Consider the following 72089-nt stretch of genomic DNA (forward strand, 5'->3'; position numbering starts at 1 on the left):
GAAAGGTGAAAATTCTGGGTGAACTTCTCTTCTGACACCCTTCTAAGAAGTGCTAGTGCTGTGAACAAAGCTATGGGTTGCAAACCCTGAAAATCAGAATTCAGATCTCACTGTGGCCACTTACACTTCTGGGGAGCTTGGACAAGTCGGGAGGGGGGGGGGGTTCAATAATTCTATAAAGAGCTGCTGAGATTTAGCTGGCAGGAAGGCATAGAAGTATTGGTATTCTAGTCATGTACACACTTTTTGTTAACACAAAAGCGTGTCAAGGACCATTTTCTAGGTATGAGCTACTATTTATCATTTCTATAGTGTTGAAAGGCGTATGCAGCGAAAGCTAGAAGGATGCTAGGGTGCATAGGGAAAGACAGAAAGAAAGAAAAGGAGGCAGGGAGTGAGAAAGAAAGGCAGAAAGAAAGGGGGGCAGGGAGAGAGAAAGAAAGACAGAAAGAATGGATGCACAGTCAGAAGGAAGTGCAACCAGAGACTTACCAGACAACAAAAAGGTGGGAAAAATGATTTTATTTTCAATTTGGTGATCAAAATGTGTTGGTTTTGAGAATTTATATCTGCTGTCTATATTTTGCACTATATTTGTCTATTTTTCTATAGTTGTTACTGAGATGACATTGCATATTTTAAAGTCATCTTTCTTGACCTGTTTGAAACCCCCCTGAATATAAATGATAATTAACATTTTCTTTGCATACAGTGTACTTTGTGTTTTTATTTTATGGTTACCATTATGAATTAATAAGATATTACGAGGTTCATAATCAAAAAAAAAAAAAGTCTAAAAAGTGTCCTAAATGGCTACTTGGACGATCAAAAAGCCTGATCGTCCAAGTACCCATAACCAAAGCTGGTTTTTAGACGTATCTAAAACCAGCTTAGGCCTTTCCCCTGCCTCTAGACGCACAGAGAGAAAAGAGGCGTGTTTAGAGGAGGGGAAAGGGCAGGCGGTGGGCGGGAGGTGGGCCGACCTACACCTAGGCGTACAACACATATAACCAAAACATTTGACAGATTGCCTAGTCGGCACTTATATCTTTTTGACTTAGACGAAAACAAACCAGGTCTAAGTGCCGAAAAAGGGGCCGCTGAGCTGATGGCCACTGGCGCGATCAGTTCAGCGGCCCAGCAACCTACCCACCGCAACCATCGCGGTAGGAGAGATGCCTCATCTCCCCTACCGTGATGCGATCACCCCTCTACCCGAACTGCGGCGACCCGCGGCAGGAGAGATGCCCAATCTCTCCTGCCGCGGGTTGTGGCAGTTCAGGTACAAGAGTGTTTGCATCGCGGCAGGGGAGATGGCCAATCTCTCCTGCCGCAATACATCACCCCCCACGATGATATCGGGGCAAGAGGGAGTTCAAGCCCTCTTGCCCCGGCAATCGTGCCCCCCCCGACTCGATATGGCCAGGAGGGAGCCCAAGCCCTCCTGGCCCCGGCAACCCCCCAACTCGATATGGCCAGGAGGGAGCCCAATCCCTCCTGTCCCCGGCAAACCCCCGACTCGATATGGCCAGGAGGGAGCCCAAGCCCTCCTGGCCCCGGCGACCCCTACCCCCCACCCCCACTACAATACGGGCAGGAGGGATCCCAGGCCCTCCTGCCCTCGACACAACCCTCCTGTTATCGGGGGTGGGGGGGCGGGGGACACTCCGGTTACAGAATCCAGCTTTTAGGCGAAGGACTGGCTCCTCCTTCGCCTAAAAGCCCTTGTGTTGGACGTTTTGGGCTTAGGCGTTTTTTGGGTTCATTATGGGCAAAAAGTGTAGACTTCGCGGGGGTGTACTTGTAGACGTAGTGGTGATCTGGGCATTTAGTAGAGGCAGGCCATAATCAAAACAAGGACGTTTGTTTTGGTTATGGACACTTTCCCTGCTTCTGCTTTCAACGTTTAAGGCCTTAGGCCAAAAAGGGACTTAGACGTTTTTTTTTATTATGTCCCTCCACGTATATATGAAAAATGAATGGAAGAAATTTGGGGCAGGGCTGGGGCGGGGCTAGGGCGGGATTGGGGGCAGGGCTGAAAATTAGTAGATGGCCCGTTCTGAGAAAAAAAATAAATGGTTACGTTACCTATACAGAAACTGCATGCAAGCAAATTTCCTTAGTCTGGGTCATGAATACAAACACAGACCCACATTAAGTACAGATTAAGACATCATGAACTCTGCTCCATTCATTAGGTCAATGATGCGCAAATGAAGGGACTGGATTACAATACTGTAATTTGTTAAGAACAATGATATATTAGAGGGGGGGGGATTGAGGTTGCAATGGAATATACAGTGATCAAGAAATGGTGTCTGGGAATGAGTAAGGTAAATCTTGAATACTGATCCCATTGTATTGTTTCATAATGCTTGAAATTATTGGGCCCGATATTCAGACTGTGGGAGTTAACCAGGCTGATTCCAGCGGTCGACTTTGAGCCTGGATATTCAGTGCCAGGCTGTTCCTGATGACCAGCATTGAATGTCCAGTCTAGGTTTGGCAGCTAGAAACTTAGCTGACTAAGGCAATATTAAGTGCAGGCCAGCCAAGTTTATAGCAGCCAAAGATAGACCAGTTATTTAAGTGGCTCGATTTGGCTGCTAAAGCCAGCTAGTACTTTAAATTTCATGGACAGCTGGCTAAGTCATGTGACATAGCCGGCTATCTGCTAAGTGCTAATATTTAGCAGCCATTTTATGCTAAATATAAGCACTTAGCTGGCTTAGTGCTATTTAAACAGCCAGGAGTCATTACTGGCTAGTTAAATAACCTTGAATATTGGGCAGATTCATTCTGAATGTCATACTCTTGGGTAGTTTTAGAGGTTCCTACATAAGAATATAAGAATAGCCTTACTGGATCAGACCGATGGTCCATTTATCCCAGTATCCTGTCTTCAAAGTGGCCAATCCAGGTCATTAGTTCCAGGCAAAAACCCAAATAGTAGCAAAATTCCATAGTACTACCGATCCAGAGCAAGAAGGACTTCCCCCATGTCTGTCTTAATAGAAGACTATGGATTCTTCCTCCAGAAATATGTCCAACCCCTTTTTAAAACCAGCTACGTTAACCACTCTTACCACATACTCTGGCAATTTGTTCTAAAGCTTTTCTCTGAATGAAAAATATTGCCTCCTATTGGTTTTAAAAGTATCTCCCTGTAACTTCACTGAGGGTCTCCTAGTCTTGGTAATTTTTGGAGTAAAAAAAATCAGTCCACTTGTACCCATCTACACCACTCAGGATTTTGTAGACTTCAATCATATCTCCTCTCAGCTGTCTCTTTTTCAAGCTGAAGAGCCCTAACCTGTTTAGTCTTTTCTCATACGAGAGGTGTTCCATCCCATTTATCATCTTGGTCACTCTTCTTTGAAACTATTCTAGTTACGCTATATCATTTTTGAGATAAGGCGACCAGAACTGAATACAGTACTCAAGGAGAGGTCATACCATAGAGCAATACAGAGGTATTATAACATTCTTAATCTTGTTTACAATCCCTTTTCTAATAATTCCAAGCATCTTGTTTGTTTTTTTGGCCACCACCGCACATTGGGTGGATGGTTTCAGCGTATTATTTACAATGACACCCAGATCTTTTTCTTGGGCACTGAGACTCCCAAGATGGACCCTAGCAACTGGTAACTATGATTTGGGTTATTCTTTCCAATGTGCATTACTTTGCCTATGCCACATTAAATTTAATCTGCCATTTGGATGTCTAGTCTTCAAATTTCTTAAAGTCTGCCTGAAATTTTTCACAGTCCACATGCGTTTTAATAACTTTGAACTTGACTACAGTTTAGTGTCATCTGCAAATTTAATCACCTCACTTGTCATTCCAATTTCTAGATTATTTATAAATAAATTAAAAAGCTTAAGTTAGAAAGTAGGCACATCAGATAAATTAATGGGTGGGGGGTTTAGCATACAATCCCTCTCTACTGGAAAAGATATTATCAAGTTAAGAACCTAATTTCTTTTTCCAGTGCAATAGGGATGATATGCTGAACCACAGGGACATACCTAAGCAGTCCCAAAACTCTAGGGTGGAATAAATGGGTTCATAGACAAAACCGCCGAAGACAAAGGCGCGCACCGACAACTGAGCGCATGATGGAAGCGCGCGCCAAAGAAAAAGAGTGTTTTTAGGGGCTCCGATGGGGGTTTTTGTTGGGGAACCCCCCCCCACTTTACTTAATACAGATCGCGGCTGTGAGAGGTTTGGGGGGTTGTAACCGCCCTCATTATACTGGAAACTTAACTGTTTCCCTGTTTTTTAGGGAAAAAGTGAAGTTTTCAGTAAAATGTGGGGGGGTTACAACCCCCCCAAACCCCCCAAAACGCGGCGTGATCTGTATAAAGTAAAGTGGGGGGTTCCCCCCCACGCCATCCCGTCGGAGCCCTTTAAAACAGTCATTTTCTTTGGCGTGCGCCTTCTCATTGCGCTCAGTTGTCTGTGCGCGCCTTTGTCCCGGCGCGCTTTTGACCTGACACCAATAAATGAGCCTGTATGTAATACTGAGGACATAAAAGCAGCATCTTCCTGTGTTGCTATGTCCACCCTCTAGAATTTGGTATATAAGATATGAAGGTATGAAGGGAGAACCAGATGGCTGATCTACAAATCTCATAGGGTGGGATTGCCCGAGCTTATTTTTGTGTATTTTTCTTTTGGACTTTTTTTTCTAAAACGGTCCTAAAAGATAAACACTCTAAGCTCAAAAACATCTAGAAAATGATCATTTTCAAAAGAAAAAGTTAGATGTTTTTCTAATTTGAAAATGGTCATTTTCTCTACTAGATTTTGGGACGTTTTGAATGTTTTCCCCAAAACATCCCAACTCAGACTTAGACATTATATTGAAAATGCCTCTCTTATAGCCTCACTTAACCTGCACCTTCTTGTCAAGGCATGTACTTTCATATGTGTGACCCATGGGCTAATTTTAAAAGAGACCATTTACACATGAAAAATCCTTTGTAAAATGACTGAAGAGTACAAACCAAAAGATAAGCAGACCACACAACAAAAGAAAATAGGCAGTTTATTAAACAAAACAGTGCCCAATGTGGCCACATTTCATCCTGAAGTCTTTATCAAGGAGAATAAGCTAGAGGGAAACAGAAAAACCTCCAAAGGTAACAAATACTGATAAGTTGCCACCAGACATAAAATCAACTCTTCTTGACATCAAAGTTTTTTTTGGTTTGCAGTTGCAGATCATAGCTTCTCATATTTTATTTATCCATACAGTATATCTGAATACATTTTATAGTAGAGCTTGACTAAATCATATAATTTAGGTATCTACAAACCAGGCATTCACGGAATGTAATTTGCTATCCCTGCATTTGCAACTAACTAGCTCTGTGTTTGTATTTATTGCTGGGAACAGAAATATTGCTTTGAGATCAAGCTGGATGTTCACAGTAAACAATGGTCTATTCTATTCCTTGTGCAGTAAATCAAGAAGACATATTACCATGTTTCCTTTAGTATGGTTTTCATTAAAAAGTGATAACAAGGAAAAGCTGGTTGTCAGTGTTAGCCAATGTGCTTGTGGCTTCCTCCTCCCACATGTTCCCTTGGACCCTTTTTCTCATTCTCCCTGTCTCAGAACATCTGTCTGTGGGGTGGAGTAAATGTGAATTGACTGCCCATGTTCCTCCCACTCCAATTCCCTTCTGAGACTTTGTGTAAAGATTAAAAATGTGCTTTCATACATTGTGATTCTTTCCACAAATTAGTATAACTTTACAAATAATAGGCGTTTTTCTTCATTGTGACATCTTTACATTCATAGAAAACAGAAGGGAGTTTTTCATGGGTATCAACCATTTGAATAGGCTTTAATTTTATTTGATCTTAAAACATGGTGAAAATATCACATTTTCTTACTGGCATTGAAAAGTTAAGGCATACTATTCAAAGGATTTCTGCTATTAATGTTGAGATTTATGATTCTAAATTGGTCTCTCTGAAAATTTACAAGGGCTGAGTGCCTAAATTTATACTCAACATTTCACTAAAGGATCTATTGAAAGCTATTTAACTAGGCAGGAGAGGTGGATACATAGATGATGCTGAATATCAGCACTAAAGCTCTGATTCTATAAAAGATGCCTGCAGTTAGGTATCTAGATCGGCATGCCTAATTGATAGCACCATTAAAAGTAAATTTAAAAAGTATTTAAATATTACCCCCTCCTTATGATTTCCATTTTCTTTGTCGTTTTATGGATTGTATAATGACCTGAAAAGTTAATTAAAAAAAAATAAAAAATTACCCCCTCCTTTACTAACGTGAAGCGTGGATTTTAGCGCCAGCAGCAGCGGTAATCACTCCGACGCTCAAGGGATTCCTATGAGCATCGTAGCAGTTACTGCCGTTGCCAGCGCTAGAACCCGTGCTATGTGTTAGTAAAGGAGGGGGTTAGTTTGCTAGTTGGCGCCAAACACTTTGAGGTAGGCATCTACATCATGGCACCTAATCTAATCTACATTTTAGTTTTATATACCAGATCATCCCCAAAGATATAGGGCTCAACTCGGTTTACAATAAAAATATGTTTTAAAATTTTACAGAAAACCTGAAAGGAAATACATGATCGTATCTGAATGAGAATGTTATTCCATAGTGCAGTCAATAGGAAGGAAAAAGATCGAGCAATTTTGCTAGTTGATCAAGAACCTTTGACCGAAGGAATGGATAACATGTATACGAATAGGTCTACAACCCAAAATGTTTGAAGAGTTTAAAGTTAAGGGTATCAGAGAGTCAAACAATCCATGAATAATTTTATAAACAACACAAGCACATTTAAACTGAACTCTGTAATGAAACAGGAGCCAGTGTAAGGTCTTAAACAATGGAGTAATGTGCTCGAATTTTGACTTTCCAAAAAATTAGTCGTGCCACAGTGTTCTGTATTAATTGCATAGGAAGTGGAACGCTGCTTCGTTTGGAGGGGCCCAGGAGCTCCTGAATCTCCCACCCACCTCCTCCTGGCATCGTGCAGGCCTGCCCCCGAAAGTTGAATGAAGGGTTCCGGGGCAGGCCTGCTGTCTGACGCTATGCGGTGGCTGTGTGGTAGACTCCCAATGGGATTTAAATAATTCACCTGGGAGAATGGCAGGAGGGGTGGGCAAAAACGGAAGAAAAAGAAAACAAAAAACAACTGAGAATTTTTGGGAAGGTCATGGCCCCTGCGGCCTCCCCCGTTCTGACACCTATGAATTGTAACCTTTTCTAATTCACTTTACTTAAACCAACATAGATATAACTGCAATAGGCCAGCTGATCTAAAATAACTGACTGGGGCCAATACTGAGAAATGGTGTTGGTAAAATAAAGGGAGGACACTTTTCAATGTGTGTAAACTAAAAAAACATTTCTTAGTCAGATGACTTATCTGGAAAGAAAGAGAAGAATCTAAAATGATTCCCAATACTCTAGAAGAGAACACTACTGGTAGAAGTTCATCAATATTAAGTGTAACTGTGTTTGGAATATTTGCAAATTCGGGACCAAACCAAAGCAATTTTGTTTCTGTTGTATTTAATTTCATGCTCCGTTAGTGTGCCACAGCAAAAAAAAAAAAAAGTTTGTGGGACACTGGCTTAAAGGAAAGGTGGTATATCAAATAAAGAAAATCATAAACCACTAGGGCAGAATGATGGCATTATGATTAAGCTGATAGTTGATGATAATTGGCTACTATCCTTGCAAATGTGCAGATACATTTAGGCCAGCTAAAAAGCACACAGCTCATGCCTCCTCTCAGTAGGTCTAGATGAGTTACGTATGGTATATTGAAGTACAGTGCACATTTTCCATCTCTGGAGGGCTTATAATCTAAAGGGAAAATTCTATAAGTGAGTGCTTCCTTTTAGAGTCCCTGACACTGCACAGTAAGGGTCTGTGATATAATGGCACCTGAGTACACCTATAATTAAACCAGCTATAGACCTGATGTAGCATGGGTGTCCAAATGAAGCAAGGGCGGATGTAACATCCTGTATTCTGTAAATTGCATGTATAAGTGACAACACCACCCATGCTCCACCCATGTGGAACACCCCCCTTTCATTTACATGCTATACTATACCACTTATGCATACCCCTAAAGAATAACACTGACGCATGTAATGAAAGGAATAAAGGAGATATGATATAGATGTTTAATACCTGAATAGTATTAATCTACAAACACATCTTTTCCAGAGATGGAGAAGCAGTAAAACTAGAGGACATAATATGAGGCTGCAGGGTGGTAGATTTAGGAGCAACATCAGGAAATACTTTTTCACAGAGAGTAATGCCTGGAATGCCCTCCCTGTAGAGGTGGTGGAGACGAAAACAGTGACTGAGTTCAAAAAAATGCATGGGATTGACACAAAGGATCCTTATAAAGAAGGAAGATAGTATTGACACAAAACATGACAAATCGACAAGTATAACTTTGTTCATGATGCGCGGGAAAGGTACTTGGATGGAAGCCCTGGCAGTGGGGGAAGTGGGGCTGATGCCAGCCAGACTTCTACAATCTTTGTCCCATAGATGGCAAGACAGTTCGGGATGGGCTGGAGTTAGCTTTGATGGCAACTCCAGCAGTGGGGAAGTGTAGCCGATGCTGAATGGACTTCTTTAGTCTGTTCCCCTATATGGTAGTTATATTATCTGAGTACAGGTCTTACCTTTTTTTTTTTTGGGGGGGGGGAGAGGGGGAAGAGAGACATCTTATAGTGGAACTTAGCAAGTAAAATGAAATTATTACTGGATTGTGGGTTCAACATTACCTTGATAATGATTGTGACTGTTGGGCAGACTGTATGAACCATGCAGGTCATTATCTGCCATCATTTACTATGTGGGCACCCTGTTAAAGAACTGCCCTTTATGTTTGTATCTGAGGCAATAGAAGGTTAGATGACTTGCCTAAGATCACTTGGGGCAGCAGTGGGATGAGATCCTAGCCTCCCTGGTTCTCATCCCACTGCTCTACCCATAAGCTACTACTTTATTCCAGGCTCTCATAATTTAAAACACTAAAAGGGAAATTCTATAAATGACGCCTTAACTTAGGCACCAGTAGGCGCCCTCCCGGCATCTACGTTAACATGGACATGCCATTTGAAACGTCAATTAACTGTAAATTTAAAGCTGCTGGAATCACGCCTCCAGAGGTGCCTAACACCACTACAGGCATGGTTAACGCCAAAGGTGACATTAGGCGCCGTAAAGCACATATATAGATGTGTTTCATGTCAAAGATAGGCGCCGGAAATGTAGGCCTTGAAAACCCTGGCCTACATTTCTGGTGCCTATCTTTCCCAGAGGTGTGATTCTCTAAATAGCATCATCGCATGACTGACATGTGATCGGCAGCCGCCAACATCGGCGCCGTCTAGAGAATCCATCAGTAAGGGCATCTAAATGTAAGCACCAATTGTGAGCAGTAGTTTAAAAGAACAGGTGCACATATGTATTTGATTGACATCACAAACTATGCTATTCTATAAGACTGGCTCTCTAGTTCCATGGTTTGTAATAGCAAGTGGGCTGTACCAGTGGGCGGAGCATAAGTATGTCATGGGCATTCCACCTAGCAATGCACGCACCTTACAGAATTGTATCAGATGCTGTAGGGGTATTTTGGGGGGCCACTTTTGTGGTCCTGGGGCCTAACTTACCCTAAACTATGCCCTGAGCCAATGCACACACTTCTGTGCACCAGCTTATGCCTACCATTGACCTGGCGTAAGCTGTTATGCCTAAGATTCGGCACATCACAGCGGCTTTGGAAACAAAGGGGTTGGAATAAAGGGCCATTACTCAGACTGGCAATGGGTCACGAGCGGAGTTCCGCAGGGGTCGGTGCTAGGACCGCTCCTGTTCAATATATTTATTAACGACCTGGAGGCAGGAACAAAATGTGAGGTTATTAAATTTGCGGGTGACACCAAACTATACAGTAGGGTTGAAAACACGGAGGACTGCGAAGATCTCCAAAAAGATCTGACACTGCACTGGAAGAGTGGGCCAAAAAGTGGCAAATGAGCTTCAACATAGGGAAATGCAAGGTCATGCATGTAGGGAAAAAGAACCCGATGTTCACTTACAAAATGGGGGGATCACCGCTAGGGGTGAGTAACCTTGAAAGAGACCTGGGAGTGATGGTAGACACATCATTGAAGGCGTCGGCGCAGTGCGCCACAGCCTCAAGGAAGGCAAACAAAATGTTGGGCATTATTAAGAAGGGTATCACGACCAGGACGAAGGAAGTCATCCTGCCACTGTATCGTGCAATTGTGCGCCCGCACCTGGAGTACTGTGTCCAGTACTGGTCGCTGTACCTCAAGAAGGACATGGCGGTACTTGAGAGAGTCCAGAGAAGAGCAACTAAGCTAATAAAGGGTATGGAGGACCTCTCATATACTGACAGACTGAAAAAGCTGGGGCTTTTCTCCCTGGAAAAGCGGAGACTTAGAGGAGACATGATAGAAACCTTCAAGATCATGAACGGCATAGAAAGAGTAGACAGGGACAGATTTTTCAAATTATGGGGAACCACAAGTACAAGGGGGCACTCAGAGAAATTGAAAGGGGGAAGGTTTAGAACAAACGCCAGGAAGTTCTTTTTCACCCAGAATGTGGTGGATACATGGAACGCGCTACAGGAGGATGTGATAAGCAGGAGCACGCTACAGGGCTTCAAAGAAGGTTTGGATAGGTACCTGGAAGACAAAGGGATTGAGGGGGTACAGATAGGAGTAGAGGTAGGTTATAGGGATAGGATTAGAGGATTAGAGGCATTTACAAAATTAGTCAGGGACACTGTTCAGGCAATTAGGCCTGATGGGCCGCCGCGGGAGCGGACCGCTGGGCAAGATGGATCTCTGGTCTGCCTCAGCGGAGGCAACTTCTTATGTTCTTACTATTCTATAATGGGTTAGGCAAACCTTAACACTATTATGGAATTGGTGCTTAGTATGCTTCTTTGTTACATCTTCATTTAGGTACAAATTTGTAGAATCACCCCCATATTTACAGTATACTATAGACAGAGGATGAATTGTGCTGCTATTTATAAAAACAACAGTAGCCACCATTCTCGGCGTATATTCAGTGGCCCTCACTATCCAGCCAGCGATGCAAAATATACAAAATCTGTTTAAGGGTGGAATTCATCAAGGGGTGCTAACCAAGTTATCGTGTGGTATCTGTGTTAGCGGACGCTAACGATTAGTGCATGCTAAATATAATGAGCGTCTTAGTGTTCAGTGTATGCAAAATTAGTTAGGACCCCTTGATGAATTCCCCTCTAAATGGCACACAACAAACAGCATCTGAATATTGACCACCAGAGTTTATTTATTTTGGAGAACTTTTAGAGTCATGCCATTTATTTGTTGTTGTAATGTTTTTTGACGATTGTGTATGTATCTTTGTGAACTGCTTTGGTTACACATTTAAATAAATAACCCCCTCCTTTACAAAGCTGGCGCTAGCGTTTTTAGCGCCAGCCCCCGTGGTAATAGCTCTGACGCTCCATAGAATTCCTATGAGCGTCCGAGCTGTTACCGCCGTGGCCGACGCTAAAAACGCTAGCGTGGCTTTGTAAAGGAGGGGTTATTAAAATAAATAAATATCTGGCACGTTCCTAACTATGCCAGTTTTCGCCAAACAAATTAATGAATGACCAGAGTTAAGTTGGGGTTTTTTTTTCATAATTTTCACTATTCTAATTATTAAACAAATATTTCATTGGCATTCAGAGACAGTAGGGACATGGTACACTGCAATAGGGAGTTCCCGGTGCTATTGTCTGACCTAACACTAGGTGTTGCTATAAGATCAGTACACACTCGATTCTGCCACTTCGTAACACTCCCAACCCCATGCAGCATGCCTATACACCTCTAAACCCCATCTTATTTTAGCTGTATATGCTTCCAATTGCAGTACCGCTGAAGAAGATGATTTCATCCTGTTAAAAAAAACCCCCACCCAAACTCTCCAAAATAATGGGTGGATCATGATAGATGAGTTTTACTGTGGAACTAGCAAGTAAATGATATACTAAATATGTCAGTGCTTGTCAAAAGAAATCACAGCAGGATTCAGGGTGCCGACAGTTTCTGTACGGGGCCCCAAGCAGCTCTACACCGTTTGGAAAGACACTCTTTGATTTTATAAAATGAGTTAAGAAGGGATTCCTGGGAGCATATCACTCACTGTAAGCCTGACATGAGTGCTCCATGTCAGGCTTCTACCTGAAATCTATACATATGGTGGAATGCATTAAACCAGAATTTGTGGGCAGAAAGATGGAAGTAATTTTTTCAAGTTCTATAGAAGACCCCTGAAAAACCTTATTTATCTTTATTAAAAATGCCTATACTGTGTATACTAACTGAAGTCAGCTCAAAGCGGTTTACAATAATACATTCACAAGTTCCAAAATAAACCCACACGGAAATAATTTATGATGCTGTACTGTTTGGTACATTATTGATGGCCAAGAGTCCAATAACTTCACATAGCAATAGACTGCTTTTCATCATGACGGGAGTTGCCATACAACTTATTCTGAAAAATTGGGACAGGTTAAACTATAGCTCTTGGTGGGAATCCTTGTGCCAAACCTATAAATTTGAACGTGTGAGAGCAATACAGTTGGGACATTATAAGAAATTTAAGGATGTTTGGGACCCATTGACAAAATTTTGTAAAGACTAATTATTGGTTTTAGCCCTTTGATTATACACATCCAGGAGGGGTGGGGGAGGGGGATATGCCTTTAAATTATTATTTGATTGTATTTTGTTGATCTTGATCATTTGTATTACTTTTGCTTATCTTTATACTTTATAAAAGGATGGGTGGGTGGAGGGGGGAAAAGGATATGTATTTATTATATCATTTGATGGAATTAAGTGCTGTTTATTTTGTACATTGTAAAAAATGTAACTCGTTCTTAACCCGAGGACTACCTATATCTTGAAAACTTAAGTGGCTGAGTGTGGATTGAGAATCAGTGCTGCAAACAAACACTGTATTAAACTTGCAGAGAGCTCCTAAAAAAAAAAAAAAATAATAATAATTTAAGCACAACAATTATTTAGCGTTCTCCACAAACAGTACTTCATAACATGTTCATTTATAATTTTTACTTATTCATTGGTCTTCAGAAGTGCCAGTATTAGCCAATTGGTTTGAGTGGCCAAATACTATGTGGCACTAGCCTCCTCATCAGACCGTTATGTTTTATATAAAGTGCTTTAGTGCTTCTATACTTCAGTGCTTGAATAAATAAATACTTAATCTTTCAACTTATCTTTTTTTCTGCATTTTCTGAGGTTTCTCTTTGTCAGTAGTTATCGGGAAGGGACCTATCATTCCGACATGTTTCACCCAAAGGCTGTATCAAGAAAAAGTCCCCCCTTCTGATCGGGATGGTGTGGAGCTAAAGCAGAAGGGGAGACTTTTTCTTGATACAGCCTTTGGGTGAAATATGTCGGAATGATAGGTCCCTTCCCGATAACTACTGACAAAGGGAAACCTCAGAAAATGCAGAAAAAAAGATAAGTTGAAAGATTAAGTATTTATTTATTCAAGGACTGAAGTATAGAAGCACTAAAGCACTTTATATAAAACATAATGGTCTGATGAGGAGGCTAGTGCCACATAGTATTTGGCCACTCAAACCAATTGGCTAATACTGGCACTTCTGAAGACCAATGAATAAGTAAAAATTATAAATGAACATGTTATGAAGTACTGTTTGTGGAGAACACGAGTGATAGTATAACAGTACAAAGGACTGCTGTACACATTACTTATTCAACAATTATTTAGAGCACGAAGCACTCTTCTGGGCACCATACTTCAACAAATATAGGCCCCCTTTTATCAAGCTATGTTAAGGTTTTTGTCACAATTCGCTGCAGTAAAAGCTCTGACGCTCAGAGGAATTCTATGAGCATCGGAACTTTTACCGCAGTGGCCTGTGATTAAAAAAAACCCTACTACAGCTTGATAAAAGGGGGCCATATTGGGAAGCTGAATAAGAAGTAGAAAAAGGATGGAAAGCTTCATCTGTGAAGAGAGACTGTATTAAATTTATCACATTTCTGATGAGCAAATCTTGGAAATATGGTACTAGTAGTGAGTTTTAAAGAGGGTGGAAGGTCTCCCTGGGTGTGGGGGCAGTAGAACCCTTTAGTAATTTTGCTTCTAAACATGCAGTTTCCTAGTAATAAAAACAGACGTATTTACCTACTTTAAGATATAAAATATTACTGATATGAAGCTAAGTTTTATGGCTGAACATACATTCTTCAGAAAAGAGAAATATGAATTGAGGAAAAAAAATCAGTCCATCAAGTTCAGATTTCCCATTGTGTAAAATGCAAGCCATGAATCAGGCCTGATGTTGCTTATGTAATTAATATTCTTTTTTTCAGTCAGTAAAACTATTTTGCCGTCTTTATTCATATTCTGGATCTGCTACATTCTTTTCCCTCATTCTTTGCTTTACTTTTCTCTTCTGCCCTTAGGTCCAGATACTGCAAACCTACAAAAGCACTGCCAGTCGCGTGTCAATCACGTGACAGTCCCAATTGCAGAATCGGCACTTGCATAAAGATAGGCTCCTGAAATGTAGGCCAAGGTTCTGAAGGCCTACATTTCTGGTGCCTACCTTTCACGTGAATCGCTTCTACAGAGGTGCCTACCAATGCTTAATGGCATTTTCAGTGTTGGCCATGCCTACTTCAGTGCTGGTAGACACCTCCATAGATGCGATTATGGCACTGCTTTGAGAGGCGCATGTAGGTGGCTACTTTTTTTTATTTAAAAAGAGATTAGATTCTTACCTTGCTAATATCTTTTCTAGTAGATAGGTGTGTCATTCTGGATGTATGGGTAATAGCCCCATGCTCGTGAGTCAGGTAAAAGTAATCCACCCCAGCTTTTCAATACCTCTTTCTTCACTAGAGAGCTCTGCTGCCTCTTTCAGTTTATACTAAAGCAGGTGATAGCCCCATATAGAAACACATGTGAAAAAGGGGTACGGGAAACTCCCCAAACAACATCTCTGTTCTGCTCTGAAATCATAACAAACATGTTAAACATTGCCATTGAACAATCAAAACAATGAAACAATCATGTCAAACAGAAACCTTTATTGAGCTCAAATAATACCTCAATGTGTTAAAGCAATAGAATATTATTCATACCCTTAAGGCCTGACCGACATCCAAATTTCAGACTGGACTGAAGTTTTCTGATTGAGACAGTAGGCTCCAGAATGACACACCTATCTACTAGAAAAGATATTAGCAAGGTAAGAACTTAATCACTTTTTCTAGTGCAATAGGTGTGTTATTCTGGACAGATGGGATGTACAAAAGCAGTCCTAGAAATCTTGGAAGGGACCACTGCATTGGCTTGTATCACTGAGGACCCAAAGGCAGAGTCTTCCCTTTCCACTATATCCACTCTGTAAAACTTGTAAAATGTTATGTAGAGTAGACCAAGTCACTACCCTACAAATTTCCTAAGGGGAGACCACCCGAGCTTCTACCCACAAAGAAGTCACACTTCTAGTTGAATGTGCCTTTATGGAAACTGGTGATTGTTTTCCACAGGCAATATATGTTGACAAAGTGGCCCTATGGATCCATCTGGAGATCATGGCTTTGGAAGCCAGTGTGCCACATATAGCCGGACTAATAAGCACAAAAAGATGGTCAGATAGACTGAACTCATTGGTGACCTCAATTTATTGGAGAAGCACTCTTCTGACATCCAACTTTTTCAGAATCTGGTCCTTCTTAGAACCTGTGGATTGGAACACAGAAAATCTGACTTCTTGATTGACATGGAAAGCTGAAATAACCTTTGGCAAAAAGGATGGAATGGTGCACAAAGAAATCGTTTCACGAAGGAGTCTACCTAGTTTGCCCAGTTATTTACACAATCGCTTTTTCCAGTTGTAATCCATATGGTACCCTAGTATGTGATATTCTTTAGGACCATTGAGGAAGGAGTGTTTCTTCAAAACACAGACCATGTTGGGTCCCGGTTCACCACATTCTGGACCATATTCTGGATACAAACTGTTTAGGTACATATCTATGTTTGCTGATTAAAGACTTGGTATCTTGTACATCATTCCTGCAGTTACTTCCTTTGTTCGTTGTACAAAGAAACTCTGCCCTCTGTGAATTTGAGCAAAAGCTTTCTGCAAGAAAGAACCTGTAGTTCTGAGATTCTTCCTGCTGAGGTAATAGCCACAAGCTGTCTTGAGTGTTAGATCCATCAAGGGCACTTTCTGCAGCAGCTTGTATAGAGCCTGATTGAGGCCTTGCAAAACCACGTTAAGGTTCAATGATGGAAACGGTTGTTTTACTGGGGGCCTAAGTCATAGTGCACCCTTTAAGAATCTGGCTATGTCCGGATGAGATGCCAACAAAGCTTTACACTCTCGAGCCCTGAACAGTAGAGTCCTACCACTTGGACTCTGAGGGTCGCCACTGTAAGACCCTTGTCAAGGTCAGTCTTGAGGAAAGCTAACACCACAGAGATCAGAGCAGAGAACAGCTCCTTGGTTCTCTTTAATGAACCAGAGCTGAAATGTTTCCCATTCATTAACGTAAGCAGAGACTGTCATAGGCTTTTTGGCTCAGAGTAGCAATGACAACTTCTGAGTATCCCTTGCATGTTAATGCCGCATGCTCAAGATCCATGCTGTAAGAGTAAAGTGATCTGGATCTTCTATGACCACTGATCCCCACGAAAGAAGGTCTGGCTATACTCACAGCCTAAGATTTGCGCTCCTCTAAAGATGCACTAGGGCTGTATATGGAGCCATGAGAATGACTGTTCCCTGATATCTTGCAATCCTGTAGAGTATCTAGCCTATCATGGACCAAAGAGAAAACACGTACAAGAGCTCATTCTTTGGCCACAGCTTTCCTGTTTCTTGCATTTGCCATCAGATTGAATTTTAGGCAACCAAGCGACAAACCGGATCCAGAGTCTGCTTGCTAAGGAAATTGGCTTGGACATTGCCTACTTCTGCTACATGCACTTCTGAGAGAGCCTGAAGATGAAACTCCACCCTCCTGAACAGTAAGCAAACCTCCAGACTCAGTAGCACACTCTTAGTGCCTCCCTGGTGACTGACATATGCAACCACAGTAGCATTGCCCGAGAAGACTCAAACCACTTGACCCTCCAAACACTTCTCTAGTCTCTACAATGGCAGTCGAAAGGCTCAAAGTTCCAATCTGTTGATCGACCATTTCCTTTGGGATGCTGATCAATACCTCTAGACTGGGCATCCATTGCAATGAGCCCCCCCAGCTGAACAGACTGACATCCTTTGTCACAAGTAACCACAAGGCTATTCTGAGGGTCAAGCTCCTTGATAACGTCTAAAGGCAGAGCCAACAGCCCATAGTGGCCTGGGCTTCTAAAGTCCATGGTAGAGACATCTGCAATGAGTCTGATTGAGGTGACCACCGCAACAGCAATACACTCTGGAGAGGACACTTGTGAGCCTTTGCCTATGGAACCATATCTATCATGGCTGCCATGGATCCTAGCACTTGTAGGTAGTGCCACGTGGATAAGCTGGTTTGTCCAACAAGCTCATTATCTGGGTGCAAAGCTTATATCTGCATGCATCTGGAAGATAGACATGACCTTCTGCCATGTAGAAGAAGACTCCCAGGTATTCCAGGGATTGGGTCGGAAATAGATGACTCTTTCGGAAATTCACTATCTAACCCAGGCTCTGCAGGACCTGGACTTAATGAGTCACTTTGTGTTCCCCTTTCAAGAACAACGGAGCTCTGATTAGTCAGTCATCCAGATATGGCTGAACCTGCAAGCTCATCTTGCCTAGATGGGCAGCTACCACCACCATCATCTTGGTAAATGTGTGAAGTGCTGTCGCCAGTTCAAAGTAAAGATCCAAGAACTGGTAATGATTCTCCACGACATGAAATCTCAGAAACACTCTGTGTTCCAGAAAGATGATAATGTGCAGGTAGGCCTCTGTCAAATCTAGAGAAGCCAGAAATTCGCTCAGCACCATGACTATGACTGATTGTACTGTCTCCATGCAAAAGCATGAAACTTTCAGCACTGCATTGATGTGTGTAAGATTTAGAATAGATCTCCAATTGTCTGAGCCTTTCTTGCACACTATGAAGCCTATGGAGTATCTGCCCAAGCCTGAATCCTTGGATGGTACATAACTTTATGGCCTGAATATCTAACAGCCTCTGAACTGTAGCTGTGACCTTGCTTTCTTTGGTCACCTCACTAGGGAGTCCACAAACCAGTCCATTAAGGGCTAGGAGAATTTGAGCTTCTAACCACTCTGAATGATCTTCCGTACCCAATGGTCTGACGAGATCTGTGCCCAGGCCTTCCAGATACGTCGAGAGCCGTCCTCCTATCTTGAAGGGAACTGCGCCAGATCTGGCATCATTCTGCTTTCTTGGAGGTTATAGTGGAATGAGAACTGGAGACCTGGCTCCACCTAGAAGCTGAGAATCTCTGTTTAGCTCCTTGGAAGGATCTCTGAGAGGAGACTCCTCCTGAGTACTGCCAAAAGCACCTATAGCCATGAAAATTAGCCTGCTCAGACCCTCTAGAGCAGTGTTTTTCAACCTTTTTTGGGCAAAGGCACACTTGTTTCATGAAAAAAATCACGAGGCACACCACCATTAGAAAATGTTAAAAAATTTAACTCTGTGCCTATATTGACTATATATAAAGTAATTCTCTTGAATAGGAATCAAATAAACACAAAGAAAGTATTTTATAATTACTTTATTATGAAATATTAAGTAAACAGAATAGTGAAAAATTATAAAATACTTTATTCAGTGCGAAACCTGGGCCTGTTTGGCTGAACACAAAGCTGATATTCTGGCTGGAATCGAAGAAAGACACACACGTAGCTCTTCGTCAACAGCTCTCAGTCTCTCTCTGTATTTGGTTTTTATAGCAATCATGCTTGAAAAGCTAATCTCACACAGATATGTAGTGGAAAATGGGAGCAATGTCAAAATAGCTTTGTTTGCCAGAAGGGGGAACTCCTTGGCAGTATCCAACCAACAACTGTCCAAAGGTAGATCAGCAAATCTTAGCTTGAAACCACGATTTTGTCTCAGTTCAGTTAGTTCCTCCTGCTCCTGTAAAGTCATGTCCTTTCCACCAACTGATGCTGAGCTATAAGGGTCTCTAACCCAGTCAAGGCATTCAGTGGAGACTGAAGAGAAATAAAATGACAACTTCTCCTCAAGTGTTTTTAAATGTTTAACTATTATCTCACACAGTGCAGCAGTGTGAACACCCTGCCATTGCTTGGTGAGTGTGAACATTTCAAGATTGCCACTTTCCACGTGTTAATGTCAGAGTTGCACCTTTGAACGGAATCCATTTATTTTATCTGTACTTGTAACCAGGTTTTCACTTCGGCCTTGCATTCGTGTGTTCAGTTCATTCAGATGATAAAATATATCTGCCAGGTATGCCAGCCTTGCACACCACTCATCACTTGCAAGCTGCTTTGCGTAATCTGACCTCTCATTTGTCAGAAACACTTTAAGTTCCTCCCGCAGCTCATACACACGAGCCAAGACCTTGCCACGTGACAACCACCGGACCTCCGTATGAAACAGCAAGGTTTTATGCTTCACTCCCATCTCCTCACACAAAGCTGCAAATATGCGACTTTTCACGGGTCGTGACTTTACAAAGTTTACCATGCACAAAACATCATCCAACACATGAACTAGGACTGCTGGTAAAGTCTTGGCTACGAGGGCCTCGCGGTGTAAAAAACAATGCGTAACAATCACATCTGGATTTCTTTCCTTCACTCTGCTTACAAAGCCTTTGGTGCGCCCGACCATGGCTGCAGCTCCATCGGTGCAGACACTTGTGCAGTTTTCCCACTTAAGTCCTCCTTTTTCAAGGTATTCTGATGTGACCCGAAAAATTTCTTCTCCTGTTGTTTTTTCTGGCAATGCCTTGCAAAAAAAGAAGTTTTCTCTAATTGCATCACCATCAACAAAACGCACATTGGCCAAGAGTTGAGCATGTCCACTGATATCAGTAGACTCGTCAAGTTGCAATGTAAATTTCTCACTGATACGGATCTTTTCCAAAACCACACTTTCGATGTCTGCAGACATGTCATTAATACGTCTGGAAATTGTGTTGTCTGAGAGAGGGACTTTGGCTATTTCCTTAGCTGCTTCAGGTCCGAGCATTTCCTCTACAATAGCTTTGCAGGCAGGAAGTATTAATGTCTCTGCCACAGTGTGCGACTTTTTTGACTTGGCTATAAGTTCAGCAACTTGATAGCTAGCTTTAAGAACTCTTTCATTTACCTTTGTGGTTTTTCTCATGAAAGTTGCCTGTTTCTCCGTGTTGTCACGCAGTCGAACAAAATAATCCGCATTCTTGTTTTGAAGCGAAGGGTGTTTCGTTTGGAGATGGCGTTTAAGTTTGCTTGGGACCATAGCACTGTTAGCTAGCTTTTCACCACACACCACGCACAGTGGAGTTGGTTTGTTTGCATCTCCAGTGAAAGTAAATCCAACTGAAATATAGCTTTCGCTATATTGCCTTGCGCCAGAGAATTTGCTTGCGCTAACCATCTTTGCTTTCTTTTGACCCCCACTCAAACTTGGGCTCTCATCTGGCTCCAAATTTTGTTCAGAGTCTAGTTCTTTCCTTTTCAAAAACTTGTCCATCACTGCAGTATCTCACTGTCACTCAGGACTTACTGCGCTTGTCTCCTCCAGATAGCCGCTGTCCGTCACACTCAGCACTCTTCTGATCGATCCCCGATGAGCCGGCGGATGACAGCTCCAGATGACAGCTCTGTAAAACTAAACAAGCCAGACCAGCACAGATCAATCCTATACCGTCAATCCTAACAGAAAACCATGTCTTTCAAACACACAGAACACAGAAAACACCTTCGCCTAGTATGGAATATGTCATCACAAACTAACCCCTCACCCTTTTACAAAACTGTAGTGTGGATTTTAGCCACAGTGGTAACAGCCCTGACACTCATAGAATTCTGAGCATCAGAGCTGCTACCACCACGGCTGGCGCTAAAAAACGCTCTACAGTTTTGTAAAAGGGGGGATAAAATAGAAATACACAGTTTCAACGCTGTAGCTCAGAGGTGCCCAAACTTTTTGAGCTTGTGAGCTACTTTAAAATGACCAAGTCAAAATGATCTACCAATAATAAAATTAAAAAACACAAAGCACACTATACGCTGAGAAAATGTTAATTATCATTCCTATTCTGGGTTTTTTTCAAAGAGGTCAAGGCAGATGACTCTATGCATTGTCACCTCAGTAACAACCATACAAAAATAGACAAATATACCCTCCATCCTTTTTATTAAACCACAATAGCAGTTTTTAGCGCAGGGAGCTGCGCTGAATGCCCAGCGCTGCTCTTGACGCTCATAGGCTCCCTGCGCTAAAAACCACTATTGCGGTTTAGTAAAAGGTGACCATATTGTAAAATATAGACAGCAGATATAAATTCAGAACTGTGCATAGTAAGTGAAGGGAAGTTTTCATCTCTGGGAATTTACCCAGTTAACTATTAAGTTATTTGGGCAAATTCATTTGAAAACTGTGGTAATACTGCCTCCACTTTGCTAAATTTAAAATAAAATCATTTTTCCTACCTTGTCTGGTGATTTATGGTTGCACTTTCTTCTTCTGACTGTGCATCCAATCTTTCTTCCCTTCTATCAGCCTGTATGCTTTCTCTCCTCCACACCTCATTCCCTCCCCCAACTTTTTCTTCCTCTCTCCCTGACCTTTCTTTCTTTTTTCTGTTTCTCTTCTTTCCTTCTGTTTCCCTGCCTGCCCCCTTTCTTTCTTTCTCCCTGCCGTTCCCCAAGCCACTGCCACTGCCGCTGCCATCGGGGAACAGGACCCACCAATGGATAACAGGCCCCAAAGCCGACGCTGACGCATGCTCTCCCTGACGTCAATTCTGCAATCGGAGAGGAAGTTCCGCCCAGCCAGGCAGCGATTGGCTGGCCCGAACTTCCTCTCCGACTGCAGAATTGATGTCGGGGAGAAGAAGACTTATCGGCTCGATAGATTAGATCGCCAAGACAAAGTGAGTCCTGGGTGATCGACTCACTTTGCCTTGGCGAGCTACTGACGCCCCTGCCTTAGAACACTGCCTAGGACCCTGGGGGAGCCCGGGCCCCCTGTCAGCTCCGGGCCCCTGAATGCAGGACTGGTAGTACTCCCCTGATGGCAGCCCTGCGGCACACCAGGCAACATCTCGCGGCACACTAGTGTGCCGCGGAACAGCGGTTGAAAAACACTGCTCTAGAGGCTCATGGTCTGGTGTCAGGTAGAGATTTCAGCTGATGATCTCCCATGCTGGTCATGAGATCGTCCAGTCCCTTTCTGAACATTTGTCCCTTGAAAGGCAATCTGCTGAGGGTAGCCTGATGATGTCATAGAGAGCATCAGTTACGCAATCCACTCTAGCTAATAGGAGCTAGGGCAAAGGCTCGCCCTCTACTAGCTCAAGCTCCCATAACCTGGTATGACAGGCACGTGTGACCGAGGAAGCTGCTGCAGCTGTTTTTATTCCCAAAGCCAGTGCTTCAAATTGTCTTTTAAGAATCACAGCCACTCTGCTGAATATTGCACTTAACCACCTATGCATTCGCCAGCTCCACAAACCTGAAAATTCAATGCCAGTGCCTGGACATAGGTCAGCTTTGAATTTTCAGGTTTAATGCTCGCAGTGGGCAGCTACATGCTGATTGCTACCTGCTGAATATCGGACCCATAGAATATTAGCGCTTATATAGATAAGTGTGCATGTTGAAGTGCTAGGTGAGCATTCAGCACTCTCCGTGGCATGAGCAGACACCAAATTCTGGGTGGATCTACCATCAAAATGGGTGGAGACAATGGGGCCATAGGAGTCCCTGCAGTGGTTATCTGGTCACTTTCGATACCTTTTTGGAACTTATACCAGCTTTTACATCATCTAACTCACAACGTATAAGTTTTGCTTAGGAAGTCTAATCAAACATTTGATTATCCCTGCAGGATGACTAAGTCTAGGTTTAGAGATTCAAAAATATCACTCCAAAACAAAAGCACCACACAAGCGAAAAGATTTTTACAGACTTTTGTGAAGCAAACATTTTCCTATGTTAAGGATACCACAGATTTTCTATGCAAGATTACTAACATTTCGTTCACTGACCCTTCTGAAGTTTGGATGGTTACGCTAGACGTTCACTCTCTCTATACTGTTATTCCTCAGGAGGAGGCTCTGATGGTGATTTCTAAATTTTTGAACCAACGTCCCTCTCCAAAACGAATACCCACTGATTTTCTGGTTGACTTAGCCAGACTTGCCATGTGTGAGAACTTTTTCATGTATGATGGACAGAATTATAAACAAACTTCTGGTGTTGCCATGGGGGCCACTATGGCTCCGTCTGTGGCAAATCTTTTTATGTCAGACTTTGAAGATCATTGACTTCATCAGTTCCCTCAGTTTCATTTAGTTTTGAAATGGATGCGGTACATTGATGATATCTTTTTCTTTTGGATAGGCGACCATGTTTCTTTGCTTTCTTTTGTTGACTGGCTTAACAACTGCCACCCCAAGATAAAATTCTCTTTACAATGCAGTACCACACACATCACATTTTTAGATGTGGAAATTATGAGGGATCAAAATATTCTTTCTACATCTGTTCATCGCAAGCCAACTGACAGAAACACCACATTACATTATGAAAGTTTTCACCCCCCTCACCTTAAACAGAGTTTGCCTTTTTCTCAGTTCCTCCGGTACAGGAGAATCTGTTCCTCATGGGATGAATTCATTGTACAGTCCAAGATACTGTCTAAACGTTTTTTGGACAGGGGATATCCCAAATCAGTCATACATAAAGCATATAAACGACCATTGTATGCCAATCGGGATTATCTGCTTTTGAATTCTACCCACAAGGTTGAGCACAATACTATCATGTGTGTACTCAGTTATACTACCAAGATGCATCAAATAAGAAGAAGCATTCAGAAGCATTAGTCTTTGGTGAGAATGTTACCTGCCTTCTCTCAGTATGCACTCAGGTTTGCTTACAAGAGAACTCAGAACTTGAAATAAATTCTCAGTCCGGAGGTTCCTCATTCCAACATAAGAAACTCAGGAGCGGTGGAGTCACATGGTCCCTGTGGGAGATGCAGCAATAGTGATATCATGCTTAGGGACAAAAGGCAGTCAGAACTGTGATCCTCAAATTGGGCCCATCTGTGAAAATCTTAGTAATAATCTGTTCTTTCTGAAATAAAGGAACTTGGTGATCTGTTCAATTTACATAAGTTTATTATTGGCGGAAGAGAAAGAGAAGCTGGAATCCCTCTGGATCAGGATTCCCAGACACAATGATGCTGACATAAAGATTGGCCTTTACTACCGACTGCCAGGACAGAGGGAGGAGACAGACTTGGAAATGAAAGATGAAATTAAACACAAATGTAAAACAGGTAATGTCATAATCTTGGGGGATTTAAATTTCCTGGGGATAGACTGGGGCTTGGGAACCTCCAACTATGGCAAGGAGGCAAAGTTCCTGGAAGTGCTAGGGGACTGCTTCCTGGAACAGATGGTAGGAGAGCCGACGAGAGGAAACGTCACCTTGGACTTGGTCCTAAATGGCATTACGGGTCCGGCAAAGGAAGTAGATGTCACGGTCCCACTGGGGACAAGCGATCACAACATGATCAATTTCAAACTTGATGTCAGGAAAGGGAAAGGTACCAAAACCTCAACCACGACTTTAAACTTTAAAAAGGGAAGATACAACAGCATGAGAGCCATGGTGAAAAAACGGATTAAAAAAAAGATGGGCAAAGTCATAACGGTGGAACAGGCATGGTCCCTACTGAAAAATACTATCATGGAAGCAGAAAGCCTCTACATTCCGCGGATGTCCAAAGTAAAGAAAACTAAAGGCAAAAAGAGCCGGCGTGGCTTACCAAAGAGGTGAAGGAAGCCATAAATGAAAAGAAGAACTCCTTTAAGACGTGGAAATGCACGAAAATATCCGAAGCTTGGAACAAACATAGAAATGATCAGAAAAAATGTCACAAGGCGGTGAGGGTTGCCAAAAAGGTCTACGAGGAGAAAATAGCACAAGAGGCCAAAAATTTCAAGCCCTTTTTTAGATACGTAAAAGGGAAAAAACCCGCACAGGAGGCGGTGGGACCGCTGGACGACCTGAGAGGAAAAGGGTGCGTAAAGGATGACAAATAAATTTCAGACTGAATTCCTTCTTTGCATCTGTCTTTACAAAGGAAGACACCGCAACAATACCTGGCACAGTGAAAATGTTCAAGGGACAGCCTCACCACAGTAGAAGTGGACTTGGACCAGATTTACCACCAGATCGACAAACTTAAAAGTGATAAATCTCCTGGACCGGACGGAATTCATCCGAGAGTTCTAAAAGAACTGAAATTTGAAATCGGAGAACTATTGCAATAACTTGCCAACCTGTCAATCAAAACAGGACAGATACCGGACGACTGGAAGATGGCGAACGTCACGTCGATATTTAAAAAAGGATCGAGAGGAGTGCCAGGCAACTACAGACCTGTGAGTCTCACGTCTATCCCTGGAAAGATGGTTGAGGCGCTGATCAAAGATAGCATAGTCCAGCACCTAGACACACACGACCTGATGAGAGCCAGTCAACATGGGTTCAGGAAAGGGAAATCATGTTTGACGAACCTACTTCAATTTTTTGAGGCAGTGAACAGACAAATTGATAGTGGAGAACCAGTGGATATTGTATACTTGGACTTTCAGAAAGTGTTCGACAAGGTTCCACATGTAAGACTTCTCAGGAAATTACAAGGCCATGGAATAGAGGGAGATATACTAAGATGGATAGGCAAATGGCTAGAGAACAGAAAACAGAGAGTGTGCATAAATGGGAAGTTCTCAGAATGGGAAAAAGTGACTAGCGGTGTACCCCAGGGCTCAGTACTTGGACCCATCTTATTTAACATTTTCATAAATGACCTGGAAGAAGGAACATCCAGTAAAATCATCAAGTTTGCAGACGACACAAATCTATGCCAGGCAATCAGATCGCAGAAGGACAGCGAGGAACGTCAGAGTGATTTGAATCAATTGGAGAAGTGGGCAGATAAATAGCAGATGAATTTTAATGTGGAAAAATGCAAAGTGATGCATTTGGGCAAAAAAAATAAAGATCACAAGTATAGTATGTCAGGAAAGACCGAACAGGAAAAGGACCTGGGTGTACTGATAGATAGGACTCTGAAACCGTCGGCGCAATGTGCGGCGGCGGCGAAGAAAGCAAATAGAATGCTAGGCATGATAAAGAAGGGAATTGCGAGTAGATCAGAGAAAGTTATAATACCGCTCTACAGAGCCATGGTCAGACCGCACCTGGAATACTGCATCCAGCATTGGTCTCCATACCTAAAAAAGGATATAAAACTGCTAGACAGGGTGCAGAGACGAGCAACGAAGCTAGTGAAACGTATGGAGAACCTGGACTATGAGGAATGACTTAGGAGACTAGGGTTGTTCTCCCTTGAGAAGAGGAGACTGCGAGGGGATCTGATCGAGACTTTCAAAATACTGAAAGGATTCGACAAATTGGAGCAGGGAAAGCAGTTATTTACAATGTCCAGTGTGACACGGACAAGAGGACATAGACTGAAGCTGAGGGGGGACAGGTCCAGGACGAATATCAGGAAGTTCTGTTTCACGCAGCGAGTGGTGGACACCTGGAATGCTCTCCCAGAGGATGTAATTGCAGAATCCACCGTTCTAGGATTTAAGGGTAAACTAGATGCACATCTTTTTAAGAGTTAGTATATAGGCTTATAAGTCAAAAAATCCTTAATAGAAGAATATGTAGTGTAACACCATTAGGGGTAGGAAGTGCTAAACCTCCCCATGATACCTTCTATACCACAGCTGTTTATGTAACCAAATCTTCAGGCCCTCAGAGGGTATGCTCAGATTTGACCCACTTCCAAAAGGTGGCTACGACATCACTCAGAGATTTCGGGCTCGGGGCTATCCGGATAAGGCCATTCACAAGGCTTATGTACGGGCTCGCTATGCCCATCGGGAACTGCTGCTGCACGATACCTCCAACAATAGGGCTCAGGATATAGAAACTACTAGGATGGTGTGTGTGCTTCCTTTTTCTGATGCTGTTAGGAGTGTAGTAGGATCCATTAGAGCACATTGGCCCATACTTAGGGCCCTTAGGGGTTTGGATGAATTCCCCCTGATAGCGTACACCAAGGGCACTACGATAGGGCAGTTGTTAAATCGAAAAATGTATCCTATTGTAGACCAGGCAGCACATTCTGAATGTTCCCATTGCCAGTGGTGTGATAAAACCTTGGCAGGAAGTACTTGGCAGGACCCTCACACCGGACGTTCCATTCATGCCAGAATGCATACCACCTGCAAGTCTAGTTGGGTGGTATATATAATTGTTTGTCCGTGCCCCCAGATATATGTAGGACGTACTAAACGGCCGGTTCATTTAAGATTAAATGAACACAAGTCCCGGATATCTACTGGGACTTTAACAGCCCCATTAGTTCCACACTGGCTGGCCAAGAAACACACTATAGACCAAATCAGATGGCGTATCATTGATATGATTGACAGCCAGGAAGCCGAGGGAAATTTGGAAGCCAAGCTTAATTTTCTAGAACAGAGGTGGATTTATCAACTGGACACAGTAACACCTCACGGGCTCAATTTGGAGCTCGAGTGGCAATCCCTCTGGTGAGGTCTCACTGTGTCCCCATCTCTGTAGTTCTTAATGTAGTTTTTAAAGCAACTGAAACAGGAGTGTTTATCTTTGTTTAATGCACGCCCAGCTCGGGGTTTACTGGTCTTGCGGTTATTCCTGCACTTCCGGGCTGTCTCGATGACGTCGGTCCCAGCTGGGCTGTGAAGTATTTAATGAGACGCAGTACACGCCGTGGCCATCTTAGATTAACATTTGGGTGGCCTGAGTTACACAGTTCTGAGGTAAGCTACTATATTTGCTAATGTAGCTGATGCTATGTGATTTTATCAAACACGAACATTTAAGTTACTTTTTCGTTGTAGGGATTGTGCCCTGAGGAAACCTGAACAGGGTGAAACATGTTGGCGTACTCTGTCCCTTTTGGCTGAACCACCTAAGTTAAGTTTAAAACTTTATTAACTACAATTATTTATTGAAAAAATAAAAAAATAAGATTATTTAGCATTGCACTTTATAAATTAAAGAGACCCGATGACGATAGGGGGCATAAAGCAAGTTGCTATGAAGATTTATTGAGCTTCTGGTGGCACCTCTGAGGGCCTGAAGATTTGGTTACACAAACAGCTGTGGTATAGAAGGTATCGTGGGGAGGTTTAGCACTTCCTACCCCTAATGGTGTTCATCTCCTTAAGAGTGGCATAGAGTGATACGGGTAAGGGTAAATTAGATACACATCTCCCTTGAGAAGCATACAGTGATATGGGGACTAAAACTATGCCAGGGTACACCTGGCGGGGCCTCCGCATGTGCGGATTACCGGACTTGATGGACCCAGGGTCTTCATCCGGAGATGGCAATTCTTATGTTCTTATGTAATTGCAATAAACGCTGCTAAAAAAAAAAACCCTGCTCCTACTGCAAGCCAGAATTTCAAACCAAGAATGAGAAAGCAACCTCAATCTGGATTCATCAATCAGAAAACTGCCTATATAATATTTGCTTTCTGATTGGTCCCAGATGAACTAGAAGCAGAGAATTAAATTGCATATTTCTTCCTTTCTAAATACAGACTATATCTTTCAAAGTACACTGCGATACCTTGTCTCATTACCGTAGTAGCATACAGAATCAGGTAACCTAGAGTGCTGCCTTAAATATGTAACTGAAAGCAGGGAGATGGTAGCTCCAGTAGATGTCTCTGTCTTCTGGTAAATGAAATGGTTCCTCCTGCATCTCTCTCTTCGTGCCGTGTTTCTGCTGCTGTTTGTGACTGATTCACTCTGGAATCCTGGCTGTGAGAAATGACATAGCGGTATAGCTTCCTAATGACTAATTTGCATTGTACTATAGAGTTCAGGCGTATGACAAGCTGAGAAATCTCACCAGCACCAGAAAATAAGCAAAGAGGCCAAGCCTTATGGCAAGAAACCAAACTGACAGGAAAATTTGTAAAAATGAGAGGTCCTAATACAGAACCCCTGCTCCTATTGCAAGCCTTTTTGCTTTCTTCCCCACCCTTTTTGCCCCAGATCCATTTGCTCTTCAACTGTGCAGAGGTGCCATGGCCTTACTGGCCCCGGTGGCAGCAGGAAGCAGTAGGAGTGGGAAGTGATCCAGCATGCGCTCCAAGTAGGGTTGCCAGATTTTACGATTGTAAAATCCAGACACCCTAGACTCTGCCCCAGTCCTGCCCTAGCTCTGCCCCCCCCCCCCCCCACACACAATCGCCTGCTTTGTTCGAGCTGGAGGCAATCCGCGTAGCGCATGCACGGATTGCCTCCTGCCCAACGAGATTGAGAGGAGGCCCCACTCCATTCTTGCTTCTGTGGCGCCAGAGACTTTAAACATGTGCTAACTCAGTCGCTGCTACTGATGCTGCTGCCACAGAGCTAAGGATCAACACAGTTCAGGATGGCTGAAAGAAAGAGGAGGAAGCAAAGAAGTCTAATGCTTCCCCTTACTCTAAAGTTGAGAGACCATGGCCAGGAGCTTCCAGTAACTTTGTGACACACAGCTCAATGTCTTTGTTGAATTTAATTTCAGTCTATGAGAAATAGGGGGGGGGGGTTAATAAGAAGGTATGTTATAAAACAGTGGTGTCAAACTCAAACCCTTTGCAGGGCCACATTTTGGATTTATAGGTACTTGGAGGGCCTCAGACAAAAAAAATAGTTAATGTCATTACAGAAATGAAAATTTTGCATGAGGTAAAACTTTATAGTTTATAAATCTTTCCTTTTGGCAAAGTCTTAATAATAATAATAATAATAATAATATTGTCATTTATAGCTAAAGAGACATATGATCAAGAAACTGTTTTATTTTACTTTTGTGATTATGATAAACATACCCAGGGCTTCAAAATAGTACCTGGCGGGCCGCGAGTTTGAGACCACTGTTTATAAAGGAATATTTTCTTAATGAGTGGTATTATTGGTGGGAAGGAGGAGAGGGGAGGTTGGGAATTTGGCACCAGTATTAAGGTGAATGTTTATGATGCTATGTTTTGGTGGATTTGAATCCTTTATCTTGCATTAATGTATACTGAGGTTGAAAATAATAAAGATTTTAAAATTAATTTTTGTCTATTTGTAGTTAACCAATCAGCTACTGAGTCCAATTTGGCCACTGAGACCATTTTGTTTTGACTGAAGAAAGGTGGTTTATTAAATAAAAGTAACCATAATCAAATAGTGCCAACACCTGCTTAATTTAGCGGCCTAATTTAGGACAGTTTAAAAGATGCCATAAAACAAGCCATTGAATGATGAGGGTGCCAGAATTGAATAGTGGGCTGGAACCTGGATAACTTTTTTTTAACAAAGTTGAACCAACCCCCCTCCCTCCCCCCCCCCCCCCCCCCGAACTTCCTCCTGCCCTGACAAAACCTCTCACCCCAGCCTTTGGCCAGGAAGCAGTTTTCCTCTTCCAAAACATTCACCATTCTGGTTTTTCCTCAGCTTCAAAACTGTTTTTTTTTCTGGGGTTCCCCAGGGATTGGTCCTGAGTCTTATCTTATTTAATATCTTTCTCATTCTGATTTCAAAGAGGTGTGGTTGGGGTATGAATAAGGACTGGTTCAATGGGTCAAAAATATAAATGTGTGTTTTTCCCATTTTGCAAGTAGAATATGTGTGTTGGTTATATATTTTTTTTATATCAGCATTTACACCTGCCCTAATTTATGAGCATGTGTCAGCTTGAAGAGGTAGGTGCAAAGGCCAATGCAATCATCTCCATCTCCTCTCATGATATCCCTCCAAAGTGAAGAGCCTGACCTCTTTTCCTCAGCACAATCTAAACCCCTGGCCTTTGGACTTCCCTCAACTTCATCAGAGCCCATTCTACCCTCAACATCCACTTAGCTCAGTGGTCTCAAACTCACGGCCTGGGAGCCACATAAGGCCTGCCAGGTACTATTTTGAGGCCCTCGGTATGTTTGTCATAATCACAAAACTAAAATAAAAAGTTTTTTGATCATATGTCTCTTTAGCTATAAATTACAATATTATTATTAAGACTTAGCTAAAAGGAAAGATTTATAAACTATAAAGCGTTTTACCTCATGCAAAATTGTCATTTCTTTAATAAGACATTAACTATTTTTTCTGAAGACTTCCAACGTTTTGCCCCGTGGCTTCTGAGACCCGTTTATCCAGTTCTTTAAGCACCTTAGCTAGTGGGTTGCATTGTGTAGGTCAGGGGTGCCCACACTTTTTTGACTCGCGAGCTACTTTTAAAATGACCAAGTCAAAATGATCTACCAACAATAAAATTTTAAAAAAACACAACGCACACTGTACGCATAGAATTGTTAATTATCATTCCTATTCCGGGGTTTTTTCAAAGAGGTCAAAGCAGATGACTCTATGCACTGTCACCTCAGTAACAACCATACAAAAATAGACAAATACCTACCCCCCTCCCTTTTTACTAAACCACAATAGCAGTTTTTAGCGCAGGGAGCTGCGCTGAATGCCCAGCGCTGCTCTTGACACTCATAGGCTCCCTGCGCTAAAAACCACTATTGCGGTTTAGTAAAAGGGGACCATATTGTAAAATATAGATAGCAGATATAAATTCAGACACATTTTGATCACTAAATTTTAAATAAAATCATTTTTCCTACCTTGTCTGGTGATTTCATGAGTCTCTGGTTGCACTTTCTTCTTCTGACTGTGCATCCAATCTTTCTTTCAGCTTTTATGCTTCCTCTCCTCCACACCTCATTCCCTCCCCCAACTTTTTCTTCCTCTCTCCCTGACCTTTCTTTCTTTCTCTCTTCATGCCCCCTTTATTTTTTTCTGTTTCTCTTTTTTCCTTCTGTCTCCCTGCCTGCCTCTTTCGGGCTGGCCCGAACTTCCTCTCCGACGGCAGAATTGACGTCGGGGAGAGGAAGACTGATCGGCCCGATAGATCGCCAAGGTAATGTGAGTGCTGGGTGATCGACTCACTTTGTCTTGGCGAGCTACCGGTCGATCGCGATTGACCTATTGGGCACCCCTAGTGTAGGTGATATCCTCTGCAAAGTTTACTGGAGTGCAATATTAGATTTACTGTATAAACAAATGCAGTGCATTACAATAATCCAACTTTTGCAATACAACACTCTGAACTACCAGAAGAAAATCATATGGGGACAGCATTGGTTTTAATCTACTCAAAAGCCACGTCTGAAAGAAAGCCGATTTCATAATAGATAAAACCTGATTCTTCATGGATAAAAGAGAATCTATCGAAATGCCAAAATGTCACTGTATGAGATGTTTTTGATAGCAAACACACACAGTAGGCAGTGTTCGCACCACAAGCTGTAGCAGAGTATTTACACAGTTAATGCTCAATAACAGCAGTGCAAATAGCAAGCCTGGTTAAATGATAAGTTCCTTTGAGAAGGGTTTGTGTAACAAACAGTACAATTTAACATCTTAAGGAGCAATAATATTATTTGGCTAAAAATTTATTTTCTCATCTCATACACTCCGCCTTTTACAAAACCTTTTAGCGCCGGCCGCGATGGTAACTGTTCCGACACTCATAGAATTCCTATACACATCGGAGCTGTTACCACTATGGCCAGCGCTAAAAACCACAATATGGTTTTGTAAAAGGAGGGGCTAGTGGCACGTGACCTCCAAAAGGACAAGGAAGTTCAAATGACAACTGCCTTGCTTTATCATGTCTTTCATAGCAAAGATATATAGCAGGCAGTGTTTTAATTATAAATGAATAATGTAATACACATAGTGCTCCAAATACTCTGGTAAAAAATGTTGATGTTATATAATTTTTGTTTGCCTCAGCATGGTTTAATCGCTATAAAGCACTCCCCTGATGAAGCCTTGATGTGAAATGGTACAGGCCACCTTTGGGATAAAGATAAGTGTTTTTTCTTCATTTATAAAAAGAGTTTTGCCATTCTGCTGTTTATGAAAGACTTTATTTTTGTAATCTGCACACAATTTGAAGAAGATAAAAAAGAAAACAAAAAAAAATATTAAATTCACAACAAACACTCACGAGGTTTTTCCGACCTATGATAAGAAGTTATACTCTAATGTGTTGTGCTGACACTAAGGCATAGTACAACAAATAAAAAAATCTTGAGGTCTTTTCCTCATCCACTTAGGGCTCCTTTTATCAAGCCGTGCTAGCGGGGTTAGCGCACGCGACTTTTCATCATGCGCTAACCCCCGCACTGGCCAAAAAACTACCGCCTGCTCAAGGCAGGCGATAGCGGCTAGCGCGGCTGGTGGTTTAACGTGCGCTATTATGCGTGTTAAACCGCTAGCATGGCTTGATAAAAGGAGCCCTTAATGTCATTGAATGGTGTTCATCAGTTTTTACTCACTGACTCGCCCATGCCTGTCCTATGGCCAAGCCTCCTTTTGGGCTATGCACTATGAGATTTAGATGCTCAGGGTTATACAATAGTGAACAGTCATATGCACACACAAATTTAAATTTGTGTCAATTAACACCAATAACTGTTAGCATCAAATTATTGACTGTAATCGGCTTCCATTTCAATTGAGAGTTCAATTTAAATGTGCCTGCATAAAATTTAACATGGACTATTTGTTCCATTGATGCCTTTATTTCTAAACATTATGAGATCTTCGTGCACGAGACCAACTCATATGTATAAGCTCTCTTTTCCATTGAGAGGAATCAAGTCCATTAGTAAAATTTCACACTCCTTTCCATATTTACTAACTGTGATATGGAATGGACTGCCTCCTCAAATTAGATTGTGTTTATCTCTTCAGATCTCTCGCAAAACCTTATAAAATACTATGTTTCATCGCTTTTTAGGCTATAGCTCCAATGAATGTGATCTAATTATGTAAACCGAATAGCGCTCCTATTTTTAGGAGATGATTTGGAATATAAGACTAAAAATTAGTAGATTAATAAATTAAGATGTACACGCATCTCAGGATCACACCGAAATTTGGACGACCTTTATAGAATCTGAGGGTTAGCTACTAAAAAATTTTCTTATGCCCAGTTCACAAACACATACCTTTGTTCTCTTCAGATCTTGAGACTCTTAGATGTCAAGGACAGAATCTGGAAAGGAGATGGTGTAAATCTCACTTAGATGAAGACAGGCTAAATCAATGGTCTCCAATGCATGGCTCCTCAAAGCCCTCCACTGCGACACTCAAACATTGCCTGAAATGCTCTTCAAATCTTGTAAATGTGTTAATTTCAATCTTGCCCTCTTAATATAGTAACGGCAATCTATCTCTTAAATGTGTTACCCAGATGTCTCATTTATGGAGTTTGCTACTGTTGGCAATCCAAAATAAAGTGAGTTTAAAAAAATATATCCTTGAAGTGTTGTAGAATCAATATTAGGTATTACTTTTTAATGTTGAATACCCAGTCAGAGCAAGCAGGTCAAGGCAGTTTGCAAAATTAGTAGCATGTGTAAACTTGAAATCTTTGGGTGGTCTTCACAGCTTTCTCATTTTCACACTGCAACACTTTACTGCTACTACTACTATTAATTATTTTTATAGTGCTACCAAATGCATGCATAGAGTCACAAAGAGTAAGGAAACAGTCCCCGTTTGAAAGAGCTTACAATTTAAATAGGCAAGACAGACAAACAGGATGACATGAATACAGTTAGGGGGAATGGTTAATCAGCGGGCTGGGTTGGAGGGCATAGGAATAGGGTTAAAGATTGAAAGATATATCAAAAAGATGGGTTTTTAGTCTGCTTTTAAACAAGGGAAGGGAAGGGGCTTGACGGATAAACTCAGGCAATTTATTCCAGGCATAGGGGGCAACTAGATGAAAGGAATGAAGTCTGGAACTGGCATTGGAGGAGAAGGGTAAAGCTAAGTGTGACTTATCTGAGGAGTGGAGTTCTCCAGGAGGTGTAAAAGGAGAGAGAAGCGAGAAGAGATATTGAGGGGCAACAGAAAGAACACACTTATATGTCAACAATAAGATCTTGAAATGTATGTAATGGCAGATAGGGAGCCAGTGAAGTGACATAAGGAGAAGGGTGACATGAACGTAGCGACGTTGGTAGAAGATGAATCATGCAGGAGAGTTTTGCAAAGATTGCAAGGGGGAGAGGTGACACTGAGGGATACCAGTTAGGAGTAAATTGCAGTAATCTAAGTGTGAGGTTCTGTGAGCTTGCTCAGAGAGGAAGGGGCAAATTTTGGTGATACTGAAGAGATAGAAGCGACAAGTCTTAGAAGCTTGTTGGATATACTTAGAAAATGAGAGGTCAGAATTGAAGATCACTCCAAGGTTGCGAGCAGAGAAGTGATGTCAGAAGGAAGCTGAAGCCAGTGTAAGCAGCAGGTGTACGATGCTGCTCACAGTGACAAACTTTTCAAGAGCTTTCAGCCTTCAGCTTCCTCTGCCGCCGCACAGCGGCGGCGAGCCGGACTCCTCCCCCATAAGGTCAGCTGATGCTTCATGCTCTATTTTAACAACCCTTCTGCGGCGCACGCCAAATACAGCACTCCTGCACTACTTCCTGGGCACTCTAGACCTCCGTTGCCTTGCTTCACTATAATTTTATGCTTTATTTTATCTGTTTAAGTTTTACCTTGTTTTAACTGTTTTTATGGTTTAATCTTTACTCAGCTTTTAGTCTTCAGCTTCCTCTGCCGCCGCATAGCGGCGGCGAGCCGGACTCCTCCCCCATAAGGTCAGCTGATGCTTCATGCTCTATTTTAACAACCCTTCTGCGGCGCACGCCAAATACAGCACTCCTGCACTACTTCCTGGGCACTCTAGACCTCCGTTGCCTTGCTTCACTATAATTTTATGCTTTATTTTATCTGTTTAAGTTTTACCTTGTTTTAACTGTTTTTATGGTTTAATCTTTACTCAGCTTTTAGTCTTCAGCTTCCTCTGCCGCCGCATAGCGGCGGCGAGCCGGACTCCTCCCCCATAAGGTCAGCTGATGCTTCATGCTCTATTTTAACAACCCTTCTGCGGCACACGCCGCAGAGGCGCGCGCCTTTGGCGCGCGCCGAAGGAGCACACAAAAGGAGCAGGTTCTGCTCCTTAGTGCGCTCCTTCGTGCGCAGCCAAAGGGCGCTACAAAATCTCATTCTAAATACACTACCCATTCTATCACCACACTAAGAACGCTTTTACTTATTGGTTACATATATTTTCTATCGTTAGAACTTTTTTTTCCCCTCAACCAAATAATACTACCTATACAATCAAAATCATCAATGTCTAATATAACAGCCATACACAATATTCCATCTTCTTGGGGCCATCGCCCCTTTAAACAGAAATCATCTAATTCTCTTTACTCTTCTCTTATAAACATACCCACCGCACCTATATCCAACTGTACAGGAACTCCCGCCGCTAATAGATTTAGATTTGGCCTTATTAATGTTAGATCTATCAAAAACAAACATCATTTAATAAAAGACGAAATCGAAAACAAAAAATTACACGCCTTATTCATAATAGAAACATGGCTAGCGGATGGAGAAGAAGCATACCTATCATACTGTTGCCCTCCCAATTTTAATTTTATATTTAATCATCGTCACAACCGTAAGGGAGGTGGATTAGCCGTAATTTTTAAAAATAATTTCTTAAGTTTACTAGACCAATCCCCAAAATTAGCTTCAATTGAGTATCTTCATTTAAAATGTAATTTCAATAACCAAATTGATTTTCTCTTATTATATGCTCCTCCACCTTTAAATCCAAATAAATTTTCTCTGCTTCAGGACACATTATTCGATTTCTCATCGACCTCGAATATTCCTTTTATTCTTGGCGACTTTAATATTCACTTTGATGAACCTACCAATCCATACACAATAGATCTTTTGAATATTCTTACTCCCTTGAATTTACAACCACAAATAACAGTTCCTACACACACAGCCAATCATACTTTAGACATGGTCTTTATACCAAGTATACAAATACCTAACCTTACTGATCTGTTGGTTTCCCCTACACCTTGGTCTGATCACTACTTTATAACCTTTAACTTAAATCTGTCAAAAAACATGCAAATACATTTACCACTCAATACCAAAACAATTACTTACAGAGAATTTAATAACCTGGAGGACAAAGATTTAACCTCTTTTCTTGATCCAAACATCCTAACCTCCTACTCTGATACAATATCAAATCAATTATCAGCTTGGAACACATCATTGACCTCTCTTCTAGACATAATAGCCCCATTAACTACAAAAACCATTTCTATTCGCAAGTTCATTAATCCTTGGTATAATAAAGAATTACAACTGATTAAACAACAACTACGTTCACTCGAAAGAAAATGGCGATCCAACAAAACTCTCGATAACCTACAAAAATATAGGGAAACTGTTTCCCTATATAAAACCAAAATTAATTTAACAAAAAAATCTTACTTCTCCAAAAAAATAGAAAAAGCAAAAAATTCTTCCATACTTTACAATATTTAAAAATCGATGGACCCCACAAATAAAATAAAAACTTCTTTGCACAAATCTTCTCTAAAAGCCCAAGAATTAGCCAACGCTTTCACTTACAAGATAAACAATATACGCAATGCATTCATTCAAAACACGTCCACAAATACTATTAATTCTGATCAATCAAACCATATTCCAACAGCAAAATGTTCAAACTTTAAAATTCCAGTATTACAAGAGATTGAATCTCTGTTTCCCCAAATGAATCTAAAAAGTTCTCGATTAGAATTAATTCCACCATTTTTTTAAAAAAAATTCTACTCACATTTCGGTCCTTTTATACTATCTATTATCCAAAACAGTTTAATCACGTCTACAGTTCCATCTCAATGGAAGTATACATCTATTACTCCTATTGTTAAAAATTACAAAATCAACATCAATGAGTTATCTAACTACCGTCCGATATCTAACATACCATTTCTTGCCAAACTTACAGAAAAACTAGTATTCAACCAGCTTTCGGACTTCTTTGAAAAAACAAACGCGTTACATCCACATCAAACTGGATTTAGAAAGTTTCATAACACAGAATACTCCCTGATAGGTTTAACATCCAATATTCAATACTATTTAGACCACCACAGATCTGTCATCTTATTTTCCTTAGATATCTCGGCCGCCTTTGATACAATTGACCACGAACTACTTCTACATCGACTTGAAGAAAAAGGTATAACCAGGAATGTCTTAAATTGGTTTAAATCCTATTTCAACAACCGAACTTCATCCGTTAGATTTAACAATGAAGAATCTTCTATTTTTACCTCAACTTTTGGAATCCCTCAAGGATCCATTCTGTCTCCCCTACTATTCAACATTTTTTTATCACCTCTACTAGAAATTTGTCAGGCAACAGGTTTCATCCCTTTTTCATACGCGGATGATATCCAATTGATTCACCCTGTAGATCCCGAAAGCGACACTGACATCTTTTCAATTAATCAAAAATTAGAATTAATACATAACTGGTTGAACTCAAACAAACTAGCTCTGAATATTAACAAAACAAAATCCATTCTATTTAAATGGAAAAAAGACATTTCACTTATAAAACCTTTTCTTATTAATAATATACCCATCAGCACGGAACCTACAGTTAAAATTCTTGGAGTGCTTTTCGATAATAACTTATCCTATCATGAACACATTTCTTCTATCGTTAAACATTGTTTCTATAAAATTCGACAGATAAGATCAATCTCCAAATTTCTCTATCCTTCATCTTTAAAGATTTTAATCCATTCATTCATCATAACTAAAATCGACTACTGTAATGCCCTTTTTTTAAATATCAGCCAAAAAGAAAAAAGAAGACTGCAAATCATCCAGAACACGGCCATAAAGTTAATCTACAATGCAAAAAAATTCGATCACGTTTCCCCATTATTAATTGACGCGCATTGGTTACCAGTTAACCATAGGATCCTCTACAAACTGATGTTCCTAATTTTTAAGTCCCTCACATACAGCGAACCACAATTTATTTTAAAATCACTTATCCCATACAAACCCCAAAGATCTTTGCGCTCATCTAATCAAAATTTATTAACTGTGCCATCGTTAAAAATCATTGGAACAAGAAGAGCTGAGATGTTTACTGTTGCAGGTCCACAATGGTGGAATTCCCTTCCCCATTACATCAGAATAGAAAGTGATATCCTAACATTTAAAAAGCTTTTAAAATCTTATTTATTTAGGGACGCCTTCGATTTATAACTTAACTTAAGGACGCCTTTAATCAATTTTTATGCAAGAAAAGCTTTAAAATTTTACCCTACCTTTCGTTCTTTCCTGGTTTTTTGTTTTTTTTCTTCTTCCCCATTGTAACTTTACCCTCCTTCCCTATCTTTCATGTGAGTCATAATTGATTTTATTGTAATTAGGTTAAAGTTTCTATATTATATTATTATGTACATTGCCTAGAATTTCGAAATAGGCGATTCATCAAATGTGAAATAAAACTTGAAACTTGAAAACTTGAAGACTGGAACAATGACAGTATTATTTACAGAGATGGAGAAAGGAGGAGCATAAGCAGAGGGTTTAGGAGGAAAGAGGTGAAGCTCAGTCTTGGACAGATTTAGTTTCAGATGATGGCAGGACATCCAGGCAACAATGTCAGCCAAACAAGCAGAGACTTTTTCTTGGACTTTATGTGAAATTTCAGGTATTGAGAGGTAGATCTGGGAGTTGTCAGCATATAGGTGATACTAGAAGCCATGGGAGGAGATCAGGGCACTGAGGGAAGAGTTGTAGAGAGAGAAGAGAAGAAGTCCTAAGACAGAACCCTGGGGTACACCAACCGCTAGTGGAGTAGTGGCAGAAGAGGACCCACCAGCACATACGTACACTAAAGGTGTGTTGGGAAAGGTAGGAGGCAAACCAGGAGAGGAAAGATTCATGGAATTCAAACAAGGACAGCATATCAAGGAGTACGCTGTGATTTACAGTATCAAAGGCAGCAGACAGGTCAAGAAGGATAAGGATAGAGTAAAGGCCCTTAGATCTGGTCATGAACAAGTAAATCAATGTAGACTTTAGTGAGGGTAGTCTCTGTGGAGTGTTGGGGGCGAAAACCAGATTGTAGAGGATTGAGAATCTGTTGGGTTGAAAGGAAGTCCAGGCAGCAATGGAGAATAGCACGCTTGAGTATCTTGGATAGGAACGGAAGAAGGGAGACAGGGCTATAGTTGGACAGGCAGGAGGGGGTCCAGAGAGGGTTTTTTGAGAAGCAGCTTAACCACCTAATGTTTGAAGGCAGCAGGGACAGTTGCAGTGGAAAGAGATAGATTGAGAATATGGCATATGGGAGGAATAACAATATGTGAGATGGGATTGAGTAGAGGGGTGGGAAAAGGGTCTGAGGGGCATATAGTAGGCCTGACTGAAGACAGAAGTTGTGCTGTTTCTTCCTCTGTGATTACAGAGAAGGCAGAAAAGTCAGCAGTAGTTGACAGAGGGACAAACAGGCGGGACCAGACAGAAGAAGTTTCCTGAGTTGTTTGTGTGAAGGTTGAAGGGGAGGTACGAGGTTGACGTTCAGGAGAGTGGTTGGTGGGTAGGGGAGAAGGATGTGACTTTGTAGTGAACTCAAGGGTGATCTTGCGGACCTTGTTATGGAAGTAATCAGACATAATCTGGAGAGAGAGAGAAGGAAGGGTCAGAGGTGGGGCACTTTGAGGAGGGAGTTAAGTATGACAAAGAGATGATGAGGGTTGGAAGAAAGGGATTTAATTATTTGGAGTTAGTAGTCTTGCTTTACCTGTGTAAGTACAGAATTAAAGTAGATCAACATAAATTTAAAGTGAAGAAAGTCAGCACATGTGTAAGATTTGAACCAAAGGTGCTCAGCACAGCAGGTGCAGGAACATAAATAACGGACACTGGGAGTGAGCCAAGGTTCAGGTTTGGTATGCCTGACAGAGCGAGAAACAGGGGAAGCAAGGATGTCTAGAGCAGAGGAGAGAATAGAGTTGTATGATGAGACAGCTTCGTGGACAGACTTAGATAACATAGTGGAGGCAAGGAGAGGTAAAACAGTGGATGAGAGCATGGAAGGCTCGAGGGCTTGAAGATTTCAAAACCTCTTGGAGGTGACTAGGCATGGCGGAGGGGGAGGGTGATTAATGGTGAAGGATATCAGATGGTGATCAGAGATGGGGAGCAGTGAGGTAGAGAAGTTTGAGAGAGAGAGAGAGCAGTTGGAGAAAAAGACAAGGTCAAGGCAGTAGCCATCCTGGTAAGTGGGTGTTGTGGATCAAAGCTGGAGGTCAAATGAGGAGGTTAAGGTAAGAAACATAGCAGCATACTTGGCAGTGGGATCATCAGGTTGAAAGTTAAAGTCCCAAAGAATGAGGGAAGGAGAAGATGAATCAAGCAAGCCCAAAAGCCAGGAGTCAAATTTAGTGAGAAAGGAGGAAAGGGGCTTGTTGGAGGGGGGGAGGGGAGGAAGAGGTGATAAATGACTACTATCCGCAGAGGTAAAGAAGTAAATAGGTGGACTTCAAATGAGGAAAGGCTGTGGGATAAAGGAAGAAGAGGTTGGAATCTGCAAAAAGGAGAAAGAAGAAGCCCAGCACCTCTGCCTCGACCAGTAGGGCGAAGTACATGGGAGAAGTGATAGTGACCAAGGGAGAGGGCAGCAGCTGCAGTAGAGTCCTCAAGGCAAATCCATGTTTCAGTTAGAGCAAGCAAGTGGAGAGACTGCAAGATAAAGAGATCATGAATGTAGAGCAGTATGTTGGAGGCAGAGTGAGCATTCCATATGGCACATGAGAAAGGGAGAGAGGAGGATTGAATGCAGAATCTTGCCCTCTCTTTATACATACATAGGGAATTATTTTAAGCCAATAACAGAGAGGGCCTTGATAAAATCCCAAGAGGCCTTCAACCAATCATCTGCTCTTTTGATACCTGCCCAACAAAAAATATGCAGTGGGCAAGCAGGGGCCTCTAGAAAGGGCTACAGAAATTATGAGCTCTTCCCTTTGGATGGACAACAACCAGAAGCATTAAAATGGGCCATGGTACATCTTCTGCTACAAAAGAAGAACCTTGATCAGGACAAGCTTGAAAGTTACCAGCAGTATCTAATAACCCAAGTCTAGGAAAACTTATAAAACAGTCTGCATTCAGCTAGCTAGTATAGAGAAATGGGCTAAATCTATGTGTCAATATTTATTTATTTATTTAAAAAATTTCTATTCTGCCTATCAACTAGGCAGATTACAAAGTAATTAAAATAAAAACATACTAAAATAAATTCAACAAGAATGAGCCTAGGAAAGAAGTACATCAGAGCAGTGACTCCTTATTAATAGGAGGCTTTTACAAATAAATGAGTTTTTAGTATTTTTTTAAATGATCCAAAAATAGAACATAGGGCTCCTTTTACGAAGGTGTGCTAGCATTTATAGCACGCGCTGCCCCTTGAGCTACACGTAAAAACTAATGCCAGCTCAATGCTGGCATTAGCGGCAGCTTTGGCATTGTGGCCCACAATATTATGCTAGCTCAATTAGCAAAAACATATCAATGGTTCAGGTCCTATCTGTCAGATAAACAAAATTTCTTACTGATCAGAAGCATTTCATTGCCACCTTGGGTACTGACCACAACGACCCCTATTTTGTTTCCTAGCTACCTGAAGTCACCAGCTGAGCTAATTCAATGTATGGATACTGAGTTCTATATCTAGAGGGATGACATGTAGCTACTCAAACCCATTGAACCAAACCTACCTACAGTCCTGAATACACTGACTACCTATTTTACAGCAATCTAAGAATAGGCTAAAAACAACAAACTTTATCTGAATCTAAGTAAAATAAAGCTCTTGTGGGTCCTTAACACAAGTAGTACCATACCCAGCATCAGAATCCCTATTGGGAGCCATGAACATCCCTTTAATTTATACAGTGGATCCAGCACTTACATTGATCTCACAAATCCAAGCAACCTTCAGAGCTGTCTCTATTATCTGCAACAACTACATTGTCTCTCTCTGTTGTGACAGAGCCGGTACCTGTATTTTCCGGAACCCGGTCTCTGCTCACCCGAGCGCAACTCCGGCGTGCTTCCGATGAAGGAAGGAAGTCCTGCTGGTATATCCTTACTTGTCAGAAATCCAATATAAAAATAAAACAAATCAGCTTTACTTGTTCACAGTCACTTTATTCAGTGAAGCGATGATGGGAGCAACGTCTCCCTTAAGCATTCAAAGCAAAAACAAAGTCCAAATAGAATGCTTTATCCAAATATCAAAAAATAAAGTATGGAGTGGACCCACCGGAATGGGTTTACCACTGCTACCTTCAATCAGGCAATTCAGGTAAGTAACAGTTCAATAATGCAATTACTAACAGAACTCTAAAGGGGTTGTCTTTATCCTAAGAAGGTAAAGGAACCTTCTTCCCTCTCACACAAGTTCTGGGCCTCCAAGCTCAGCAAGTCTTAAAGCTTGGCTATAACCAACAGAGAAGCTGTTGGTGGGGGAGGGGAGTAAAGGAATTCACTTATCACTGTTCTGATGCTTCAGAATGCCAATAATGGCCCCACTATCCCAACCTGGATCTTAAGTGAATTCTCCCCAAAATGACAACATTTACTTCCCTCACATTCACATACAGGAGTCCCCAATTCAGGCCAATTGAATTAACAAAAAAAAACGTTTTTTTTTTTTCCTTAGCACAAGTCTATGCAGTTTCCCACACCCAGCACTACTGCACAACAATACTCTATTAAACAGAGAAAGCTCCTACCTGCACAAACCTCGAGACCTGCCACTTATCCTCACTCCAGGAGCATGTCTTCAGGCAGTCCAAGGTTTTCTCCCCAATCCATGGGTTCAGGCAGAGCTGGCTGGTTGGCAATAGGGTCAGTGTCAGCTTCCTGCATTATCACATCCTCACAGTCAGGAACATAATCAGGAGAGACCCTTCCCTGAGCTGGCTCAGGGCCAACTAACTTTCCTCTCCTCAGAGCAGCCTCTATATTGTTCAACCGAACACACCCTGCTCTCTGAGGGGGAGGAGTTACCTGCACTGGTTGCCTAGCTTGTCTTGGGTTTTTCATTATGGGTCTCAGCTGAGAGTGAACAGGAGGAGGGAGGTTCCTCTGAAGCTCTTCTGAGCTGTTCTGCTCCCCTTCCTCTACTCCCTGCAGGTCAGCCTGCTTTAAGTTAAAGGGAAATCCACCTTTTCCCCTGGGACTAGTCACAATCCTATCCCCGTGGTTAGCTCGCTGTATGACTGGATAGGGTTTAGTCACCGGCAGCTCTGGGATGAGCGGAGCCACAGGGGACGGATTGTGACATACCCTCCCCCTTAAGGATTGATTGTCCCTATTTTCCAGGGGCAACTCACTATCCTCTTGCATTCGAGACAGAGTGTCAACATTCACACTTAACTTGCCAGGGCGATGCAAAACCTTGAACCTAAACGTTTGCAGAGCCAAGTACCACCGTGTCAGCCTTGCGTTGTTATTTCGCATAGTGTTCAGCCACTTCAGGGCTGCATGGTCGGTTACTAAGGTAAATTCTCTTTCCTGCAAGTAGTGTTCAAGGGTTTGCATAGCCCATTTGGCTGCCAGACATTCCAACTCCACCGTCGCATAACTCCTCTCATTAGGATGTAATTTGCGGCTGAGGAAGAGGACTGGATGTTCTACCCCTTGAACCTCTTGGCTTAATATCGCCCCCAGCCCCGTTCCAGACGCATCAGTTTGTAAAATTAATGGTTTCTTAAAGTCGATTGCTATGGGCACTGGGTTAGTGCACAAAGCTTCCTTTAATTCTGTTAAGGCCTGCCTTCCCTCATCCTTCCAACGCAAGGTGTCCGGACTATTTTTTTTTAGCATGTCCGTGAGGACTGCGGCCTTGGTGGAGAATGCTGGAATAAACCTGCGGTAGTACCCTAGGAGTCCCAAAAACCCCCTCAACTGTTTTTTCGAGCTAGGGATGGGGTATTCCTTTATACAGTGTACCTTGTCCACTAAAGGCCTAATTTGCCCTCTGCCTACTACATACCCTAGGTATTTAACCTCCTTTTGCCCTAGATAGCATTTTTTTGGGTTGATTGTAAACCCTGCCTTTCTTAGGGACTCCAGTATCGCTTGTACATGCACCAGATGTTGGGCCCAATCCTTAGAGAAAATCACGATGTCGTCAAGGTACGCCTCTGCGTAACTATGATGCCCCCTTAGGACCTCCGTGATTCCTCTTTGGCAAGTCGCAGCTGCCCCATGAAGGCCGAAGGGCATGCGCCTAAATTGGTACAGCCCGTGGGGTGTGCTAAAGGCTGTCTTTGGTCTGGCCGATGGGGATAGCGGGATTTGCCAATACCCTTTCGTTAGGTCTAACGTGGAGAGAAATTGGGCCTGACCCAATCGGTCCAAAAGGTCATCCACCCGGGGCATGGGGAAGGCATCAAATTGCGAGACCTCGTTTAACTGACGGAAGTCGATGCAAAATCTGGGTGTGCCATCAGCCTTTGGAACAATAACAATCGGGCTGCTCCAAGGACTTTGAGATGGTTCGATCACCCCCAGTGTTAGCATTTCCTCCACCAGCTTGTGAACCAGTTCTTTCTTTCCCTCTGTGAGTCTATAAGGCTTCACCCGGATTACCTTCCCTGGAGTAGTGACTATCTCATGGGTGACTACTTCGGTCCGCCCCGGGATTGGTGAGAATACATCCCCAAAAGCCTGTACCAAAGTCTCCAGCTGTCTGGCTTGACTGGTGGACAATTCAGTCCCAATATTGACCCCTTCAGTTTGGGCCATGTCCGCTATTTGTGGGCCCAGGTCGTCATCGGATTTCTGCTCTGCCATCATAGTTAACGTTTCCCTATCCCTCCAAGGCTTCAAGAGATTTATGTGGAAAGTCTGAACGCGGTTTGCTTCATCCCTGACTTTATAGTCCACTTCATTCACTCTCTCTATCACCGTGGAGGGCCCCTTCCACTCTGCTAGGAACTTATGAGGGTCTGTGGGTATCAGAACCAGGACCTTATCTCCTATTTCCAAGTGGCGAACCCAAGTCCCCCTATCATAATACTTTTTTTGTTTTTCTTGACACCACTCCAAATTCTGTTTGCCCACCTGGGCCACCTGCTCTAATCTTTTCCTTAGTTGGGCTAAGTAGGACACTACATTCATATCCTCGCTTTCCTGTGAGCCCCACTGGTCCTTAACCACATCCAGTATTCCCCTAGGGACCCTCCCAAACATCATCTCAAAAGGGCTTACCCCCAAGGAATCCTGTACTCTCTCACGCGCTGCAAACAAAACCAATGGCAGGAAAAGATCCCAATCTCGCTTTTCGGAGTCCGCCACTTTTTTAATCATTTGCTTTAAGGTTTGATTGAACCTTTCCACCATCCCGTTAGCCTGGGGATGATAAGCGGCCGTTCTAAGGTGGCGGATCCCGAACCCTTGCCAAAACTTCTCCATTTCTTTTGACAGGAAATTACTTCCTTGGTCGGTTAAGACCTCCCGAGGGAACCCCATCGTACAAAAAAGATTCATTAATTCCCTCATAAGTATCGAGGACGTTGTTTTCCGTAACGGGAAGGCCCAGGGATAACGAGTGGCCACGTCCATCACCACCAAAATGTAGCTATATCCCCTTGGAGTCTTCTCTAATGGTCCCACAATATCCATAGCCACCCGGGCCCAAGGTTCTCCTACTCTGGGTATAGGTATTAACGGGGCCTTAGCTGGTCTATTCAATGAGAGCTTTTGACATGTGGGACAAGATTTGCAAAAACTTGCTACATCCTGAACGAGGCCTGGCCAAAAAAATCTTTGGGAGACCTGAGTTTCCGTTGACTCAGTCCCTTTGTGACCAGAAAGCGGATGATCGTGAGCTGTTTCTACTATTATCCTCCGGAAACCCTGAGGAATTACTAGCTGTTCATTGTTGTAATTGGAGTCCTTCCCCAATGTGAGTCTGTACAGTAACCCTTGTTTCACCTTAAAGCCCACTGGGGACCTAGGGGTTTGGGAAGCTTGTTTCCAGAACTCTGCCAGAGAGGCATCCGCTTTCTGCTCTGCTGCGAAGGTAGGAAATACCTGTGTCACCTCCTTGGGTAACCAGGGGATATCCTTGCCTGTGCTAACCTGTTTCAGAGCCTGGCTCCGTTGTTGCCTTTGTCTGCGGTTCTGTGCCCTAGAGCTTCGATTCGGCCTCTGGGTTGCTTCCCCTATTACCTCCCCACTAAAGGGAAATATCTTCCCCAGTTCCTCCTCTCCGGCTGAAGTAAGGGGGCCCTGGGATCGAGTGCTCACTAGGCCTTGTTTAGGTTTGAGATACTCCTCTAACCCCTTCCAATCCCGACCCAATATGAGGTCGTAGGGTGCGCCGGGTACTATGGCTATCTTGACCCGGTCTACCCTATCCTTATTCAATATGGTCGTGGTACGAAGAGGATACCTTACCCTGTCTCCATGTACGCACTTAATAACCACCGATTCTCCCCCCTTATGCTCGGCTTCGGAGGGAAACAATTTCCTATAACATGGGGTAGACATCATGGATTGATCCGCTCCTGTGTCTACCAGAGCAGCCACCATTCTCCCTGCAACTGAGACTGTAGCTCTATAAGCTTCCGGAACCTGGGTATGTATTCCCTGAGTTACCATCAGCTCTCTTTTAGAGTTGCAGAACTTCTGGGTATGCCCTATTTTCCCACAACGATAACACCTCGGGGGTTTCTCAGGGACAGGCTCCTTCGCCCTAGGATACCCTGTAGTTTTCCTAGGCGAGTCCTGACCTAGGCTGCCCTTAGCTTTTCCCAGGCCTAGTAGGGTGGTTGTCTTTTCCTCCTCATAGGCGCCTTGAGCGTCCAAATAGGCTTCTGCCACTTCTAAGGTCTGGGCTAGGGTTTTGCAGCCCTGTTTCTGCACCCAGCCCCTCAAATTCTTTGGAGCGGATTGCAGAAACTGCTCCCTAATCACCTCCAATACAATAGCCCGGGCATCCCCAAGCCATGGACTAAGCCACCGCTCAGCCAGTTTAGACAGTTTTTGAGCAAGTGCCTTAGGCCTTTCCTTATCCTGCATAAGGGTTGCTCTAAACCGCTGGCGGTAATGTTCCTGGGTGTAGCCTAAGTACTCTAGGATATGTGTTTTCACCATTTGGTAATTGTTAGCTACCTCAGGGGCTAGTGTCTGATAAGCAGACAGGGTTTCTCCTGCAAGGCATGGGAGTAGCCTTACCGCCCACTGACCCTGAGGCCAACCAGCAGCCGTAGCTACCCTCTCGAATGCGGATAGGAACTCATCCGGAGCATCCGCTGGTGTGATCTTGCACAGATTCAGCGTGGCTAGAGGGTTAGCTGCTCCTGAGGGTTGCGGTAAATTACTATGTCCAGGCTCACTGCCTGCAGATGTCGATGGGTTCTGCAAAATTCTAGACAGTACTTGCGTTTGCTCCCCCATCGCCAGCACCATCTCGTCGTGTTGCCGCCGAGATAGCTCCTGGGACCGATACCATAACTCTTGGTTGGTTTTTAACACTGCTTGTAAGTCCTCGCTTTGCTTCTGTCGCTCCGCCGTCAGGAACGCTATCAGCTGTTGCTGGTCCATCGTGCCGGGTAACCTACAAGAAACAAAGAGAGAGACCAACCCAAGTGCGGTACCACTATATAAGGGTAGTCAAACTCCCTCACCCCCCCTGGTCAAGCCTCTTACCAGAGCGTAAGGTGAGTCTTTGCCTTTTGTTTGTAGGCCTCCTTGGCCCCCAGTCGTATAGCTGCGTTTCTGTCCTCTTATCTTAGCTTCCAGCTCCCCTTGGTCCTCTTCCGACACCGGTTCACCGTGGGCTACACAGGATCCCTCTGGTCACGAGCTTCTTCGGCCCTTCCGGCAGAAGACTCAGGAAGCAGGCATTCCAGGACAGGAACACACACAACAAACTAAAATAATAAGCTAAAACAACAAATTAGCTCCAAAGTCCAAACTTTTTTATTTATTTTTTTTTCCAAATATATTAAATTTTTTTTTTCCAAAAGTTCCACCAGTGTCCAGCAGGAGGCGCTCTATCCCACTCCTGATACCATATGTGACAGAGCCGGTACCTGTATTTTCCGGAACCCGGTTTCTGCTCACCCGAGCGCAACTCCGGCGTGCTTCCGATGAAGGAAGGAAGTCCTGCTGGTATATCCTTACTTGTCAGAAATCCAATATAAAAATAAAACAAATCAGCTTTACTTGTTCACAGTCACTTTATTCAGTGAAGCGATGATGGGAGCAACGTCTCCCTTAAGCATTCAAAGCAAAAACAAAGTCCAAATAGAATGCTTTATCCAAATATCAAAAAATAAAGTATGGAGTGGACCCACCGGAATGGGTTTACCACTGCTACCTTCAATCAGGCAATTCAGGTAAGTAACAGTTCAATAATGCAATTACTAACAGAACTCTAAAGGGGTTGTCTTTATCCTAAGAAGGTAAAGGAACCTTCTTCCCTCTCACACAAGTTCTGGGCCTCCAAGCTCAGCAAGTCTTAAAGCTTGGCTATAACCAACAGAGAAGCTGTTGGTGGGGGAGGGGAGTAAAGGAATTCACTTATCACTGTTCTGATGCTTCAGAATGCCAATAATGGCCCCACTATCCCAACCTGGATCTTAAGTGAATTCTCCCCAAAATGACAACATTTACTTCCCTCACATTCACATACAGGAGTCCCCAATTCAGGCCAATTGAATTAACAAAAAAAAACGTTTTTTTTTTTTTCCTTAGCACAAGTCTATGCAGTTTCCCACACCCAGCACTACTGCACAACAATACTCTATTAAACAGAGAAAGCTCCTGCCTGCACAAACCTCCAGACCTGCCACTTATCCTCACTCCAGGAGCATGTCTTCAGGCAGTCCAAGGTTTTCTCCCCAATCCATGGGTTCAGGCAGAGCTGGCTGGTTGGCAATAGGGTCAGTGTCAGCTTCCTGCATTATCACATCCTCACAGTCAGGAACATAATCAGGAGAGACCCTTCCCTGAGCTGGCTCAGGGCCAACTAACTTTCCTCTCCTCAGAGCAGCCTCTATATTGTTCAACCGAACACACCCTGCTCTCTGAGGGGGAGGAGTTACCTGCACTGGTTGCCTAGCTTGTCTTGGGTTTTTCATTATGGGTCTCAGCTGAGAGTGAACAGGAGGAGGGAGGTTCCTCTGAAGCTCTTCTGAGCTGTTCTGCTCCCCTTCCTCTACTCCCTGCAGGTCAGCCTGCTTTAAGTTAAAGGGAAATCCACCTTTTCCCCTGGGACTAGTCACAATCCTATCCCCGTGGTTAGCTCGCTGTATGACTGGATAGGGTTTAGTCACCGGCAGCTCTGGGATGAGCGGAGCCACAGGGGACGGATTGTGACACTGTACATCGATAAAACAAGTGTTGCCACAGTGATTCATACCATGATAATATCAATGATGAATTACTGTTATGCACTCTATATTGGTCTGAATACATAGGGCTTGTACCAGCTCCAATTGATTTATAATTCTTTAACAGGACTGATGTGACTACATCAAGCATGTCCAACTCGTGGCCCACAACATACATCTTTGTGGTCCAGCCAATGTAATCCAATAAGTCATAATTAGAGTCACAAAATTTCTACCACCATCCATCGGCACTGAGCAGTCACCTATCTAAGCCAATCAAAAACAACGATACAATGTACAAGTATAACCAGCTACTTATTCTTATTAAGTACTATGATGCGGACACCTTTGGTACTTAAGACAAGTTTGCACCTCTAGTCATAATGCACCATTTTCCCCCACTAATACTAGCAGCGAATCAGACGATAATAATATCTACCACGCCATTAGTCTTGTATTGACTTGCTTGGTGCACCTAACAGGAAATATTTCGCCTTCGGAGTACTATAAAAATACGAGTATAGGTGGAATTATTCTGTGTCTGGTAAGTTAATATTTAAGAAAAGATATTGATTTTTATTGAAATGTTTCATTTTTTTGTGTTAATGATTACTTATTTATTTCAGCTCTTTGTATTCAGCAGGTCTTTATCAAAACCAAGTAGTAGTAAAACTAAACGAAAAATTGCTGATGAACATCGACATTTTCAAGAAAAGTGAGACTTGGAGTATTTTTGCTGTGAAGTAAAAAAAAATAATTTGCTTCATATGTAATAATGCTATTAGTGTGCCAAAGTTATATAACAATAAACGGCACTATGAACAGCATAAATCAAAATATGACAATTATGAAGGATTAATAAAACAAGAAAAGTTGAAAGAGTTCAAGTTGGGACTGAAAAAACAACAGTTTATGTTTACTAAAGTATCACAAGAAAGTGAAGTGGTGGTACATGCAAGCTACGCCTTGTCGGAGTTGATAGCTAAACACTTGAAACCTTTTACAGAAGGCGATTTCATCAAGGAATGTCTAATTAAAGCTGCATAAATTGTTTATCCTGGAAGTGTGAAGGTTTTTTAAACAATCTCTTTGCCTTGAAATACAGTTGCAGAAAGAATTACTGATTTGGCCAGCTATTTAAGTGATCATATCAAAGCAAAATCATCTAGTTTTGAAGCTCTTTTCCATTGCCTGTGATGAGAGTACAGTGATAAGAGTACAGTGTTTCTTCATGCTTGCGACACGAATTTCAACATTGTTGAGGAATTATTGGAACTAGTACCGATGCGTGGCACTACAATGGAACAAGATATATTTAACTGTGTTTATGAACTTCTGCAAAAATACAATTTACCTCTGTCAAAACTAGTTTCTGTAGCTACAGATGGAGTTCCTTCAATGGCCAGAAAACCCAATGGTTTTGTGGCATTACTGCGAAAAACATCCTAAATAGCTCTAGCGATGTGTACTATATTCATCCTATTTACTCTCATCCTAGATAATTCTACTTATACTCGTCCTAATTTATTTTAGTTCTATTTACTATACTCATCATATCTTAAACATTTCTGGAAAGATCTACTATATGCATATCCTGTACTCCTATCATGTTGCTAGTGTGTGTGTGGGGGGGGGGGAGGGGCGGGGAGCCTGCTATTTTCCTTTATGTTGCTTCCTCCCTCTTTCGGCTCACATTTTCAGTTGAAGTCATCTGAGAAAAGGATAGTCCTTATCCCTTTCTTGAATTTTCCGTTATCCTTTTCTAACTAGATAGTCACACACACAAGGTCTAATATTGTCTGTTCTTACTGCATCAGGGCTTGCTTACAACAAATGCACCTTTTATGATGCCAGTGTGCATTTTGTCCCTTAAGTTTGTCATCCTTATTAAACTTCTGTTATTCTACCTTTTCTGTATATGTGTTCCATCTCAATGCTGGGGCTCCCAACATTAGACTATTCGGTATGTGTGCTGATCTGGAAGTTAACTGGGTATCTGCCAATATTCCGGTTGGTGTCTGGTAACTTGGTGCGTAAAGTTAGGATGACCGTTTTCAAATTTCAACTTTATGCATGCTCTTAGCTGGTTAGCAGGCAGAATATCACCGTTACCCAGGTAAGTTGCAGCTACATTTAACAATGCTCCTGGACTGCCCTGGCATTAACCAATTAGAGGATGGCTTGTTAATGGGAATATTGAGTAGCTTAGCAAAGGGGGGTTCCACCCCGGGCCCCATCTTGCTGAAGGCGCAGGCACTCGTCCTCCTCTCTGCCTCCCCCACCCCCCACTGTCATGCCTGCATGCCTCTTCCCTTCCCCTCTTGCCACACGCGCGCCGATTCCATTCCCCTGTACCTCTGTAACATACCTGGCAGGAGCAGCAACCCCCAAGCTGCTGTTGAGCCAGCCTCGGCTCTTCCTCTGACATCACTTCCTGGATCCACACCTAGGAAGTGTCATTAGAGGAAGAGCTGACGCTAGCGCAACAGCAGCTTTGGGATTGCTGCTCATGCCAGGAACGTTACAGAGGTACGGGGGAATGGAATCGGCGCACGTGTGGCAAGAGGGAGTGGGGAAGGAGCATTTGGAGGTGGGGGACAGAGAAGAGGGTGGGGAGGGGCACCACCACCCCAGGTGCCTCTCACCCTCACTATGCCACTGGCAGCAAAAACCAGTTAAGTGTAGCAGAATATCTGAGATTGGCTAGCTCAATGGGGTTTAACCAGACAAGAGCCTCCTCTGCCCAGTGAAAACCTTTTGAATATTGAATTTATATTTCTAATCTTCAAGAGCAGAGGCATCGATGTTGGTGCCCCCATCAAAATGGCGCCTGAGGCGGTGTGCCCCCCCCCCCCTTATTATGCCTTAGATTATGGGGGTCCTTTTAGAAAATTTAGTGCATACTAATGGACCTTAGCATGCACTAAAAGTGGGATATCCTGTTGTATACCTAAGGGCCGCATTCCACTTAGCACATGCTAATGTCCATTGGTGGGTGCTAAGCTTTTGAAAAGGGATCCTATGCTATAGTGTATGCTATCATTTGAATGCTTTTTACAGCTTTAATTGTGTATAGCCTATATCCAGATTATTCTTGCTGAATACCCTTGGTGAATTTTTTTCATAAAGGCAGTAAATTAATAAAATTAAATAAGTTATTTTATATACAAGAAAACTCTTGCACAAAAGGAAATATTGGCATCAACAATATCCAGATAAAAGAAACGAGGAAATAGCTAACAGAAAAATCCTAATACATTGGCACTAAATTAGACCTCAAGAGAAAAAAAAAGGGGCTGGGAGAGGTGATATTAAAAATTACATAGGAGTTATAAGGCAACAAATCAGGAAAAGTTTTGCATGAAACGCCTCCACATTAGATACGAGCTCCTGCTAATGATATTAATTTCTCACCTCAGTCTGACCTGCAATAGGAATCCTCTATCCAGGAAAGCCTGTAATTGTTCTGTGACAAAAGAAAACATATCTAACATTAGTATAATTCACTTTAACATTTACAGGGAAAATGTAAAGTGAAAGAATTGCCAAAAGCTCTTGGAGCAAAGAAAGAAATAATTCACAACATTGCTGAGTTTCTTTTATGACATCTGGGTAAACCCAGATTATCTGGCGCAGAAAAGGAACTTGCACTTTTCAGAGATAAAGCCTCATAATCGTGTCCAGGTTTTGAGCAGGGTGGATCTATTAATCTCTTCCAAATCAGTCTGTCCTAACAATGCTGCTACATTTAAATTGTCATGGGATGATGGAATTTCCCTTGCCTGCAACATCGTTCCATCTCTGCTCCACCCTGGTAAGTAATGCAGTTCATTAACGGGGAATTCATGAGAACATAAGAACAGCCTTATTGTGTCAGACCAATGGTCCATCTTGCCCAGTATCCCGTCTTGGCGGAGGACAATCCAAGTCACAAGTACCTGGCAAAAAACCAAATATTAGCAGCGTTCCATGCTACCATCCCATGTCTGTCTCAACCTCCAGGAATTTGTCCAAACCTTTTTTAAAACCAGCTGCATTAACTGCTCTTGCCATTAGCTGCTCTGCTCATCGACAGGCGCTATTACATTAGCAGGTGCTAATGATTAGAACATGCTAAGACATACAGTGCAGCAAAGTAGAAGGGATGGAGTCTGGAGTGGGCTGAAGAGGAGAAGAGTATAGATAAGAGAGACTTATCTAATGAGCGGAGTGCCCAGGGGGAGTGTGGTGAGAAAGGAGAGATACTTAGGATCTGCAGAGTGAATCTGTATGTGGAAATGGATAGGGAGCCAATGAAGTGACTTAAGAGCATAAGAACATAAGAAATGCCTTCACCGAATCAGACCCTTGGTCCATCCAGTCCGGTGACCCGCACATGCGGAGGCCCAGCTAGGTGCTTCATAATGAGACCTTGTTTACCTGTATCCCTCAACGTGATTTGCAAGGAGGTATGCATCCAACTTGCCCTTGAATCCTATAATGGAGGTCTCCGTCACAACCTCTCCGGGAGAGCGTTCCAAGCGTTCACCACTCGCTGTGGGAAACAGAACTTCCTGACATTTGTCCTGGGCCTGTTGCCTCTCAATTTCAGTACATGACCTCTCGTCCGAGTCACATTTGACAACGTGAATAACGATGCATCTTGCTGGATTTTATCTAGTCCTTTCAGTATTTTAAAAGTCTCTTATCATATCTCCACGCATTCTTCTTTTCTCTATGCATGGAGGAGGGGTAATGTGGGTAAAGTGACACTGGCAGAATATGAGGCATGCAGCAGAGTTCTGAACAGATTGAAGGGGACAGAGATAGTTTAATCTAATCTAATCTTCTATTTGTGCGTCGCTCATACCTATACAGGCTGAAGGAAAAATATTAACCCACTTTTTTGGCACAAAAAGAATTCAAGCTGCGTAGGGTCGAAAAAGTATATTAATTTCCCTGATAGGTGACAAAATACAGAGAAGAAGAAAAGATCCACCTAATTCAATAGAAAGCAGAGAAGAAAACCCCATATGGCCTATCTAGTCTGCCTATTCATGCTATCTACTATCCTTTGCTCTCTCTTAGAGATCGTTTGTACTTGTCCCAAGTTTTCTTGAATTCAGATATATTTTTCATCTCCACCACCTCCATTCTTTCTGTGAAAAAAACTATTTTCTGAGGTTATTTCTGAGTCTATCGCCTTTCATATTTATACTTTGCTGCCTCATTCCAAAGATTCCTTTCAATTACCTAAAGAACATTTGTGCCACGTACTGTAGGTATTCAAACACCTCTATTATATCCACCCATCACACCTTTTCTCCAAAATATACATATTGAGATCTTTATGTCTGTCCCCATACGATTCGTGATAAAGACCACTGACCATTTGAGTAGCCTTCTTCTGGGTAGACTCCATCCTTTTTATATTTTTTTGAAGGTGCGGTCTCCAGAATTGTACGCAATATTCTAAATGAGGTCTCACCAGAGTCTTATACAGGGGCATCGATACCTCCTTAATCTGCCATTTCTCTCCCTATGCACCCAAGCATCCTTCTAGCTTCACCGTCGCCTTTTCTACCTATTTGATTACCTTAAGAGCAAGATAATGACCCTTGCGTATATCTGAAGCAAAGACTTCCTATATGCCTGCCTAGCTAGAGCATGAGATGGCAGCTAAATTAGGGTTACCATAGGGCTCCAGAAAAAGGAGAATGGATTGAGACATCCAGGTTTTACTTCCATTGCTTTCTGCCCTCCTTTTTCTGGATACCACTAATAATTTATTTGAGGCACAAACGTGAAACTAATAATAAATATGTTGAAAATGCGTTTGTGAAATTCAGTTATAAGCAGGGATTCATCCAGACCATGTATACATAGAACTAGCTGACATACTTAAAATCAAAAAAGATGAAAAGGAGAAAAATAAACCTCAATTGAGGGCAGTTGGGACTACACAAGTACCCAACCCTCCACTCATCATCACGGGTTTATAAAAAACTCCAAAACATGTATAGATAATCAATTCTCACGTTTATCATTCATACCAAAACTTCTTTTTGTTATTTTTTCAAAGTCTTTTTTATAAATTCAATGTGAATGTCAAGCAATAGAAGGCCCGAATCCCAAACTTAACCATATTACTTGGCGAGGACTACAGCTGAATGCAATAAGTATAAGCAGTTTTTAGAGATATAAGGTATACATATGGATTTGTGAAAAAAATACACTCATCTGAAATCGAAGGTTTTCACCGGAGGTTTCCAATTCAAAATCCCGACAGAAAAGACTTTCTGTTTCGCCCAACACGGACTACTTCAGGGGAAAGATATCCACTCAATTATCTCTCTGCTTCTCATTATCTACTGGTGGTAAAGCCGACTCCTCTCAAGATAGTACTATGTATACATGGTCTGGATGAATCCCTGCTTATAACTGAATTTCACAAACGCATTTTCAACATATTTATTACTCCTTTTTCTGGAGCCATATGGTAACCCTATGCTGAATATTAGTGGTTAGTGGCTAGCAGATAGCAGGCTGTATGACACAACTTAGAAGTCTATCTACAGAATTCAGACCAATAGTCAGCTAAGTCGAGAGGCTAAATCAGGCTGCTTAAATAGCTGGGCTATCTTTGGCTTCAAGTTTCAAGTTTTCAAGTTTATTCAATCTTTTGATGGATCGCCTATAACAATTACTAAGCGATGTACATATAATAATAGAAAGAGATAAGAAACTTAACATAATAATTAATTACATGACATAAAATAAAAACATTTAAAACATACATGAGGGGCATGGGAAAATTAAAAAGTTACAATTTCGGGTAATAAGAAAAAAAGGGAAAGTACAAAAGGTAGGGTAAAAAGATAAAACAAAATGGCTCAAGCAAACTTCGTTAGCTTCTATAAGAATAAAACCAGTTCGTAAATCGTTTAAAAGAATAAAAAAAAAAGAAAAACTACTAAAGGTCGAAGGCATCATTAAATAGGTATGTTTTTAAAAGTTTTTTAAATGTTGAAATATTTTTTTCTGATCGAATAAATTGAGGAAGTTTATTCCACCTTTGTGGGCCGGCGACGGTAAAAGTATCAGCTCTTCTGGTGCCTATGATTTTTAATGATGGAACTGTTAATAAGCATTGGTCGGAAGAGCGAAGAGATCGATGAGGTTTATATGGGATTAAAGTTTTAGAGATAAATTGAGGTTCGTTGGATGTTAACGTTTTGAAAATTAGAAGCATTAATTTGAAGCAGATCCTGTGATTTACTGGTAACCAGTGTGCATCTATTAATAATGGAGATACGTGGTCGAATTTTTTTGCATTATAAATTAATTTTATTGCTGTGTTTTGAATTATTTGTATTCTTCTTATTTCTTTATGTGTGATGTTTAGAAATAGAGCATTGCAATAATCTATTTTCGCTATTATAAATGAATGAATTAGGATCTTTAAAGAAGAAGGAGTAAGAAATTTAGCAATAGATCTTATCTGCCGTAATTTATAAAAACAGTTTTTAACCATATAGGATATGTGTTCATGATAGGATAGTTTTTCATCTATGTAAATGCCAAGAATTTTTGTTGTAGATACCATGTTAATGGGGATGTTGTTGAGAACAAAAGATTTAGAAAGAGAAATATCATTTTTCCAGTTAAATAAAATGGATTGAGTCTTATTAATGTTTAATGCCAATTTGTTTGTGTTTAACCAGTTTTGGACGAGCTCTAGCTTTTGATTTATTGAGGAAATATCTGTAGTGTTTTCAGGATCTAAAGGGTGTAAGAGTTGGATATCATCTGCGTAAGAATAAGGGATGAAGCCTATGGCCTGACAAAGTTCTAATAAAGGAGCGAGAAAGATATTAAACAATAGAGGAGACAAAATGGATCCTTGTGGAATTCCAAAGGTTGCCGTGTAAGGGGTGGAATCCTCATTGTTAAATCTGACGATGGAGGTTCTGTCAGTAAAGTAAGATTTAAACCAGTCTAAGACTTGATCGGTAATTCCTTTTTCTTTTAGTCTTCTTAGGAGGAGATCATGGTCGATGGTGTCGAAGGCGGCGGAAATGTCTAGGGAAAAAAGTATTACTGATTTGTGTTGGTCGAGGTAGTAATGGATGTTAGAGGTTAAGCCTGTTAGGGAATACTCAGTATTATGGAATTTTCTGAAACCTGTTTGGTTCGGGTGTAATGCGTTTGTTTTTTCGAAAAAATCAGAAAGTTGGTTGAATATGATTTTTTCGGTCAATTTTGCGAGAAATGGTATGTTTGCTATTCTTCTATAAACTTAACTGGCCATTGTTAAGTATTGATATGGCCCAGAACTACTATACAGGCTCGGTGCCGACTGTGGGAGTCAGCTCGGTTCACTGGGCTAGATGGACCACTGTCACTTGCTTGGGTGAGTATACCCTTGCACACATAAGTGGCATACCCTCTCCTTTACAAAGCCATGCTAGTGTTTTTAGTGCCGGCCGCCATGGTAACAGCTCCAACGCTCATTTGCTGTTTGGGTGCCTGCAGTTACATCAGGTCTATGTCCTGTGTCATTCTGAGTGCCTTAATATAAGATACAACAGTGGCATAGCAAGGGTGAGAGGCACCCATGGCAGTGGCATCCCTCTCCCGCCCTTGTCTCCACCCCTGCTCCTTTCCCGTTCCCCCTCTCCTGTTGCATCGCTGCATGTGCGCCCTTCTCTTCCCCCCTTATCTCTAGTTGTTTACCTCTGTGAGCAACAAGAACTTCAATGTGTTCCACATGACCCCCATCGGCCCTCCTTCCTATGTGTGGCACCTGGAAGTGACGTCAGCTGGAGAGATGACGCGATCACGAGGAGCACATTGAAGTTGTTGCTCATGGTGGAGAACAACTAGAAGTATGGGGAAAGGAAGGTGGCACATGCATGGGGGGTTGGAGAAGAAGAGGGCTGCCTTCCACCAACATGGCACCCAGGGTGAACCTTCCTCCCCCCCCTTTCCTGAGGTGCACCAAAATCAGATTATGCTCATATTCTGTACTGGAATCTGGATGACCAGGTGCTACTTTAGATTAGACTCACACTGATCCGCATCAGGATGCCTAGAAGGAAATGCCCAATTATAGAATTGCCTCTATGCCAATAATCCCAGTGAATATCCTTACAGATGTAAATGTGCATGAGTCGAGTCTCTTTCATTTGAAAGGAAGCTGTGGAATGAGAGGGCATAGGATGACGTTAAGAGGTGATAGGCTCAGGAGTAATCTAAGGAAATACTTTTTTACAGAAAGGGTGGTAGATGTGTAGAACAGTCTCCCGGTAGAGGTGGTGGAGAAAGAGACTGTGTCTGATTTCAAGAAAACTTGGGATCTCTTGGAGAAAGGAAGATAGTGGTTGCTGTGGATGGGCAGACTAGAAGGGTCATTTGGCCTTTATCTTTCATCATGTTTGGCACTGTCTGAATAGTGCTGGAATGGTCAATGAGAACATCTAGGGTGGAGTTCACTGTTATCCAGTTAGCAGAGATAGTTGATGATTAGCAGATTATCTATCTAAGCTAGAACAACATAAAGACTGTCCATTGAAACATACATTTTTTTAATGTTCTTACTGATTAGTCAACTCTATCTTTTTTTGCCTTCTGGTTCATCTTGTATTTTTCCCTCATGTTGCTGTGGGGAACTGAGAAACTCCTTCCCTTAAACACTCCTATCCCTTGTGCAATAGATCTTGGAAAGAATCACTTAGTTTCTGTATCCTTTTCCACCAACGCCCTCACCTGGAATACTGCGTTCAGCACTGGTCGCCGTACATGAAGAAGGACACATTGCTACTTGAAAGGGTCCAGAGAAGAGCGACTAAAATGGATAAGGGGCTGGGGGAGGATATTAGAGAAACTGGGCCTCTACTCCCTTGAAAAAAGGAGACTGAAAGAAGACATGATCGAAACATTCAAAATACTGAAGGGAATAGACTTAGTAAAGAGAGACTGTTCACACTCTCCAAGGTAGGGAGAACGAGAGGGCACTCTCTAAAGTTGAAAGGGGATAGATTCCATACAAACTTAAGGAAGTTCTTCTTCACACAGAGAGTTGTGGAGAGCTGGAATGCTTTTTCAGAGTCTGTTGTAGGGGAAAACACCCTCCAGGGTTTCAAGACTAAGCTGGACAAGTTCTTGCTAAACTGGGACGTACGCAGGTGAGGCTAGACTCATTTAGAGCACTGGTCTTTGACCAGGGGGCCGCCGTGTGAGCAGGCTGCTGGGCAGGATGGACCACTGATCTAACCCAGCAGCAGTAATTCTTATGTTCTTATGGGTCCAGGAAGTGACATCAAGGAATAGCCAATGCTGGTGCGAGCAGCAGGTTGGAGTTGCTGCTTGCACCGGGAACATTAAAGAGGTGTGGGAGAAGGGAAGGGGCATGTGTACATGGTAATGGGGGAGGGCAGGGAAGCAGCGGGGAGACATAAAGGAGGATGGGTGCCAGAACACCCTCCCCTTTTATTGCACCGCTGGTCACAAGTAGTTTGGCAAAATTCCATGGAGTAAAACAGATTTTATCCTGCTTATTGTAGGAATAAACAGTGGATTTTTCCAAGACCATCTTAATAATGGCTTTTGGACTTCTGTTTTATGAAATTATCCAAACCTTTTTTAAACATTGCTAAGCTAACTATTTGCACCACATTCTCCGTCAATGAATTCCAAAGAAATAAGCCTTACCTCAAAAATGGCCCAGTGCATTCCTATGGGCGAAACCGATAGTGCACAGATTTGAATGATTTCCCCTGGTGCAGCCAGATATTTTGATGAACAAGGACTCTTGATGGGATTACGCATTCTGCTGGAGCAGTGAAATTTTTTAAACTATTGGAGATTTTTTTGAAGAATTGATTTTGAGAATATTTGAAGACTATGTGCTGTGTGTTTGATTCTGTAGCTAAAGATAAGTGATATTCTAACTTTCCTGTGCAAAGACAGTGGTTTGGACCTTTTTGAGATATGGAAAAGGTTCTTAGTGGAGTTGGTATTTTTTTATGCAAGACAGTTGATTGCAGGATAGAAGCTCCTTACGAAGATTTCTTCAATTTAATTTGATTAATTTGGAGAAGAGGCATCCATTTCCTACAAATCCCCCGAGGAAGATCCGTGTAGGATTGAAACACCTTTATCGACAGGCGTCGGGAGTTTACATGCAATATTCCAGCATTGGTGGTGGCTGGTTCTACCAAAGATAAGTGTTGCCTTCTCTTTTTTAAGGGATTTGTTCACAACAAAAAGTGTTTTGCATATATTATACATATGAAAAAGGTTTTTTGCATGCGGATAATCAATTTACATGGTGGGAAGGAGGGGTAGAGCATAGATGATTACAACATCAAACTCAGGATGCAGACCTGGAATGATATATAGATCATAGGAGGTCCTATGATCTGATTCATTCAATATCTTATGATATGCTCACCTCCAACCCCAAGTGATATATTTATTTATATATAAAAATTGTTCCATGGATACTTTATTCTTCTTCAATAGGATATGTTTCTTGATACACTTGAATAAATTGTGTTAAAAGTGAAATAGGTTCCAAGTGGTAGCTATTTTTTTTAGCACTTTTGAGCTCTTTATAGTTTTGATACATTGAAGTTTTTGTAAACATTGTGCCACCCATATTTTTTCCTCTATAACAGTGATAAAATTTAAGGCAGCTAGAAGTTTCTTTATTTATGCTGTTACTTAAACTTGATGCTTTTTTCTCCACATGCTTGCGATTCTAGATACTCTGTACATTCCTTCCACTGCCCGGCTTGGTAACAATTTAAATATAGTGTGACAGTTTTTGTTATGCTTTATATTGTAGAAGTATTTGAAAATACTGGATTCTGTACAAAATATTGGATTCTGTAGAAGTATTTGAAAATAAATGAGGCTTTTAAATTTTCCAAAGTGCTCTGTGGAAGGCCCAGATCAAATGTCTCAGTCTTAGACATAATTATTTTAAAGCCTGAGACCTACTGCATATCTCTGAATTTCTTGCACAAGATTAGGAAATGAAATGTATGGATAAGTAAGAGACAGCAAGACATCGTCTGCAAAGAAATTTTGTAATCCTGAACTCCTATTGTAACTCCAATTATATTCACATTAAACACAAACCCTGAAATTCTGCATATGGGGGTAAATTCTGTAAATAGCACTTAGGTTAGGTGCCGCTAACAGGATACCTAATAGCGCCTAACCAAAATCCATGTGCAACGATATAACTTGCACCCCGGTATGACAGTGTCCGATTGGTTATCTTCCTTCCACCAGGTTTCAGAGATACCTAATATATCCATCCTTTAATTTAGCGCAATATATTCTAACTTTCCCATGTTATTTCTTAGGCTTCTGGCATTTGCATACAGACATTTCAAACAGTGTTTGTCATATCTCCTTACAATTTGCTCAGCAGTTGGCATGGATAATTTGCAATATTTAAAATCAGCCTGCTCTGAATTTAAGGAAACCTGATCTACCGTATTTTCGCGGATATAACGCGCACCATTGTAAAACGCGCACAGGGGTATAGCGCGCAGAAATCACGATGATATGTACAAAAACTTTTCTATACCGCGCTCAGGCATATAACGCGCATGCTGCCCGACTCTCCTTTCGCCCGCCCTGACTTTCCGTGCGCTGTCCCGACTCTCCGTTCACCCCCCCTGACTTCCGTGCACTGTCCTCCCTTGAAGTCCTGTCCCCCCTTGAAGGTCTGTCCCCATCCTGAAAGCCTGATGCCCCCCCCGACAGGACCACTCGCACCCTCACCCCGAAGGACCGCCGACTCCCCAACAATATCGGGCCAGGAGGGAGCCCAAACCCTCCTGGCCACGGCGACCCCCTAACCCCACCCCGCACTACATTACGGGCAGGAGGGATCCCAGGCCCTCCTGCCCTCGACGCAAACCCCCTCCCCCCAACGACCGCCCCCCCCAAGAACCTCCGCCCGTCCCCCAGCCGACCCGCGACCCCCCTGGCCGACCCCCACGACACCCCCACCCGCCTTCCCCGTACCTTTGTGTAGTTGGGCCAGAAGGGAGCCCAAACCCTCCTGGCCACGGCGACCCCCTAACCCCACCCCGCACTACATTACGGGCAGGAGGGATCCCAGGCCCTCCTGCCCTCGACGCAAACCCCCCTCCCCCCCAGCCGACCCGCGACCCCCCTGGCCGACCCCCACGACCCCCCCCTTCCCCGTACCTTTGGAAGTTGGCCGGACAGACGGGAGCCAAACCCGCCTGTCCGGCAGGCAGCCAACGAAGGAATGAGGCCGGATTGGCCCATCCGTCCTAAAGCTCCGCCTACTGGTGGGGCCTAAGGCGCGTGGGCCAATCAGAATAGGCCCTGGAGCCTTAGGTCCCACCTGGGGGCGCGGCCTGAGACACATGGTCGGGTTTGGCCCATGTGCCTCAGGCCGCGCCCCCAGGTGGGACCTAAGGCTCCAGGGCCTATTCTGATTGGCCCACGCGCCTTAGGCCCCACCAGTAGGCGGAGCTTTAGGACGGATGGGCCAATCCGGCCTCATTCCTTCGTTGGCTGCCTGCCGGACAGGCGGGTTTGGCTCCCGTCTGTCCGGCCAACTTCCAAAGGTACGGGGAAGGGGGGTGGGGGGGTCGTGGGGGTCGGCCAGGGGGGTCGCGGGTCGGCTGGGGGGGAGGGGGGTTTGCGTCGAGGGCAGGAGGGCCTGGGATCCCTCCTGCCCGTAATGTAGTGCGGGGTGGGGTTAGGGGGTCGCCGTGGCCAGGAGGGTTTGGGCTCCCTTCTGGCCCAACTACACAAAGGTACGGGGAAGGCGGGTGGGGGTGTTGTGGGGGTCGGCCAGGGGGGTCGCGGGTCGGCTGGGGGACGGGCGGAGGTTCTTGGGGGGGGGGCGGTCATTGGAGGGAGGGGGGTTTGCGTCGAGGGCAGGAGGGCCTGAGATCCCTCCTGCCCGTAATGTAGTGCGGGGTGGGGTTAGGGGGTCGCCGTGGTCAGGAGGGTTTGGGCTCCCTCCTGGCCCGATATTGTTGGGGAGTCGGCGGTCCTTCGGGGTGAGGGTGCGAGTGGTCCTGCCGGGGGGGGGATGTATCGGACGTCGGGGAGTCGGCCGGGCAAGAGGGCTTGGGCTCCTTCTTGCTCCGATCGTGGATGCGGGTGCGGGTGGGAGCGCGTGCGAGCGGTCGTTCGGGGTGGGGGTGCGAGCGGTCCTGCTGGGGGGGTGAATCGGGCGTCGGGCGGGGTGGGAACTATGTTTAAAAACTTTTGTATACCGCGCTCAGCCATATAACGCGCGAGGGGTATGCGCGGTACGTAAAATCACGTATAACGCGCGCGTTATATCCGCGAAAATACGGTACTGTGGCCTGTATTGCAATCTCACTATCAGGATGCTCTGTCTTCCCTTTTATGATATCTTTTAAAGATACCTTGTCCTGAACTATGCTCTACTGAGCAACTGTCGGCCTTCCCCCAATTTCTAGCTTAAAAGCTGCTCTATCTCCTTTTTAAAAGTTGATGCCAGCAGCCTGGTTCTACCCTGGTTAAGGTGGAGTACATCTTTGCGGAATAGGTTCCCCCTTTCCCAATATGTCGCCCAGGCCCTAACAAATCTTAAACCCTCCTCCCTGCACCATCACCTCATCCACGCTTTGAGACTCCGGAGCTCTGACTGTCTTTTGGGGCCTGTGTGTGGAACAGGGAGCACTTCTAAAAATGCTACCCTGGAGGTTCTGGATTTTAACTTCCTAAATTTGGCTTCCAGAACCTCCCTACCGTATTTCCTTCTGTTATTGGTACCCACATGTTCCAACACAGCAGGTTCCTCCCCAGCACTGTCTAAAATCTTATCTATGTGAGGCGTGAGGTCCGCCACCTTCGCACCAGGCAGGCAAGTAACCAAGCGATCCTCGCATCCACCAGTCACCCAGCTATCTACATGCCTAATGATTGAATCTCCCACTATAATGATTGTCCTAACCCTTCCCTCTTGGGAAGTAGCCCCTGGAGACACATTATCAGTGCAAGGATACTGCATCCCTTGGTGGGCATCCCTTGGTGGGCTACAGGGTTGCCACCTACTTTACCAGAGTTATGTTGTCCTTTAAGAAGTCTTCCCTCCTCCAAGGCAGCACAGAGGCTGCCAGACTGGAGGTGCGACTTTTTTTTATAACATCCCCATAGGTCTCCTCTATGTACCTCTCTGTTTCCCTTAGCTCCTCCAAGTCTGCTACTCTAGCCAGGGCAGGATTAACCAATAGGCCAAGTAGGCACGTGCCTAGGGCCCGAAATGGTCAGGGGGGCCCGATGAAGGAGGGCATCAACATTGTTTTTTCCAAACGGCAATGGGCCCCTCCAGCATCGATTGGCAACATGGGCCCCTCCGATCGGCAATGCGGGCCCCACCCCAATCGGTAACATGGCCCCCCCAACGATGGAAAGTAAGACAAGCAAGCAACGTGGGTAAGAAAAGCAACGGGAACTGTAATTGTACAAACAGTGCTGTTTGCCATAAGCTTCCCTCTGACGCAGTTTCCTGTTTCAGCCTGGGCTCAAGGTGGAGTGGGGCGGAGCAGGGGACCCTGTGTACTTGTGTGCCTAGGGGCCCTCGACAAATTAATCCTGCCCTGACTCTAGCCTGAAGAGATCGGACCTATTCCATGAGTGCTAAGAGCTCTTTACATCGAGCACACACATAGAAACATGATGATAAATAAAGGCCAAATGGCCCATCAAGTCTGCCCATCCTCAGTAACCATTATCTCTTCCTCTCTGTAAGACATCCCATGTGCCTATCTCACGCTTTCTTGAATTCAGACACAGTCTCTGTCTCCACTACCTCTTCTGGGAGACTGTTCGCACATCTAACACCCTTTCTGTAAAAAAATTATTTCCTTTAATTTACTCCTGAGCCTTTTGCCTCTTAACTTCATCCTATGCCCTCTCATTCCAGAGCTTCCTTTCAAATGAGAATCGACTCATGCGCATTTACACCACATAGGCATTTAAACATCTCTATCATATCTCCCCTTTCCCTCCTTTCCTCCAAAGTATACATATTGAGATCTTTAAGTCTGTCCTCATTCGCCTTATGATGAAGACCACACACCATTTTAGTAGCCTTCCTCTGGACCGTTTCCATCCTTTTATATCTGTTTGAAGGTGCAGTCTCCAGAATTGTATACAATATTCTAAATGAGGTCTTGCCAGATTCTTATACAGGGGCATCAATATTTCCTTTTTCCTACTGGCCACACCTCTTCCTATGCACCCTAGCATCCCTTCTAGCTTTCACTGTCACCTTTTCAACCTGTTTGGCCACCTTAAGATCATCCCATACAATCACACCCAAGTCCCGCTCTTCTGTCGTGCACATACGTTCTTCACCCCCTTAACTGTACTGTCCTTCAGGGTTTTGCAGCTCAAATGCATGACCTTGCATTTCTTAGCATTAAATTTTAGCTTCCAAATTTCAGACCATTCTTTAAGCTTCGCTAGGTCTTTTTTCATGTTATTCACATCATCCGGAATGTCTACTCTATTGCAGATTTTGATCTCATCCGCAAATAGGCTTAGTTGATGGGAAAGTCCTGCATTAAAATGTACTAAGTCCATATCCTAGTGCAGTTTAATATAGCAACACTTAAATTTTTTTAAAAAAAACAATTAATGAAATGAAAAAAAAAAGAAAAATGAAGTAAAGCAAATAAAAATTGTGTGCACACCATACTGCTGTAATTATGTGAAAGCACTGTGAAAGATTTCAAGTAAGTGTAGCTAATTATAAGAGACTAATAAGTTACTGGGAGTTTATGATACCGTAATTATGAGGTGATACTGACATACACCTTACTTTTACTGCTGTAACTAATGACCTAAGTTGTTGCTTAGCATTCAACAGTTGTAGAAAACAGATAAAATGAAAATAGAAAATGGTAAAAATTAGATCACCGTGAGAAGGCATTTGACAAGGTCTACTAGAAGTTTGTGCATCCTGGGCCTGATTCTACTGTATACCACATGTACAAGGGGGTGTTGAAAATTTCTCAGCCCCACCAAGAAGGGAATGATATGGAGCAATGAAATTTAAAAGTTATTCCACATATTCATCCCTAAGTTCAACTCACTTGGCACATTGTGTCTGAAGTTTCTGTAACCCTTCCCAAAAATACTCTGATGTCTGGTCACTGAAATACTGCTCCAATGCTGCAATCACCTCAGAATCATTCAAAAATTGTTGTTCTTTCAAACTCTTTTTAAGGTTTAGAAACAGGAAATAGTCAGATGGAGCAAGATCTATTGAGTAGGGTGGATGGTCTACACACTGAAACCCCAAATGTGTCAAATTATCCATCATTTTGCCAGCCTTGTGGGCAGGTGAATTGTTTTACAAAAAGAGAACTCCTTTCCACATCTTCTGTCTCCTTTTTTCTTTCAATGCCTCCATTAATCGGTACAGCAAGTTACAATAGTATTCTGCATTAACTGTTTAGCCTCTTGGAAGCTGGACAGCCATTACGACACCTTCCTGATCCCAAAATACTATGGCCATGAACTTTCCTGCAGACCTTTGGGTCTTGAATTTCATTGGACTTGGAGAACCTGAGTGCCACCATTGCATGGACTGTTGTTTTCTCTGGGAATCATAGTAGTGTAGCCATGTTTCATCAACAGTAACTAGTTGTTCCAAAAGGTTGGCAAATGAGGAAAGTGTTTCTGATATTATAGTGGGTGATCAACTGCTATCCAGTGATCACTGCATGGTATGGTTTAATATTGAGATGGGTATAGAGAGGGCTCATTCAAAAGTAAAGGTTCTAGACTAAAAAAACAAACAAACTTTGTTCAGATGGGGGATTACGTCAAGGAATTGTTGTCTGGATGTGAACTTCTGGAAGGAGTAGAAATGCAGTGGGCAAAACTGAAAGGAATTATTGTAAAGGTGACAAATTTTTTTGTGAGGCAAGTAAGTAAAAGTAAGAGGAAAAGAAGGCAGCTTTGGTTCTCAAAAGCAGTAGCTAAGAAGGTAAGGACAGACGGAGGAAGCAACCGTCTGGCCGGCCAACTTAATATCAGGTATTTTGAGGTCTGGGTGGGGTCAGGGATATGCCCTTCAGGGGGATTCCAGCAGGAGTGACTGGGCATCCCTCTTGCTGATAATCTTTGGAGAGGGGGGGATTCTGGCAGGAGGGACTGAGCATCCCTCCTGCTGGGGGATTTCTTTGTGGGGTAGTGGCAGGAGTAATTGGGCACTTCTCCTGCCGCTGACATTTGCGGGTTGGGGGATGTCATTGTAGGTCCCGACAGGAGGGACTGGGCATCCCTCCTTCTCAGACAGATTGGGAAACCTTTAGGCACTCCGCAAACCATTTTCCAAGATTCAAACAGAGGTGTTCCACAGAACCTGTAGATTCTGGCAGATTAAGAAACTGGAAAACCATTTTAATACTTTATCATGAATCCCAAACTTTTCTAATCTACTCAGTAATCTATCATGGTTAATCAAGTTGAATTTAGCAGAAAGATCTAATTGCATTACCATAATTGGGATTCCCTTATCAAGGTTAGTTCTTAAGGAAGCGATCAGTACCAATTAAACTGTTTCTCACGATGATTCGAGCCAAATCCAGATTATCTAGGATTCAAAATACAGTGTTGGAATAAATTAGACAAAAAAAGAATATGTGCTACTGGCCTGTAATTTGAACAAGCATTAGGATCAATACCGGAGCCCTTTAACAAAGGAATAAGAACAATATGTCCTAGATTTTCTGGCATCACGCCATCTAATAGCACAAAGGGCCTTCAGATAATGGTAAACAACATAAATTTTATTCAATTTTCAGTTTACAAATTTTAACTATGAACATTGGTTTCTCATGTAACAGTCTTACACCACAATGAACAACACTATTCCTTAATACTGGAAGACAAGGAAACAAACATAAAATCTGCCATGTTAGGGTTAGCAGTAGAAGAAGAAAGCATCTTTAACAAGCTTGTTATCTTCATACTACTAAATATTATTTATTTATTTAAAAATGTATATACCGCATACAACTATGCGGTTTCCATTAATATGTTTGCCAGAAATGCATAATGTTCCCATCCATAGTAATACTCTTTTTATTATAGATAGTACTGTAGTTTAGTGAGTTTTACAAAATGTCATATTGGCATGTTTTAATACATTTTAGTAAATAAGCTACATGTATTCTTAGAAACTGTGAGCATTTTATTCTCTTCATATGTGCACACAGCAAGTTATTCTAGAATGAAATCTGGTTGTAAGGCAAAGTATTCTCTGTGAACTTTGTCAAGTCCTCAGGAAGATTTATTTGCCTGAGGCATGAGGTGCAGCTGAGCAAGACATGAATAAGAAATCCATATATGCTTCTATGGTGGCAAAATTCAGTACAGAAACACAAACTCAGCTTCAGATTTATTTGCCTGAGGCATGAGGTGCAGCTGAGCAAGACATGAATAAGAAATCCATATATGCTTCTATGGTGGCAAAATTCAGTACAGGAAAACAAGTTCAGCTTCAGTCAGAGTTTAAAATGGAAGAAGTACGAGTAGCTCTGAGTTTTCCAGCCACCTGTGAAGCTCAGGGCTTGGATCTCCTGTCAGAAATTACTTTTAAGTGGTCAGATATCTCCAATCTGTTCTTAGATCTCAAAGGACAGGTTAAAAATTTAAAAGATCAGGTATCACAAAATGAAATACATATCTATGAGCAAATCAACTCGGCTGTCAATTTATATTTTAAAATGTTGGGAAAGCATATAGTTAATGGAATTCATGTGTGTGTGTGTGTGTGTGTGTGTGTGTGTCTTATGTCTTTATGCGTGTCTCTGACCTGGAGGAGAGATGTACAGGATGGCTCGAATAGAGCAGTATCCAAGCATTCCAATCTTTTGGTAAAAACAATAAAATAAAACAAAGTGTGATTACATATCAAACCATTAGATATCACTGTCAACAGGTTTCAATGGGTAGATTTGACAGCTTAACCACAGTGTGTTACCATCCAAGAGCAACAGGCTCTATCACTAGTTGGCAATCACTATATTGTTCAGGCAGTAGGCATCGCCATCCACAGCAATTGTTAAGAATGCTAAACAATTCAGTCATTGGTTTACAGAATAGAATTTAAAATTAAGAAAATGAAATACACATTTGATTCAGTACGAGACAGCCCAGCAGAGAGAGGGATTTAGCAGTACAGAGTGGGGTGGCTTGTGGTGGGGTTGCATGGTGGCACAAAAACATAAAGAGCATGCCTCATTGAATTATTTCCAGTCCCTCTGTCTGTCTATGCTTTGATTTAGTGTTGTGTTTCTGTGTTTTCTGTGTACGAGGCGGTGCTGAAAAGTTCCCAGCCCAACCAAAAAGAGAATGATGTGGATATGGTTCAATCAATGATCTGAAACAATGTCAAAATATTGAATTTTGTTTCTGCAAATTGGCATTTAACAACACTCTACAGTGGCAAAATAATGCTCAGTATTTAGGAATTTGGTTGGTTGAAAACTTTTCAGCACTCCCTCGTATGTCCGTATTCTGTGCGCTATATAAAAGAAGAAATATCTGAAGAATGGACAACTTTAAGCGGACTATCTCAAAGATCACCACTCTCCCCAATAGTTTTAATAATAATAATAACAGCTTATATACCGCAATACCGTGAAGTTCTATGCGGTTTACAAAGATTAAGCAAAGGTACAAATTGATTGACTTTAAGAGGGGAGGAAGAAAGAGGGTTAATAGGACAGGAAATCCATTTTTGAGGAGAGAGTGATCAATAGAACAAGTTAATTGCTATAGAGGGGAGAGAGAAGAGAGGATCAGTTGTCTAGATACTTTAGGAACAGGTGTGTTTTCAGACGTTTCCTAAATTCCTCATAAGTAGTGGGCGAAAGCAATTGTTCTAGGTCTTTACCCCATGATGCTGCTTGGTGCGAGAGAAGATGTTCAAGGTGTTTTTTCAGTTTACAACCTCTCACTGGGGGGGAAACGAAGTTGGAATGTGAGCTTCTCTTGTGTTTGTTGGCTGAGAAGACGAAAAGGTCAGTTATATATTTAGGGGCAAGTCCGTGTAGTGCTTTGAAGCAGAAGCAGGCAAATTTAAACTTTACGCGCGCCTCCATTGGCAGCCAATGCAGCTGCCGGTAGTAGGGTGTCACGTGGTCAAACTTCCTCAGCCCAAAGATCAATTTGACCGCTGCATTTTGCATCAATTGTAAATGCTGCATGTTCTTTTGGGAAATTGCTAAATAGGCGATGTTACAGTAGTCGAGTAGACTCAGTACGAGGGATTGGACTAGGGTTCTGAATGCCGCTGTATCGAAAT

General features: G+C 42.6%; 1 protein-coding gene across 1 annotated transcript; it reads right to left on the bottom strand.

Annotated features, from left to right (window-relative positions):
* Positions 1-19447: 19447 nt before the first annotated feature.
* Positions 19448-20797, bottom strand: LOC117367379 (zinc finger BED domain-containing protein 5-like). Its single transcript, XM_033959840.1, has one exon. The coding sequence runs from the start codon at positions 20795-20797 to the stop codon at positions 19448-19450; it is 1350 nt and encodes a 449-aa protein (XP_033815731.1).
* Between the last annotated feature and the right edge of the window lie 51292 nt (positions 20798-72089).

Source organism: Geotrypetes seraphini, chromosome 1, assembly GCF_902459505.1.
Source record: "Geotrypetes seraphini chromosome 1, aGeoSer1.1, whole genome shotgun sequence".
Taxonomy (NCBI): Eukaryota; Metazoa; Chordata; class Amphibia; order Gymnophiona; family Dermophiidae; genus Geotrypetes; species Geotrypetes seraphini.

Bases quoted from the DNA above. Each gene is read 5' to 3' on its own strand.
- LOC117367379 (XM_033959840.1), bottom strand. From the start codon at position 20,797: ATGGACAAGTTTTTGAAAAGGAAAGAACTAGACTCTGAACAAAATTTG.